General features: G+C 39.9%; 5 protein-coding genes, 1 non-coding gene and 1 pseudogene across 7 annotated transcripts; 4 read left to right on the top strand and 3 right to left on the bottom strand.

Moving 5' to 3' along the window:
* Positions 1–6,744: 6,744 nt before the first annotated feature.
* Positions 6,745–6,819, top strand: ACRALDRAFT_t42. The gene has a single exon. It is a non-coding gene; the product is annotated as a tRNA-OTHER (tRNA).
* Positions 6,820–50,043: 43,224 nt separating this feature from the next.
* On the top strand, positions 50,044–50,930 carry ACRALDRAFT_2093603 (uncharacterized protein; the record flags this gene model as incomplete). Its single annotated transcript, XM_071022632.1, has 3 exons — positions 50,044–50,609; positions 50,688–50,792; positions 50,864–50,930. The coding sequence occupies 3 exons, from the start codon at positions 50,044–50,046 to the stop codon at positions 50,928–50,930; spliced, it is 738 nt and encodes a 245-aa protein (XP_070880274.1).
* Positions 50,931–51,470: 540 nt separating this feature from the next.
* Positions 51,471–52,889, bottom strand: ACRALDRAFT_2096202 (mitochondrial 37S ribosomal protein bS1m; the record flags this gene model as incomplete). The annotated part of the gene is made up of 1 exon (XM_071022771.1): positions 51,471–52,889. One exon carries the CDS (start codon positions 52,887–52,889, stop codon positions 51,471–51,473), a length of 1,419 nt encoding a protein of 472 aa, XP_070880273.1.
* Positions 52,890–52,969: 80 nt separating this feature from the next.
* ACRALDRAFT_204699 (uncharacterized protein) lies at positions 52,970–55,357 on the bottom strand (the record flags this gene model as incomplete). The annotated part of the gene is made up of 7 exons (XM_071021525.1): positions 52,970–52,998; positions 53,048–53,089; positions 54,994–55,028; positions 55,064–55,084; positions 55,128–55,150; positions 55,194–55,265; positions 55,340–55,357. 7 exons carry the CDS (start codon positions 55,355–55,357, stop codon positions 52,970–52,972), a joined length of 240 nt encoding a protein of 79 aa, XP_070880272.1.
* Positions 55,358–68,182: 12,825 nt separating this feature from the next.
* ACRALDRAFT_t43 lies at positions 68,183–68,257 on the top strand (annotated as a pseudogene). Its single transcript has one exon. The product of its transcript is annotated as a tRNA-OTHER (tRNA).
* Positions 68,258–69,325: 1,068 nt separating this feature from the next.
* Positions 69,326–71,296, bottom strand: ACRALDRAFT_1059117 (uncharacterized protein). The gene is made up of 3 exons (XM_071015973.1): positions 71,145–71,296; positions 69,888–71,077; positions 69,326–69,833 (listed from the first exon to the last, which is right to left on the bottom strand). Exons 1-2 carry the CDS (start codon positions 71,183–71,185, stop codon positions 70,090–70,092), a joined length of 1,029 nt encoding a protein of 342 aa, XP_070880270.1. The 5' UTR covers positions 71,186–71,296; the 3' UTR covers positions 69,326–69,833; positions 69,888–70,089.
* Positions 69,481–69,993, top strand: ACRALDRAFT_1026498 (uncharacterized protein; the record flags this gene model as incomplete). Its single annotated transcript, XM_071014796.1, has 2 exons — positions 69,481–69,833; positions 69,888–69,993. The coding sequence occupies 2 exons, from the start codon at positions 69,481–69,483 to the stop codon at positions 69,991–69,993; spliced, it is 459 nt and encodes a 152-aa protein (XP_070880271.1).
* Positions 71,297–72,089: the final 793 nt, after the last annotated feature.

Raw genomic sequence — 72,089 nt, 5'->3', positions numbered from 1 at the left:
CACCCCCCCCCCCCTACCCCTAACTCCCCCTAGTCCGAGCCTAATAATAACCGTAAATAGTCTTTATTTATTTTTTATAACCGGTTTTTTCACGAAAACCGGCTAACTTCGAATTTTATTTAACTAACTAGCCTAGATAGCGGGTAATAGTGGCTAGGTAGCGCTCCGTGTTAATAAAAGCATCGCGGCGCTTCTTCTCCGCCTCCTCCTCCTCCTCCTAGCGATAACGCTTTAAGGGGTCGAACCCCTTATTATCGCGGGCGTATTTCTTTATAGCCTTAAGGGCCTAGTATAACTTAATTTAGACCCGGAAGGCCCGGCGCTTATATATATTAGTAGTGCTTTTTATAAAGATATCGGGCTAACTTATAGACGCCTAATCGTCTAGACCACCGCCGCCCTATACGGCCGCCACTAATATCTTTTATAGCTTCTTAGCTGCCCTCTCCGCCTATAATAAAAGCTATATATCTAGTTAGTAACCTCGGGAGCGGTTAAAGTAAAGGGGACTATAGCTATATAAACGTACTAACTCGTAATCGCGGCTATTATTATTATAGCAGTAATAGTATTTATCGGACACCTTACTACCGCGGTAAGGCCGTATAGTAATAGGACCGGTAGCGTTATCGCCACGTAGTACTAGGAAACCCAGTGCGCGGGTATACCGCCTATAAGGAGCACGAAGCTCTAGGCCCGACCTGACTAAGATAACGGGACGCACCGGTATCTTAACGCCGTCGCCGTCGCTAAAGTCTAAGGGTCTATCGCTAGACCCGTTTATAGATAAAGCGAACTCCGATAATAATAACCTATTAGAGTCAGCTTCCTTATCGTTAAAGAGGGTGGCTTTATCGGCACCACCGCTTATAACGACGTCCTGACTAGTATAGTTAAGGACGCCCTCTAGGTTACTAAGGGGCTTAAGAATACCCTATAGCGAGTTATTACGCCTTAAAAGGAGAGGGCCGGTCGACTTAGTAACCAGAGTAACTATAATAGCCGGCTTCTTAACGGTCCTAACCGGCGTAGCTTACTTAGCTAGAGCAGCCGCCGTACCTAGCTACTCGATAGCTTTATCCTCTAAGGAGGAAGAAGATAATAAATCCGAAGACGAATCCGATAACGAGTCCGATAAAGAGTTAGACTACTACTACTACTACTACTACTACTACTACTTAAGAGTAGCCGCTATAGCCGCGGCCTTAGCCTTAGCCTAAGCCTTCTTAGCGGCCCGCCATGCCTTTTTCCTAGTAGTCTTAGTTATCCCCTTATCGATAACCTTAGGTACTACCTTAGTAGACTTTATACCGGCCTTACCGGACTTCTTAGATTTACCGGCTATACCGGACTTTTTATACTTATTAGCTAAAGCAGGGGGCGCTATTATATAATAATGGTCTACTCTAATACTATAAGTTAGCCTATAGTCTACGCGAAGGGGGTATAATACTTATATAGTAGTAATAGTAATAGTGGTAGTAATAATAATAATAATCTGCCACGATATTAGCCGGACCCTAAGCCGCCCGCGTTCCTATATATAATACACGGAACTATATAAAGATAATACGTACCCTAATAAGGAGTTAATAGGATAAGTTAATACCCTTAATATAGACGGGGGCGGATAACTTACTATTAATAGTAATAGCGTTATTATTATTATAGATAGGTAAATAAGAATAGGTAAGGAAAAGGAAAAATAATAAGATAAGTTAGGTAAACGGAAAAGTCCTATATTAGAATAGGCGTATAACCTAATATAGGCCCTACTTATATTACTCCTTCCCCTTTTACTTAGATACGACTACTTATTACGGGTTTCTATAATACGGTTATTTAGTTAATAAAGGGCGCGTCTAGGGTGCTATTATAGAACACGCGTCTATAAAGGGGCTTTATTATTATTAATATTTATAATAGATATCACGCCTTATTATTACCCGGCCTTAAGCTAGATAAGCCGCGAGAGGGCGATAAAGGAAACGGGGTAAGTTCTTTATTATTTAGGACTATATCGTGACGGGCTTTATTTAGGATAGGCCCTTTATATATATATCTTAGGCCGCTTTAATAATAGTGGTAGTATAAGAAGAGTGGATAAAAGGAGCCCTAGAGGATTACTAAAGCAATAAGGACTACGGTTTACTACCTATAAGTGCTATTATTTACCGATATAATACCTGCCTTTAGAATTATAGTTTATCTAGACTAAAGCCCTTTATCGGAGGGGCCCTAGCCAGAGCGCTCGGGGCTTTATTAGGGTATAGTCGTAATAGTAGTGATAAATAAAGGGACCTAGGAGAGTTATGCTTTATCTAAAGATAACGAGGTCTCCCGGTTTATAAGGATTACGGTTATACTATATAAGGACGACGGGATTAATTAAAGGAAGGTTAAGCCAGGTTAACGGGGACGTTTAGTTTAGCTCGGATAGACGAGGAGGGAGTTAGTGGCCCCGATAAGTAGGGTTTAGGCCGGCCTATCCGTCCCTAGGTCGGGATAGATTAACGGACGGGTCCGGACTAGTAACGGTCACCGGCTCCTATAGATAGGAGCCTTAGAAGGAGGGGCGTGATATCAGGGGTATTCTATTCGAGGGGGACTTAGAGGCGGTAAGGAATACGTTAGGAACCCGGAACCGGCCCTAAGGTTAACCCTAGGAGATATTTAGGACCGAGTTATGTTTTAGGACTATTAAGCTAGCCTAAGACCTATTATCTTAGAGCCTTAGGTTATTATATACTAGTCCTAGGGAGGATAGTCACTAGCCCTTAAGTAAGGTGTTTCCCGTTAAGTCCTGAGTTAGAAGGGCTTAACGAATAATCTTATAATTATTCCCCCCTAAGGTTAGCCTCGTGACCTGTCCTTATTATAGTCTTGACGACTCTCTTTACTCCTTATATAAACCTATAACACTTATCGGTCTATTACGGGCAGGGTAGGCGACCAGGGGTGCTGGTTTAGCGCCGCGGGGCGGCCTAGTCGGTAACGTTAGTAGGGCCCTTAGTTAGCTAGTCGAGGGCTTTATTAATATTATAGGGTGCTATTAGGGAACCTGGTTATATTAGGAGTCTAGGGGTTACCTAGTAGGCGAGGGAAGGCGCGAATTCCTTCTAGACCTAATATAGACGCTTAGGGGGCCGGGGTAGGGCTATATTAGTTAGGCGATCCACGCTAAGGTAGATAGTCGCGCCTTAGGAGAAGTGGTCTAATCCGATAGCCTCGCTATTTATACCGTTATAACCGTAGCGGAGCCCCTAGGACGCCTAGATAAGGTCGATAGTACTTAGATATCCACCTGGCCTATACTAGGTGGTTATTCCGCCGGGGGGGAGGGGGTAATAAGGTTAAGGTTTTAACGGGAGGTTACCTCTAGGAGGGTGCTAGACCTAGGGTGGAATCTAGGGTAGCTAGCCTAGAGGGGATAATAGAGATTAAAGTCCCCGAGGAGAATATAGCGCCCCCGGGGGGGGTGGGGGCGGGCGGTAAGGTTTATAGTTAGGGGGGTATAGTATAGGATAAAGGCGGATTAGTAATTCTCGGAGTAGATTAACTAGATCGTGACGGCCTAGTCTCTTACGCCGAAGGTAACCGTATAGGAGTCCTGATAGGCCCGCTATATCTATATACTAGGGGGGTATTATTTATATATATAAAGCAGGGCTCTGCCGCCTCCTTAGATTAGCAGATACGGGCCCTGCTTAGGGTTTTTAGTCCTTTTATAAAGGGGTTTAGCCTTGGCTCTTAGATAGCTATTATATTATACTCGGTATAGGCCTATAGCGGAAGCTCGGCTTAGGCCTATTTAGCTCCTATATTCTAGGTTAGGACACGGAGTTTTATTAGTTAGAGGGGGAGGGGTTCGGGGTCGATTCAGCTCATACGGCCCCCTAGGTATCTCGTGTCGGAGTCGGGTTAGTCCTATAGGGAACGCGGGTACGCTGCTTCGGTCTATCTTATAATATCGAACACTTTTACCCGGTACTTATATACTTCCTAAGCTCTTGCCGCTTCCTATTTCCTAACTTAGTAGGCGTTATCGAATACTTCTTGGTTCCTATTATAAGCGGCGCACCTCCGGGCGGCCTTCGGGGCCGGCGCTAGGTAGTTTATAAAACCGTTTAGTAAGTAGACTCGGGTTTAGTATAGTAACGGCCCCGTTTCTCTGCCTCTAAGCACTAGGCGGCTCTATACCCGAACTATAAGTAGTTAAAGTATTATAGGAGGCTTATATCTAGGTTATAGGGCTTATATAGGTAGCTGCCTCCTTTAAAGAGGAGATATTTCGTATAAGGTTCTTTATACCTTCTAGTAAAGTGGCCTTAATAAGTAGTATCGCCACCTTACTGGTGCTATACCTAAGGAGCTGGGTCCTCGCTTAGTGTATTTTTATATCGGGATTAGTAGCGAGCAGGGTTTATAGGAGTGTATTTTCGAGAGGGGGCTTAGGATTAAGGAAGGAATAGCTTTTACTAGGGCTAGATAGGTTTAGGTAGCTATTTTAGCCCCGGCGCCGAAGGCCTATTCGACTTAGTGGTTAGCGAAGGTAGACTATTATTAGGCCTTTTCGGTAAAGGTTAGATAAATATCTCCGCTAGGTAGTCTTTATACCGCTACGGCGTTATTATAGCCGGCGGTTACGTTTACTACTCAGATAATCTCCTTTAGCGACTAGGCTTAGAGTATCTAGTCTAGCTAGTCTCTGTGTTTAGTAATTAGTTCTTTATAGTATCTAGCTAGGATTATTTTAGGGGGGGCAAGGTCACGGGGGGGTATTATAGCAGGCGGCGCTATAGCTATTACGGCCTAGGTTGGCTTTATTCCTTTTCGGAGTTCCTCCTTAATTACGCTTTATATAATAGTATAAAGGTATATAATCGGTATTACTATAGCACTCTGGCTATTAAGGCAGCGTAGCTTAATAAGCTCCTCTACTAGCTCTATAACCTAGTTAATTATATTCCTATTAGCTAGTAGACTTTGAATTAATTCCTTGACTTATTAGATTTTTGTTCTAGGGGCCCACGGAGCCCCTATACCGGTCTTAGTTCGGTTATATACGGGATTACCCTGATTCGGGTAGTAGGAGTCGAGTAGTGGTCGTTACCAGCGGGGGCGATTTAAAGAAGTTTCAGGTAATAGGCCGGTCGCTACTACCCCTTTTATCGTATCTACCCCCGCGCCCTCGCTACGGCTTCTACTCGGTGCTATTATAGCGTAGAGGAGGGAGTTAGGTTCCTTCTTTAATTAGTTTTATTATTTTTACTCGTGTTATACGGCGGTGGTCTTGAATCCCTAGTCTTTATTACTGCTATTACCTATAACTCCTTTATTATATTTATTTATTTATTTAACTTCTTTAAAACCTATTCTTTAAACCTTTAAGACCTCTTTATTCTACTTAAGTCTTAAGACTGTTTTTTAGGTAAAATATCTTTTTATAACAGTTTCTTTATGTTTTTTCTAGTATTTATTGTATTTATTTCCTTAGACTTAACCTCTCTATACGATAATGCCCGTACTATAGCGTAGCATAGCCTATTATAAAGCAGAGCCGTTATATAAAGAAAGAGGGGCTCCTTATTATTACATCATAAGAGCTTTTGTTTCTAGTAAGACCGCGAGCTTTACTATTAAGATAAGAGAGACTAATAATATTCGTGCTTATTTCCGGTGTATAAAGGCACTCTTTTAGAAGCAGAAGCTTTTTACTATGCCTGAAGTCTGTTATATAGTCTCCTTCACCTTATATCTTTATTTCTTTTACCAAACCCTAACGAATAGTTCTTTGTTTCAGTTCATAAATAAAAAAGAGAGTTTTATATATAATAATATACACTATAGCCCCGCTATCTATATAGAAAAATATATCTAATCTAATACTGTTTTCTAGTTATATTTTATAAAGCTTTTCCATTAACTAATCTATATTAAGGTTAGTATTATTTTTATTATTATCCTTAAAAGAGATAATGAATACCCGATCTATATCTATTAGATCCTATATAAAAGAATTCGGACGGTTTAGAAGAGGAAAAGGAGGAGGGAGGATATCTTTAAAAATAACACCGACCCCTTTATCTTTATTGTCCTCTGTTATTCTTTTTATTTTTCTTTTCCTTTTCCCTATAGCTAAATCTATGGTTAATTCTGTGGTTAATTCTAGTATTCTAATATCATATTAACTATAGTAGATTTGTCGTTATTCTCCTTTTCTAAAAACCTATCTAGGGCATACTATTCTTTTACCTTTAATACGAGGTGCATTATACGCTTCTCTTTTCGACAGAGACTCGTCTTTCCCCCTTTCTTTTCCATTTAAGAGAACTAGGCTTTATTTACCCTATTCTAGGTATTTTTTCTTAATTCTGAATTATCCTTTATTACTTAGTTCTTAGGTATTCTTTTAGGATAAAGAAAATAATAGTTAGTCGGCGTATAGCTAGTTTCTTATAGTTCTTATAGACTAAACCCTTAGCCTTTTTCGAGGGTTCCTTATTATTTTTCTATAATTTTAAACCTTATATAAGGAGGGTATTCGACGAGTAATAGATATTTTCTAAAGCGTCTATTAATTCCGCTATTACTTTATCTAGTATACAACTAGATATATCGTAACGAAGAGCTTAAGCTATTTACCCTACTATTAAATCGTACCGCTTATCGAGAGTATTAAGAATCTAGGTAAAGACTACCTTATTAGGAAAAGATATATCCTTTGATTTAAGGTAAATAGTCGCCTCTATAGTACAGTGGTGGTGCACCTTGTATATAGTCGAGGTGACTAGGTCGGTTCCAATCCGGCTAGAGGCGCACGTAAAAAAGGAACCCCTTGTCTTTTTTACGCTACTCGGAACCTGTTCTTAGGGGCCCTTATCTGCCTTGGCACGTAGATAAGGGTTGAATAGGGGGCCTGTTAGACCCACCTTCCGCCCGGCTTTGCTAGTCGATAATAGATGCTACGGGGGAGTTAGTCGCCCTACCGTTAGAAATACGAAGACGATACCGCGCTATCACTAAGCGCGTAAGTAAAATACGCGGCGTTACTTCTATAATACGGAGGTAGCCTCTTATGCTATTATATAAGCGGTTATATAGGTATATAGCCTATAGTGGCGCTAACTATAGCTATATAAAGAGAGTAGGAGAAGCTTAGGAGCTTATTAACCTAGGAAGCGTATATACTACCTAGCCTGTAGTGGGCCTATAGGGACTAGCCCTAGCGTACACGGGGCGTATAAATAAAATAAGGATAAATTACGCGCGCGCCGTTAATCGTATATAGTCGCCTCCCTTTTTCTTTATTATATTATCGATAAAGGATAGAAATAAAGAATACCAAGCTAAAGGTATAGATTTAATTAGCCTACCTTCGAAAAGTGGGTCTTATAGTAGGTCTAAACGGCAAAGCTATTTATAGATTTCGCGGCATAAAGAAAAGCTATACTCGTATATAACGAATAATAGGATTTTTATAGTCGGACTTTTTAACTAAAGGCTTCTATACCACGTTATAATATCCGATTGTTATAGGCAGCGCGGCCAGGTTAAGTGGCTTAATTATTATAGCTACTATTCGTGGTGTAGTTATAAGAGCTTTAAAACAGCTACTTTATTTAATCTATGTATTTGTTATTTTTCTTCTTTATTAGAAAGCCCGTTCGGAAATAATAGAATAATATATCCGATCGTAATAAGGAGTCTTTTTCCGATTATATAATTATTTCTGGTTAAGGATAAAGAGCTTAGCACGGCTCTTAGTAACCGTATTAGGAAGAATAGAGACCTTTGAACCGTGGAATTAGTATAAACGGCTTAATTCGATTAGCTGTTTTCGGGACATAAAGGAATTTTATATGGTCGGAGATAAGGATCTGCCACCAGGAGGATAAAGGGATAGCCTAAAAAGGTAGGTAGGCAGGAGCCTTTTTAGTATTTTTTAGAATAGTATAAAAGGGTAGAAAAGAATAAATTTCCTTCTTTACTAAGCCGGGCTTATAACCTTTTAATAAATAGGGTATAAATAGTAGGCTGTTCTAGCGGAAGAGAGGAAAATCAAGTAAAGAATTAATTAATTCGTTAAATCGTAGGATTACTGGTTATTACGCGTATAAAGCTGTGTGTGTAAAGAACTAACTTCTGGGATTTCTTCCTGGATCCTGGGCTTGTAAAAGACCCTAAACGATTAGGTGGCGACTATTATATTAATAGCCTACGCGACGGTAAAGAAAGGCGAAGCCGTCACTATGCAGAACGGCTCCGCTAGGGCCAAAACAAACAACCAACCAATAGGCTAGCCGAAAGGAAGGGTCAGGCTCGTCACGGGTTTGTATCTAGAGCTAGGGTCCCGAGGAGACGGTCGCCGGGCCTCTAGAACGGTCGGCAGTAGTCTAATCAGGGGAACGAATAGCTAGATAGGCAGGCGGGCCTACGGTCGGCTCTTCTGGATCGTCTAGATATCCGAAATAGGAAGGATAATGTAAATTGTGATTATAATGGGTGATAGGTGACGATCATGAAAGATCGGACGAAAAAGCTAGCTACCTTACCGGGAATATATAGGGGGAAGATACAGTTATATACAGTTATACGGACCAGCAACAGTTACTAAAAAATTTACAGTAACTATCAGAACAATAGTTGCTGGCCGTTGTGGAGTTTTCTGCCGTTGTAACTAGAAAAAAAAGAATAGAAAAAGAAATATTAGCCTCCTATTACGGAGGCTTATCCGATCTACAGTCTACAATGTACAATCTACAGAATTCGCTCAAAAAATCACAATAATCAAAAGGATTATTATAACAGTTATAAGAATCGAATAGACGACTTTAAGGATATAGGCTACGGGCACACATGCTACACCACTACGAATCTAATAATTAATAAGCAGTCATCTAATCCCTATACTTAAGGGTAAGCCATATTACCTACTACGGAGTGACATCTAAAAAGGTATTTTTTGCCGTAACGCTGTACAACGGCAGACAATTATACAAGTGGTTGCCAAGTTACACAATAACGCAACCGTCCACTAGTATCCAGGAGCTATTAATAGCTATTCTGTAACTATACCTTTAAACCCTATTTTCCCGGTAAGGTAGATATAGTGGGTCTATTCCGAAGAATAGCCACATATAAGACCAGATCTCTGGGACCGAGTAGTCACGTGATATCCAACGCCCTGGACCGGAACACGGGTCTGCCCCTCTATAACGGTTATCACGTTACGTTATTAGCTTAAGTAAAAACTAAGATATCGTATTTTCGATACCTAGTGTATTTATATAATATATATTGAAAGCTAAGGATATATACACATGTAATATATATAGGATAATAGTATAGGTTACGCTGGTCATAAAGTAGACCTCTAGTTATATAGCTATAACTATATACTGTTTATTTTTACTTTGATATTGAACCTATTATTATTATGATTATTACTTATTATATATATAATATCAACACATCTAAACCCCTGTATTTTATATAGAAAAAGCCCTCCTCTTATGGTATCTGGTTATACCCTACTCCGCTTATTATTATAATATTATTATTTTCTTTAGGCTCCGTAAGTACACTTTAAGTAGTTAAACCGGGATTAGACTGTATAGACGGAGCGAGCGGGCGGGTATTACTGGCTACTAATATAGGACCCTAATCGGAATATCCGATTACCCTACTCGCATAATCCTTACCCTTAATAATATCTTTGTCCTTAGTCTAATAATCGAATCATTAAGAAAACCAGCAGGTACTACTAATCTATAGGCATTTTATATAGAAGAGTGATAATAATTAAGGGAAACTATTGATAAATTAGGCTACGAGTAGTAGGCTGTACGCCCGGAAGAGAGGGAAATCAAGCAAATAGCTGTTGAATTCGTAGATCCGTAGGATTACTGCTTGTTTTATGAACGTGTAATTATGTGTAAAGAACTGACTTCTGGGATTTCTTCCTGGATCCGGGGCTGGCAAAAGACCCTGGAAGATTGGGTGGCGACTGTTACATTAATGGCCTACGCGACGGTTATCACGCCACGTTATTAGCTTAAGTAATAACTAACATATCGTATTTACGATATCTAGTGTATTTATATAATATATATTATAAGCCAAGTATATATACACGTATAATACGTATAGTATTATAGTATAGGTTAAGCTGGTTATTAAATAGACGTCTAGTTATATAGCTATAACTATATACTGTTTATTTTGACTTAGATATTATACTTATGATTATTATGATTATTACTTATTACAAGTATAATATTAACACCCCCCCGTAAGCTGACTCTTATATAATAAGTGTAGCTTAGTTTGATTATAGTTATGGTTATATTATAGCGTAGTAATCCTAGTCTATCTAAGACTAGAATACAGAGAGGAAAGATTTGAAAAACCTCTTCTTTTTAATTTAAGGGAAAATTCAAAAACCCTTATTATTGTTATAGTATATTATGCAAAGGAAAATTCAGAAAAACCTTTGATATCTAGGAAAGCCCGAAGGTAAAAAACCTAGTTATATCCCCTTATAAAGAACTAAGAATACTAAGTATTAAAACCTAGTATTTTAATTCTTTGATATTATTATAAGGCGGTAAATTATACTCAGTGTGAGCGGCTGGTTATAAGTTATTTATAAAGTGAGGCCGAATAATTGAATCATCTAAAGCTAAGGAGAAAAGGAGGAAAAGGAGAAATCTCTATAGGCGCTTATGACCTAAATATAATATCGCGGCGACCCACTAAACGCGCGATGTGATTAGTCGGAAGATCCGGTGCTTTACCGGATTATCTCTATAGGGTTAACCCGTAATATTACCCCCCTCCTCCCCTCGGTAAGCCGTTAATTTTCGGTATATTAGTGAAGCGTTATTATTTAATTAAATAACGTCTCCTTATCGATTAAATAATAACCTTTAGCAGCTCCTCTACCCTAAATAACCCTTTTATTCGTTAAAGGGTATATAAGGCGGGCTTTTTTTATAGTTATAAGGTTAATTAACGTGTTATATAAGGATATTATTATTATTCGTAGACGGGTCGTAGGATTATTCCTTTTATATAAGGAACCGATATACGTACCTTCCCTAACTGTGTAACTCGCTTATTAATAATACTAACTTTACCGTTACCTCCGTTATTCTGTTTTTCTTCTTTTCGTTAATAATATCCTTTACTATTAGCAGTACGTTTTTTATCGCCTATTACCCTTTCGCGCGCTGTTTTATTATTCTAACCTATTATCTCTCTCTCTAGAAGATATTTAAGTTTCTAGGATTATCTCCGGCCCCTAAGATACGTCTTCTTATTCTTCTTATAAGCCTTACGCGACGTTTACTAACTTATATATATAATATAGGGGGCTAATAATAATAATAATAATAATACCGGCGAGGAGGCACCTACTCCCGCCCTGGCTAGTAAGGAGATTATTACTCTTACCTTGGCTATAGACCGCTATACTTAGCTAGCCCGAGCCGCTAAGGCTAAGGGTAAGCGTTCTACGAGCGAAGCTTCTATAGTGGTTAAGAGCCCCGCGAAGCGCGTTTATAGCATAAAATATCCTCTAAAAGGGACCCGTTCGGTCTTTTGCTTTACTTATATAAAGGTAATTACTAATAGCTAGGATAGGCGGCGTTATTATAACTAGTCGGGACCCGGAGCGAGGATACCTAATCCTAAATACTATAACTACTTAAAGGGCGGTTATACGTATATTCCTCCTCCGCTTAGAATAATTAGTCTATTAGTAGTATTCTTAGAGGCGGCGAAGGTAGTTAATAATAACCCCTTTTATAGCCCTAAAGTAAGAAAGGCGCTCGTAGTGGCTTATTCGGCCTTCTAAAAGGCGTCCGGGGTTTTAAAAGAGACCTTTAGTATTTTATAAGAGGATAAGCCTATCTTAACGCCTATCGACTCGGGTACCGGTAAGCCTCGCTTATCGGTATAAGCCACCGCCTCCCCCCCTATAAGGACTCCTATATTATAATAGGTAGACCTATACCTATCGCGGCACCTCTTATTATCGTTACGCCTATTCCTAGTATAACGATTACCTTTATAGGGGTAAAAGGCCTATGCTACGCGGAATCCCGCGTTTATGGAGTCATAGACGTGTGTGAGGAAATTAAGAGAAGTGAAGATATATTGTCTAAGTCTGTGGGCTCATAGAGCTCTGTGGAGCTGTAGATTAATATCGGCAGCTCGGCTAACTAAAGAGAGTGTGTGTATAACTAAGCTAAAGATATCCCCTATTAAGTGCCCTCCCTATAAAAGCAATCGTCCCGATTACTATACTATACTCGTTATCTCTCTTAGCAAAAATCAAAGCGAAAAGAGTATTCGTTCGGCGAAGTCCAAGCGAAAAGAGTGTTCGTTCCGGAGCAAGAAAAGAAAAGAAAGGAAAGTCTGGCCTTATGTGTTCCTCCTTCGGTTAAGGATATATAATTAATCTATATTCCTTGTGTCGCTTATATCTGCTTATAACGCCGAGATTAATCCGAGTCCTCTAGCTAATCCGTAGACTAAGAGTTTTATCGCGATATCGTAGGAGCCTGTGGTTACGAGGATAATGGCTGCTGTTACTATAAAGGTTTCGGCTGCACCGGCTTTAGTCGTGGCGCCTGTATTTACGGTTACGAGGAGGTCGGCTTAGCCGACTTTAGGTGCGCGGATTTCTGCTTCGGCGTTTTTATATTCTTTTTTAGTTAGGCGACTTCTTTTTGCAGAGCTTTAACTTATGCCTCTAAGGCGTTAATGCTTATATTAGTTATCGCTTAATTATCGTCGGCCTTTTTATTAGCCTGTTATAGTTCCGTTTACTGCTTTTTATTATTCGTTTCTAACTTATTAATTCGGAGGTGGTTTCTCTTCTATCCTTTTAATATGATATCGGCCCTCTAGTCCAGTTTCTTCTGGAAATCGTCTACTTATTACGTGATTCTATTATTAAAAGCTTATCTCTATCGTCTATTATCCTTTTAAGTGGCTTAATAAGTCGCTTAATAAGTCGCTTAATATAATTATTTAGTCTTATATCTATAGTATTTAGTTCGTTCCTTATCGCGAAGTTCGTTATTAGCTATATAGTCTGAGTTAGCTATGTCGGCTAGGTAACCGTTAAAGCGGTGTTTATTATTTATATAGAGGGCGCTGCTATAGCGCTAGGATTATTAGCCGTCTTTTTCTTCTTTTTAGGGTTTACGTCTATAAAATCTTATAAATCGCTTAGGGATACTAACTGCTTTCTTTATCTATCACTCTTACCTTTCTGCCGCTATTACGTGATCTGGCTAATAATAATATCTCGGTTCGCTATATCTAGCTAGTCCGGCCTAATATTCCCCTTATCCCTAAATGCTAGTATAATAATATAATATTTAATAGAAGACTTTCTGGCTACTAACTTATTTCTAAGCCTAACTACCAGGTTAGTATAGTTAAAGAATATAGATCCTAATAAATAGTCTACTTTAGCCGTGGTATACTAGTCGATAGCTCCCTCCGCCCCTATAATAGTGAATCGCTAGTCTATAAATATTTGCTTTACTTGATTATCGTTGCCGGTTAGCTATGCCGGAGTTAGGTTATCTATTGGTTGCTATGCGGTTATGTTGGCGAGGGGCTATAGAGCTGAAATGGCGGCCGGCTATGGGCTCGGGCTGGCGGTTGTTTATGGTGCTGCGCTTAGCTATAGAGTGGTGGTTTATTGCTAATAAGAGTCTGTTAGCTGGCTGGCCGTTATAACTACGTTATCTGAATTATTAGCGTTATTATTATCGTATAGGCTAAAGTCGTTATCGCCGTATACGTAGATATTATTATTAGATATAGCAAAGTTTATATAATCTATATCCTATCGTCTATTATCTCTGATAGAGCTATTATCCTAGGCGTTTATAATAAAACTCGGGTCCTCCTAGTATCTAAACGTCTCGGTGTCGATTATGGCTTTTTCGAATAATTATAAGGCGTTTTCGTTATCGGGTAAGTAATTATTATCCTATATCCGTCTATTCACTGCCTCCTACTCGTCCTACTAGTTATCGATTTATCGTTTTATACCGTTTATCTGAATACAGTATACGGTATACTATGCCTCTGGCAGGTAGGGGCTTAGGTTATTCTTAAGGACAAAGTCATCGAAATTATTAGCTTTTTTTTTATTATTACCGCTCGCTACCGTCCAGCTAGTACAGAAAGTTATAGTGGCTTTTCTATCCTAGTTATTACGTCGCTATTCTATAGACAGAAATAGTAGCATATCGTGGTACTACTTGTATAAGCGGTAGTATTTATACAGATATTTAGAAATCTTTCTAAGTAACTTAATACTCTCTTCTGCCTTATTATAAATAAAGCGATATTCCTATAGGTTAGGAACTGCGTCTTTGCCTTTTTTCGCTATAGTGGAGGGGTGTTTGATTATTAATAGTTAAGTGTGTTTACGAGTCCGTTTATATAGGAGCGGGATATTAACTATTACCGTTATAGGAGGAGATGGATTAAGACTGGTTTCTATAGGCGCTAAGAGAGTAGGAGGGAGGTATAGGTATACTATTCGAAGAATTGCTGGGCTAGACGATTATATCTTTATACTGCCTAGTATACTAATGGTTTAAGTAGGAATAAAGGGTAATATAAAAGATATTTAATTACGCCTCCCTTTTTCCGGAAGCGGTTAGTCGTCTCGCGCTCTTTCTTCGTTTAACTAAGTCTTTTCGTGAGTGGTGTGGCTGCGTTTATGTTCGTATAAGTCGTTCTTTTAATATTCGTTTATATAAGGGAGTGGGGTTAAGGATAAAGATAGAATAAGAAAGGATAAAAGAAACGGGTAAGTGGAAAATAAAGGAAAAGGGGTAAGCGAAAATAGGAAAAAAGGGGGTTAAGCGAGACTAGGAAAAAGGTGTAAGCGAAAGTAGGGAGAGGTGGTTTTCTTTATTAATTACCGTCTTCGGCGCTTATCTTATAATACTCTTTATCGTCCCTGCGCCGGCCGTATAGGAGCACTAGTTCGATATACCTCTGATTTCTTTATCTACTAACGCTAACTATTCTTTCTTCTGCCTCATCGTTATTTATCGTTTAACCCGCTAATTCCGTTATAGTAATCGGGTTCCGTCTCTTAAAAGTATAAACTATATCGCTTACGTTCTTTATTAATAGCTATCGTGGATACTATTTATTATACTATGTTAGCTAGCCTTTCTATTTTACTAGGTATTCCGTCTATAGTTATCCCCTGATTTTTATTACTCTCCGTCTTTATAGTTTCTCGATTTTATAGGATTTTTATTCGCTATCGTCTCTATCCACTATTACCGGTCCTGGCTTTATTCGTTCTCTGTTAAACGGGTCCCCTATTAGCGTTAGCACTAGCTATACGATCGACACTACCCTATAAACTCGCTATAACTAAGGGAAATCTAACTCGTATATAAGTGGATTAATTACTCTAATTACTTAAAAAGGTCTAACCCTTTATTATAACTATTTCCTTAAATCGTGGGCTTATCCCGGAAGCTTATATCCTCGGTGTAGATAAAAATATACGGAATCGCCGATATTAAAGGTATATAGGTGTTATGTTATATCGTATCGACGTTTTATATCGGCTATAGTAATCGTTACTGGATATTCCGCCTCCTAGTAATATAGCTACCTGATATACTCGGTCTACTCTTTATTATAGGCTTACGGAGCGCCCGTGCTAACCGTTAAGTCTATAACTATTTATAGGCGGAATCCGAGAAGGAATTCGTTTAGGGAGGTGTTAAGCGTTTTAGTATATACTTAATTTAAAGCGTGTTACACTACTAGAATAATATCTGGCCACGGAATATCGCTAGTAGAGGTATAATATCTTAGGATAATTTCTATAGACTAGTTTTTCCGTTCGGATAATCCGTTAGTTTATATATACCACGCCGTCGAGATTACTAGCAGCACTCCTAAAGCTTTAAATAACTCGCGCCAGAATTCTAATATAAATTTCGGGTCCTTATCGGATATAATCCTTATAGGCAGACCCTAGTCCGTTAGCTATAGTATCCGGAGTAGCAGTTCTGCCTAATCCTTAGCTATATATATCGAATACCCGGGAATAAGAATCGTTTTTTTACTAGTCTTATAGGTGACTATAAGCATAGTATTAAGTTTATCTATTAGCTTACTCTTAATCCTCTAGAATAGCTACTGGTATTCCGTAGGTGGTAGACCGATTATAAAGTTAATTATAACTCCGGAAAATAGTATTACTAGCGGTGGAATCGGTTATAGTTCACTGAGCGGTTTCTGTCGATCTATGATATTCTCTAGGCATACTAGGTAATATTTCGTTTATTCCGCTATTATATATACTTTACCTTTAAAGCTAAAGTTATCTAGGGCGTGTATTATTCGTTTTTCGCTAAAATAGTGATTATCGTTATATATTATCTATAGAACCCTTTTAATAAGTTTACGGGGCACCACTAACCTTAGTTTATTAGCTTCTCCGATCGTGTATAATAGTCTATTCTTGAGTCGGGTTAGCGGAGGCCTTATTAGTCTGCCGCTAGAAGTTTGTTTATCGGTTTGTTTAGCGTTAACTTCGTCGATTATGGCTTTATATTTCGGATCTTCCTGATATACCTGTAGAAATTCCCTCTTTAAATCGTCTAGTATCGCGTAGTCCACCGCTATATAAGTTAAAGAGTATTCGTCTATGTCTATTAATAGCCTTAGGTCCGAAATAGCTGTATATACTACTAATGCTTTATCGTGTTCGGTCTATATATCGTCTAACTCGCTAGTATAAGCTTATTTCTTTTTATCCGTTCTCTTCGCCTTTTTAGTTCCTATTAATGCTTTAGAGTCCTTATTATTTACTATCGGTAGTTAAGATAGTGTGTCCGATACTATATTCTATTATCCTGGAATATAGCGGATATTTAGGCGAAATTAACTAAGAAATATAGATACCGTTATTAGGCGCGGGTTTAGTGTATTAATATCTGTTATTTTTAGAGATATTTATCCGATAATTCCCTTAGTAGCTTAGTGATTAGTAAGGACTATTATAGGCTCACGGTAGGATTATAGGCGTGTCCGGAGTATTTTCAGTGCGTAGATCTCTAGCTCTATCGCTTTATATCGCGATTCTATTATAGTAAGCTTTCTTAAGAGGAAGAGTATAGGCTAGATAGTATTAACTAGTATTTTACCGCTATCCCACGGCTTTGCTAGATAAAAGAGGAATACTCCTAGACCGTTCGCGCTAGTATCTAAGTTTAAAAAGGTTATTTTATCGGGAATATAGTGGTATAATCTTATCTTTTCGGTAACCTGCTTCTGGATAATCTTAAAGGCCTGCTATTCGATATCTATAGGTTTATATATTAACTTACCTATTTGCTTTTACGTTATATACTTAGGTGCGTATACGGTAATCTGCCCGGCCTCTTTCGCGTCGTTAAGCATAGTCGTCTTCCGTCGCTATAGAGGCTTGACTTTAACTCGGAACCACGGGATAAATCGCTATAGAAATCCTACTTTACCGACGTATATCTTTAGGTCGCTAAGCTTTTTAGGTATTTTAATCTGCCGTAGTGCTTTGATTCGATCGGATATAGTATATAGACCTAAGCCGTCCACCTTAAAACCGAGTAATCGAACCGAATTATACGTATAGAAGGACTTTACCGGAGATAATACTAGTCGGATATCTTCGAATAGCTTTAGTACGGTCCGGAGGTATTCTATATATTCTTCGAAAGTGTCTAAGAAGATTATAATATTATTAATACACACCCTATAGAAAAGGCGGTGCTTAAATAGTCTCTAGTCTATAAATCGTTACGTAAATAGTAGTGAGTTTCGGAAATCTATTAGTACTACCTTTAGGCGTTCTAATCCTCTAGGGGATATAATTATTATCCTTTTTTTATACTCTTCTTTTATAGGCAGCTAATTAAAGAATAAGCTAGCGTCGAAAGGGCTAAACCACTTCTTCCCTTATAGGCACTAGATAATCTTATCCTACGATAGAATCGGGTATATATCCGGTAGAACGGCCGCGTTAAGCTTTCGTAAATCTATAACCACTCTACCTTTCTTTAGCTTCCATGCTATACGCTATACTATAAATACTAGGAAAGCGAAAGGGGTCGGTAATTTCTGCTATATTATACGTCCGACTTTATATATACCATCGAACTTATTATTAAACAGGTCACGATCTTCCCCGCTAAGTTAAAAAGGCCTCGAGTATAAGTTTATCTTCTACTAACCGTCCACTAGATCGACTCGTATCCGTTTATTAGGGGGCAAAGGTATAATTCCTTTATCGCGCCATATATTAAAGGATTCTAATAACTTAACGATTTCCCGAGCCTTCGGTAAGTCTATCGTATACACGTGTACGCCGTCCCTTATTATAATCTCGGTTACGTCTTCCGGCCGTTTAGTCTTTATATCGCTATGCTTTTCTCTGTCTGCTCTTGGTTTATCGTATTTACTGTTCTTTATCGTATCGTCTACTATAATCTTCGTGAGTTCTTCGGGGGTAGCCCTTAGTAAACGACGTACTAATTTAGAGTCCTTAAACTCTCCGTGTTCTTTAATAGCTATTAGAGTATAAGCGTTTACCTAGTTAACTTTTTTAACTTCCTTGTCGTCCTATAAGTCCGTTAGTCGGCCTATTCTTTTATTTCTACGCAGGACTTTTAGTTTATCCGAATCGTTTATATAATACACCACCTTAGGGGTATCTATATCGTAGATATACCGTATCGTATCGTGTTTCGGATCTAGATTAAAGTAAAATTCGTGGTTCCTAGGTAAGTTTATATACCGTATAGGCACGAATATAGCTATATATAGCGGCACTATAATAGTCTACGCTATTATAACTCGGCGTTAGTATCTGCTTATAGGCTTCCTATAATACCCGACGATTAGGATCCGTATACTATAATATCCTGCTATCCTTAGGGTGCCGGAAGAATGCAGGATATCGACGCTAAAGGTCTTTAGGAAGGTTTCTCCGAGTAGTATATTTAGTTCTAGGTTATCGATTACCTAGGCTATAATTATAAAGTAACCTATAACTAGGGTGTCTCGGATATAACCGCCGATATAGAAGTCGAAAGTGGCGACCTCCTATACCTGGATTATTGCCGTAAGTCCCTTTATCGGCTTTGGGTTTATAGCTTTCCTGTATTAGACGTTCTTCCTATATTCTATTGGCTAGTTTCTATTAACTAGAATTAAGGTATATCCGGAGTCTATATAGACTTTTATAGTCTCGCCGTCGGGTATGGATTTGATTACTATCTTATAGTGTATATATCGCTGAAATCCGGGTTTAACTAACGCCTTTGCGTCGATAATTTCGTGTGGCGTAAATATAAAGAGGTAGCTAAGTTTATCGGGCTTAGGTAGTCTTAGTGGCTTTATATTAGGTATCGTCGGCTCTGCCTCCTTATTAGTAGGCTTTATATATATGGCTTCGGATCTATACTATATATCGGTGGATTATATTTATATAGGGTCTTCTATACAGGCCGCTGGTTCGGTTAGTTATATTATTATTAGGTCGCCTATATATGATTCTATAGGCCCGGTTGGCGTTTCTAGATCCTTTAGCGTAATTAGCCTGGTTGCCGCTAGGATAATAAATGCCTTATAAGGTCCCTATCCCTTTAGCTTCGGCTTTATATAGGTGTTTAAAAACACGTGTCGAAAAAGCTATATGTTACTAAGGAAGTAGACGTTATATTTTCTGTATTAGTGTGTCGGTGGCTTCGGCGATTACGGTAAGGCGGGAGTCTAGAAGGTCTATCGTTAATATGCTAAGGTTCGTTCTCCTGACTTATATTTATACGTTTATCGGTTACTTATATAGGATCGGCCGGCTTAGCCTGTAAAATAAGAATAATAAACGTTAATTTCGCTATTAGCTAAATCCTCCTCGCCGATCTTATAAACGTATATCTCCTCGCCCTCGCTAAGTATTTTATTTATAAGAATATAGCCTTTTTTACGTAAATCTTTTTTATTGGTATCTCTACCGGGGTTATCCTCCGTTATATACACCACTTAGTGGTCGCGATTACCGTTGCTTTTTACCTATTACCGTATACGTCGCTAATATAGGCGACGCTCCTCGCGGAACTAGCGTCCGCCTCTACGAAACCAACGGCCTTTATAACCGCGGCTACCGCGGTTATTATTACCTCGACGACCCTAGAAAGATCTATCGCGGTTACTAAAGTTATTTCTTTACGATTAGCCTTTTCCGAAGCCGCTATAATTACCGAAACGATTTCCGCCGCTATTATATCGGCCTCTATTAAAGTTTCCACCTTAACGTCCCTAGTTCGCGTATTCACCTATCTCGTTTATATCGTCTACAGAGGCTATATCTACTATATATACGAGTAGGCGATTCTCTAGGACTATCTATATAGGAACGTTAGCGTAGGGTATACCGAAGTTAGCGTAAAGCGCGGTCTATTATGCTAATAAAGGTCCTAGTTTATCTGCACGAAATATACTATACTATAATTAGTGCCTTAGTAAGAGCTGTTAGTTAGTAATCTGATCCTCGATCTATCGGATGAATTTATCGAGATACTTATTTATATCTAGTCGGGCATAAATTTCTCGGAGCGATAGGTTAGTTCTATTCTAGATTTCTTACTATATATTAAGATTAGTATAGGGACTAATCCCCGAGGCTTTATATAGGCGGGCGAGGTGATTTGCCTATTCGGTAAATACTTTGCCGTTAATAATATCCCTGGCTATAAACCGTAAGTCTATTATCTTAGCCGCGGTAGTCTCCGGGTTAATTTACTAGTATCGGCGAAAAGCTACGTACTAACTATCTATAGAACGGCATACCTCGCTACGCTATATAGCCGTAAGGCTAGTTAGCCACCACGAGGCAGCTTCGCCTATAAATAGGGCGTGCAGGTTTATACGAACTTTTTCTGCTATATTAGGGGTAGTCGTCTATTCCTTAACGTTTTTAATAAAACGTTTAACGTCGTGCTAAAGTACTTTATCTCCGGAAACCGACTATAGGATAGAGGTCAGCGATATGTGTTTAGGAGGACTAAAGAATCTAATTATAGTTAGTTTATAACGGAAAACCTATAGGCCGCCGCTATATTATATATTACTATTATTAGCGTTATTTATTCTAGCGCCTCCGTTACCGGTAGCCGGAGCTCTATCGGCGAAGAAACTTATTATACGTTAGAATTAATTAGGGGTAAATATAATAGCGGGTAGCTATAGGCTCGGCTAGGGGGCTGCCTACTATTATTAATCGTGCTATTATTATTAGCCGCCCTGGCTCTAGGTGCCGGAGCTAGAGGCTAGTATCTATCTATTAGTATCTATCCTAACTACTTCGCGTAGCGACTATTCGGGGGCTACTAAGGGTTCTTAAGATATATAAGGCGGTAGTTAACTATCCTCTAGCGTTTATAGAGGTTATACTAAAGGAGCTTAGTCTATCGGCCGCTATGTATAGGATTCCTTAAATAGAGGTCTACGGGGAGCATTAATATTCAGGGATATTAATTAACTATTAACGGTCTATAGTCTGTTCTTAACTGATAGCTATCGATTATATTATTCGACTGCTTATCTGCCTACCTATATACTCTATAAAGGGTTCTAGCTATTATTACGGGAGTGGGTCCTGCTGTTAGTCCGACTTCTGCTAATATTTAGGTATCTTAGTACGGCTATAAGTATCGCCTTTACCGCCTAATTATCTATCTCCTACTATATTAGGAAGGTTAGTCCGTTATCTGTTCCGGGGGCTCTTTTATTATATTTAGCTATATGGATTACGTCTCCATACTCCCTTACTGCTCTATTATATAGTGCTATTCCTTCTTATCTAATAATAGCGATGGCTCCGTCTAGTAAATTTTATTATACGGCCTACTTAGGGTATGCTTAAAGAAATTTATGGATGTGGAATAATTCTTTCTTAGCAGTTATTAGTGGTTCTATTTATAGCAGAGATACTAATAATATAGGTTTATAACAGGATAGGAAAGAAAGTGATAGAGGTCTAAAGTTTATGGCTTAGTGTTTTATGTCTTATATAATTAAATGTGGTAGGTGATAATAGGTGGGGAAGGTGTAATTATAAGTGGATAACGTAATCGACGGAAAATAAGGTTATAGAGGAGTATAGAATAAAAAATAAAGGAAAAATAGGTAAACTGGGTCTATAGGAGCGTAGTTTTAGGAGATTTACCGAACGCTTTAAGGTAAACCGTTTTATAACGGGTATAGGCGTCTTATCGGTTATTTAAAGGGAGCTTTAGTGTTACTAATAGAGGTAAACGTCTGCGGCTATCTATTATAGACTAGTGATTAATAGTTAGTGGAAATCGTTACGGGGCGGCTATAGAAGATGATTTTGAATAGCGGGTTATTGATTTATGTTCTGTAAATAAGGAAAAAAGAATCTAGGGTATAGTATAGGGCGAACAATTACAATAATTCAGTTACTACTATTTACTACGCGGAATCCCGCGTTTATGGAGTTATAGACGTGTATAAGGAAATTAAGAGAAGTGAAGATATATTATCTAAGTCTGTGAGCTTATAGAGCTCTGTGGAGCTGCAGATTAATATCGGCAGCTCGGCTAACTAAAGAGAGTGTGTGTGTGACTAAGCTAAAGATGTCCCCTATTAGCCTATGCCGGCCTAACCGGTCTTTATAGGTAGTCGAGAATATTATAGGGGTTATAGTTAAGGTAGAGGATATTAAGTCCTTTAAGGGAAAGAAAGCGGATAGGTAGGCCGAGGTCGCGGCGTCTACGTTATCTCCTATTATCGCGGAAAGCGTTAATAGTCGCGAGGATATTCGTAATAATATTAATCTTAATACCTAAACCCGGTAGCTCGGGGCGGGGCTTATCCGCCCCGACTTAATTAACGTGGACGGTTTTACCGTTATTCTAACCTTTATTTAATCCTTACCGCCTTTCCTATAACCCTTCTTCTTTTTATAACGTTCGCGTAGTCCGTTATTAACTTTAATCGGGCTATACTTCTCTTTATAGCGGTCTAGGGCAGTTAATTCTTATAGGGACTCTATCGATTCCTAAGATATCTAGGCGTATCCTTCTTACTTTACTAACGCCTCCCTTACTACGCCTCTACTTACCTTCCTATTTCTAGCGTATAGGATTTCCTTTATTATCTATTCGTTTTCCTTTAGACTATCACGAATCGGTCCGGGTTAGGGGTTATATAGGATTTAACTAGGAAGCGGGTCTTTACTTGTATATCGTAGAAGGTCTATATAAAACCTCGGGTATACGTTTAAAGGTACGTCTAGTTCTATAATATACGGGTTAATAACCTTAATAACTCTATACTTCTAGTATAACTAGCTTAGTTTACGCGATAATTATAGAGTAGAATAGTTCGTGAGTAAGAGCTATATAAGGTCGCCTTTATAGAGCTATTTAGTAGGGATATAACGCTTATTCGCTAACTCTTTTTATTATAGCTATATAGCTGCTATTAAGGCTTAGGCGAACTCCGTGGCTTCTTAGAGGCGGCGGAGTAGGTTATAGGCTATAAACTCCTAAGCGTCGCTGCTTAGTTCCTTATAAATCTAGATCGGGTCGATATAGTATCCGTGTTTAAGGAAGAACGGACTTATCTTAGTAGTAAAGCTCTCCCGGTTATTTAATATTAGTTAGGCGGCGGGTAGTAACTTATCCTAATCGTCTTAGGTATAGTAAATAAAGGCTTAGAGGTACGCCTATACTTCTTAATTCGCTTATTTAGTAGCTTTATCGGTCTAGGGGTAATATACCGTGCTTAATCGTTATTTAATTCTAGCTAAATTATAGAAGTATCGCTAAAAGCGACTTATCTAGTTAGAACCTCTATGACTTATAATTAAATAAGGTATACCGTGGAAATAAAAGTAATAGTATAGAAACTATTTAGCATAAGCTTCCGCTTTTTTAGAGTCTATCGCTTTAAGGGTAATAGCCTTTATAAGTTAATTAGTTATAACCTATAGGTACTTATACTTCTTTTTTTAGCGGGAGGCAGATCCGTTATAAAGTCTATTAATAGGTTACTCCTTATTCGTTTATAAATCAGGAGCGGTTTTAAGAGTCCTTATTAAGCGTTCCTCCACGTATAGCTTTAGTTATAGACGTCGTAGTTATATATAAACCTATATACGTCTTAGTTTATTCCTGGCTAAAAGAAGCGTCTTGCTACGAGGGTAATTATATTATCTTACCCTGGATAGCCTCTAATTACAGAGTTATATATAGATTAGATTACTCGCGTTCGTAACGTGCTCCCTTCTTAAGCTCCCGGCACCTATAGGCAATCTCCGAATATTAATAGTCCTTATAAGGTAGTCTTATATTCGGTAATCTAAGCTCGGAGACCTAATAAGGGAGGAAACTATCGATCGCCCTTAGAAACGGCTTATATAGCTTAGCGATACTAGTCGTCTTCTTCTGCTATAGCGCCTTATAGCTATTATAATTTATTATCGGCTTTGAATACTTATAGGTATTCGCGAAGGAGACGGATTTTTAGGGGGATTAAGGTCTCTAGGATTAACTATATATATCGTGCCTATTCCTGTTTATCGGAGAAGTCTTTTAGTTTATTTTATTCCCTTCGCGAGAGAGTATTAATAGTATAGTTATCGGCACCCTTACGGTATTCTAGTATAAAGTCGAACTAGGCTAGCTAGCCGGCCTATCGGCTTTATCTCTTATTAAGTATCTTCTTTATTATAAAGTATTCTAGGGCCTTATAGTCGGATAGGATTATAAAGCGACTATAACTTAGGAGCTCTGCTCTTTAATACGTTATATAACTTATAATCGCTAATATCTCCTTATCGTATATAGGGTAGTTATACTCGGCTCCTATAAGTCGCCTTAAATAGTAGGCGACCACGTAATAACGTCCCTATTCGTCTTCTTAAACTAATATACCTCCTAGTATAAATCCCGAGTAATTAGTTTCTATAAAGGTCTTATTACTTAAGACCTATTACCGTAGGATCGGTTCCTCCTAGAACCTTTTCTTAACCTCTTCGAAGGCCGCTTATTCGTTAGGACCCTAGGAGAATACTCGGTCCTTCTTTATTAGTCTTATTAGGGCGGCCGTGATATAGGCGAAGTTCTGTATAAATCTACGGTAATAGTTTATAAAGCCTAGGAAGCTTTAGACTCCCTTTACTAAGGTCGGGGCTTCCTATTCTCGGATTACCTTTAGTTAATCGGGGTTACACGAAACGCCCTAACCAGCGGTGACTATAAACCCTAAGTACTTTACGGTCTTTATACTAAACTTATACTTCGCCGGCTTAAGCGTTAACCCTACGTCGCTTAGCGACTATAATACTAAGTTAACCTTTTTCTTATAGTCGCGTAGGGATCTATTTAAGTAAATTAGGATATCGTTAATATAGGCGATAATAAAATCGTTAAGGTAACGCTATAGCGTCTTATTAATATATCGTTAGAAGGACGCGGGGGCGCTACTAAGTCCGAAGGGGTATACTAACTATTCGAATAAGCCGAATCGGGTTCGGAATACTATCTTCGCTTTATAGCTGGCAGCTATTCGGATCTTATAGAACGTAGTAACTATATCGAGTTTCGTGAACCACTTAGCTCGCTCTAGGTTTCGGAGTATCTTTATAATTAGTAGGAGAGGGTAGCGGTCTTTTTATATAATCGTATTTAAGGCGCGGTAATCGTAGCAGAATTATAGCCTACCCCCTGGCTTCTTTATAAATAGAATAGGAGCTATAGCGGCTAAGCTACTAGCTTATATAAACCCCTTATCGATTAGGTCGGTAAGGGTCTTCCGCAGGACTAGTAGTTCTTCTCTAAATATATTATAAAAAGGGTCCTAGGGTAGTTCTGGCTCCTTACCGTCGGGCCCTTATATAAGGTTTACTTTGTGGTTAACCCCGGGTTAATAGGGGGAAAGGCGGTTCGCTTATAAATCGGAGAATAAGTCAGGAAATCGTCGTAGGATCTCCTCTAGGATATACTTCCGGGAGTCGACTAAAGACTTACCTTAAAGGGCCTTATCGATATCTTTAATACTAACTACGTAAAGCGCTAGTTCTTCTTTTTTAAACCGTTATTTTCTTCATAACCGATATATAATACTAGCGAATACCGACCCGTTTATTACTTAAGCTCCGCGAATAGCTTTAATATTATCGGGCTCTTTTTCGCCCTAGAGTCGGATATTAATCTAAGCTACTCCGTGGTAAAGGCGACGCCTTTTTATATAATAGGTGATATCGTTATATTCTATCTAAGGTTTCCCTAAGAATATATTATAATCTAATCCTAGTATTATATAAGCGAATAATCGTTATATATATCCACTAATCTTAAGATTATATACGGTAATACCGGAACTCTTAGTAGGCCCTATAGTGTCGGAGAATCCTAAAAGGGGTCTTCTGGTCTTATTAACTAATAGGAGGCGGAGGGACTTTATAAGACGTTCGCTTATAGTAGCGTAATAGTTATATCTAATATCTCCGAGAGCGGTAATTAACTTCTTATTTATCTATGCTTATATAAGAGCTAAGTAACTACTTCGCGATTATAATATAAACTCTTTCTAATCCCTTTATTCCTTTATAGTAGGCTTTAATACCCGTTTTTATACTAGAGGTATTCTTTTTCCGAGTCTTTATCGTTATCTATAACTCCTATATATATTATCTTATTATCCGAGGTTACTAAGACCTTAGCCACGCGGCTCTCCTTTTAATCTTCGGCGTCCTTTTTTTAAGTGGTATTTCCTAGTAAGGTATCCCTTTTTTCTATAGTTATAGCACTCTCTTATCTCTTTCCTCTTAGTCTATACTTAATTAACTCCTCCTATCTTTATATTATTAGCGTGGTTATAGGCCTGGTTATTATTATTATTACTATTATAGGGTATTTAACTAAAACGTGGCCTTATAGCGAGGGCTTTAAGTCTCTAAGTAATACTCTATACCTTTACTACCTAAGCGTGGTAATTATTCAGAAGTTTCGCGGTAATAAGAGTGGTATAGAGGCGGCTACTAAGAGCTCCTTCTAGGAACATAATCTTCGCTATATTATCCTATTAACCTCCGCCCGCGATAGCTAGCTATTATTTAAAGCCGGGTATAAAATCACCGAATACTTAGTCTTTATATTATTGTAACGTTTATAGGGCGTTAGCCGCGTAAGGTTATTTATTAACGTCCTTATATATACGATTAAGGTAATTAAGGAAGTCTTTAGGATTATAATAACTATCGGTTCTGCCCCCCGCCTAAAAGGAGGTAACAACACAGCGAGGGGCTTTATCTAAATAAGCGTTAATAAAGTATTATTTCTCGCGAGGGCTCTAGAAAAGGTATTAATCTAATAGGAGCTTCTCGCGTATTTCGGATAACTAGCTTATATACTCTAAGCGTTTTCCGTTAAACTTTTATAGTAGTAGGAGTGCTTTAGTTCGTGGGTTTATAGCGGGCGTCGGGTTAGACGTATACGTCGGGATAGGCGTTTAGGAGCCTTATACGACCTCGTTTAATAGGGTGGCTAGGCGCGGCGTAGCTATACGTTATTAGTTTTATATCGCTTATAGTAGTTAGTTAATAGCGTTCTGTTATTCTTAGATCTAGGTGGTTAAGGTGGCGACCTGAGTCTATAGAGGGTTAATAATCTCCGTCCTCTACTCCGCGGCCTTAGGCGACTCGCTTGCTAGGCGTGACGGAGCGCCTAGAGGTGGATCGAACTAGTGATCTATCTTTATAGGCATAGCGTATGGGTTTCGCTAAGCTTTAGATATATAAGCGGCTGGTTATAAGTTATTTATAGAGTAAGGCCGAATAATTAAATTATCTAAAGCTAGGGAGAAAATAAGGAAAAGGAGAAATCTCTATAGGCGCTTACGACCTAAATATAATATCGCGGCGACCTACTAGACGCGCGATATGATTAGTCGGAAGATCCGGTGCTTTACCGGATTATCTCTACGGGGTTAACCCGTAACACTTACGCAACGTATTATCTTTATAACCTAGGTTTATATAACCGTAAAGAGTATTATAAGTCTCTTTTGCTAAACCTGTAGTTATTATATTAGCTATATTAAATTTCGCATTTATATATACGATTTTTATTTTATTATTATATAGCTATTGCCTGTAGTAGTGATACTGCCTGTCGATATACTTTACCCGTTTATGAAATTCAGGGTTTTCGGCGAGCTTCTTTGCACTCTTACTATCTATTAAGATAGTAGGAATCTCGAGAGTATTTTTATTATTATTATTATTGATATTTGGATTTTTATTATTATTATTATTGCCTCTGATATTAGAATCTAGACCTAGATTCTATAGTATATCTTTATATAGATTATAAAGATAGATTCCTTCTTTAGAAGCTTCTATAAGAGCCATATATTCGGCCTCTGTTATTAATAAAGCAACGACTTTTTGTTTAGTTGAGGTCTAACTAACAGGGTTATTTACTCCCACGTAGTAAATATATCCTGAAGTCGAGGTTCTATCTTCGATTATATCTGAACAGCTGGCATCAGAATAACCGTAAATACCAAGGTCTTCTTTATTATAATTATATAAAAGACCGATATTAGGATATGTATTTATATAAGCCCAGGTTCGATTTAACATAGTAAAGTGGTCTTACGAGGGGTTACTTATATAGCGAGAACACTGGTTAGCTACGTACGTTATATCTAGTCTTAAATACAAGGCTAAATATAATAAAGCCCCGATTTCCTATTAGTATTTATTTATATTATTAGTTAACGCTTATTCAGGATTTGGTACTAGGACCTTTTTATGTATATAAGGGGTATCAACCCTTTTCAGACTTCGTTTATTATACCTTTCAAATATCTTATTAGTATAAGGCAACTGACTTATAGAAAGAGTCTTATTATCTTTATTTATATTTATTATATGGCCTAGAAAGGTATTTATTTCACCTAAGTCTTTAAGTGTAATATCTTTAGATATCTCCTTAAAGAAATAGTCTAAAGTGTTCTTAGGAGAGCTCAGAGCCACTATATCGTCAACGTGGCATAAAAGAATAGTTCGTTCTTTTATTTCTTTAATTTTATTATATTTATAAAAGGTAAAAAGTCCGTTATCATATTCAGAGACCCGGTAACCTAGCTTAGATAATATCTTAACTAGGTAATTATACCAGAGTCTAGGACTTGATTTTAACCCGTACAAAGCTTAATTAAGCTTATAGAGTATTATATTATTATTACTTTCTAAGCTATCTTCTTTCTCGAAGCCTATAGGTTATATAGCGTATATCAGGGTATCTATATCAGCATAAACGAACGCGTTTTTAACGTCGAACTGCCTAAATTTCTAGCCGTGTAATACGCCTAGTATTAAAGCTAGTTTATAGCTTTCTGGCCGGCAGGTAGTTAAAAAGGTTTCTAGATAATTAAGACCTAGAACCTGATTAAACCCCTGAATAACCCACCGAGCCTTATATTAAATAGCTTCGCCAGAGCTATTATATTTGATTCTAAAGACCCAACGACCTCTCAGTACTTGGTAGTCTTCTTTTGTTTTATTATAATTATTAGGCGTATTTTTTATACTTATTAAGTCCCAGGTTTTTCTCTTTTCGAGTTCTGATATTTCTGCTACTATCGCGTCTATCCATTTATCTTTATCTAGGCAGTTTATAGCCTGTTTATAGGTAGCTGGTTCGTTAATCGAATGCATAGTTAAAAGAAATAGGAATTTTTCCTAAAACTATAGGTTTCTAAGTATAGTATCTTTTATATAATATAGTAAGTGCGCACTATTATTATAGGATATTAAATCCTTATAGTCCGGTTTTAATGGTTCTAAAGGTATTTAGACTTCTAGCCTGGTACTTTGGCTACTATTATTATTAGCCGGGCTATAGTTAATATTATTATTATTATTATTATTATTATTATTATTATTATTATTATTATTATTATTATTATTATTATTATTATTATTATTATTATTATTATTATTATTATTATTATTATTATTATTATTATTATTATTATTATTATTATTATTATTATTAAAAGCTAGAACTTTATAGCCCGCTGCCCGTAGACTCTTTCGTCTATTATTATTATCCTCTTCTTTAGGTTGAATAGACTTAACAGAACGTTTCGAAACGGGCGAAGGAATATTTTATAAAAATTAACCGGTATTTTCACTAAAAGTGATTCCTTTATTATACTTAACGGGTTGATAAGGCCCGCGGTTAGAAACCTGATTATTATATGCCTGAGTATTAATATAAGGAGGGAGGTTATTATTATATTCGTTTTTAGGCGTATAGTTATTATTATAGCTATCTAAAAAAGAGTAAAGAAACTGATTTTCTAAGATATAAACGTCTCGAAACTAACCAGTCTTTCTGGTCACTGGGTTATAAACCTTATAGTTATAGTCGTTAAAACCTATTAAAGCACCTCGAAGTGCTCTTATATCTAGTTTCTTTATATTCGGGTCGTTGTTTTTATAATAAACAATAGAACCCTAAACCCGTATATTATTAATATTAGGTTTCTGACCTTATAAAAGCTTATAGGGACTCTTATATTTAAGAGCTGAATTAGGTGATCTGTTATATATATAAACAGCTAAGAGAACAGCTTTATCCTAAAGGTATCGAGGCAGCCCTGAGTGGAAAAGAAGAGCTCTGCTACGCACCACTATCCTATACTATACTGGCACTAAAGCCCGTATAACGCTGAATTAGTGCTAGCACTATACCGGCACTAAAGCCAGTATAGCGCTAGATTAGTGCTAGCACTATACCGGCGCTAAAGCCCGTATAGCGCTGGATTAGTGCTAGTATTATACCGGCGCTAAAGCCCGTATAGCGCTGGATAGGTGCTAGCATTATACTAGCGCTAAAGCCCGTATAGCGCTAGAATGGTGCTAGTACTAGCTAAGTCCTAGATAGACCGAGGTTTCCCCGTGGCTATATAGAGCGGGAACCTCGCCCTCCTTTAGATAATCTATCCTATTTACATATTATTTACTGCACCCTAAGGTTACCTAACTCAAATCCTCTCGTAGATCCTATAGTACTGGCTGGCCAGAGATATGTACGGTTAGTGCATGTCAAGCTCGAACCTTTTCTATTATAGTTCTTATAACTCTTTTAACAGAGCCTTAAGCTTTATGAGTGTACGTTGGTTTTATATTATGCTTTACACCTATAAAGAGGCGTTAAAAAGAGGCGTTATTGAATTCTTTTCCACCATCTATATCTACTTCTTTAATAAAGAAGTGATATTTATTATTATTATTATTTTCCACCTAAGCTTTCTACTCTTTTATAGCTATAACTACCGTCGTTTCAGACTTATCAAAGAGCAGTTATGCCTATAGGAACCGGGTGGAACGGTCTAGTATAAACAAAATCCAACGGTTTTTATTATAAGAAAGAGGTTCGATCGGTCCGCAAAGATCCAAATAAACCTTTTCTAAGTAGGAAAAGTCTTTATCTTTATTAACTAAATCTTTATTCGTAAGTATAATAGATTTGCTTCTCTTATAGGTATCATAGCTCTATATTTTAGTTAACTCTTCATTAGTTATATTATAATCCTTTTAAAGAGTATTAGTATAAAGACTTTTCAAAGCAACAGGGTTAATATAACCCATCCTATTATACCATAGCGTTATGTTTTTAGTTATAAAGGTAGTCTTTCGACGGTTATTATAGTCTCTCTGTTTATAAAGCTCTTCTTAAGGTTAAAGAGGTTAAGGTTTCTTTATTATATTATTTCCTTATTAAGGTTTAACTAACCCCTTTCCTTGTTTATTTAGTTTCTTTAAAACCTATTCTTTAAACCTTTAAAACCTCTTTATTCTAGTTAAGTCTCCTAGCTGTGTCTTTAGTATTTTCCTTATATTTATTATATTTATTTTTAGAGACTTAGCCCCCCGGTACGACAATGCTCGTGCTATAGCCTAGTATAGCCCGTTATAAGGCAGAGCCGTTATATAAAGAAAGAGGGGCTCTTTATTATTAAATAATAAGAGCTTTTTGTTTCTAGTAAGACCGCGAGCTTCACTATTAAGCCGAGAAAGACTAATAACATTCGTGCCTATTTCCGGTATATAAAGGCACTCTTTTAAAAGCAGAAGCTTTCCAGTATCCCTGAATTTTATAACGCAGTCTCCTTCACCTTATATCTTCATTTCCTTTACCTAACTCTAATAAATAGTTCTCCTTTTAGAATTATAAGTAAAAAAGAGTCTTTTATTTATAATAATATACGCCATAGCCCCGCTATCTATATAGAAATTCAGATCCAATTTAATACTATTTTCTGCTTATATTTTATAAATCTTTTCCGCTCACTAATCTATATTAAGGTTAGTATTTTTATTCTCTTTATTATTAACTTTAGAAGAGATAATAAATACCTGATCCATATCTATTAAATCCTATATAAAAGGATTAGGACGGTCTAGAAGAGGAAACGGGGGAGGGAGGATATCTTTAAAAATAACGCCGGCCTCTTCGTTTTTATTATCGTCTTCCTATTCTTTTTCCTTTTCCTGCGGTTAATCCTGCGGTTAATTCTGCTAATTTATAATTATATTAACCATAGTAGACTCGTGGTTCTCCTCTTCTAAAGACGTATCTAAGGCGTGCTGTTACTTAGCCTTCAGTATAAGGTTTATTATACGTTTCTCTTTTCCAGAGAGACGCGTATTTCCTCCTCCTTTCTTTTCCTTATCCTTTTAAGAGGACTAGGATTTATTTACCCTATTCTGGGTATTTTTCCTTAATCCTAAATTATCCTTTATTACCCAGTTCTTAGGTGCTTTTTTAGGATAGAGGAAATAGTAATTATTCGGCGTATAGCCAGGCTTCTTATAGTTCTTATAGAATAAACCCTTAGTCTTTTTCTAGGGTTTTTTACTATCATTCTTTTATAATTTCGAACCTTATATAAGGAGGGTATTCGACGGGTAATTAACCTTTTATGAAGCGTCTATTAATTCCGCTATTAATTTATCTAGTATTTTATTATTATTATTATTATTCTCTTACTCCGCTATCCTAACTAGTCTAGGAGCCCGGCTTAGGCTATACGGTCCTTCTTAGATGGTTATAGCGGGGAAAAACCCGTTCGGGTAGAAGAACCCCTATACTCTCCTTATTAGGATCGGTGCCGCGTCGGGGCCTCGACGGCCCCGGTAGTGGCTTAATACGTATCTAGATTATACCTTTAGTCTAGTGGCTAATAGGAAGGTAGTAGGCTAGGGGTTTTAAGTTAGCCTAGGACGCGGCACCCTATATAGGGGGCCGAAAGAGGTCCGTGGCGGCTCCGCGCTCTAGGAATCCTCCCTATATCGGGGTAGCCGGTTTATTTATACCTTCCTTTTAGGCGGGGGATTTAGCAGGGGCTCCTGCCTTTATTATATATGCCTGCCGAATTCGGTAGCCTCCTATAATTATAGTTAGGTTAATAGAAAACTTTAAGGGCCTCCGCCCTTCTTCTTGTTTTCCCTCCTTTAACCCTCCTATCGCGATATCGTAGGTTTCTTATTAAGCCGCCTGCCCCCCTACTCCTACCTTTATTCCCGGCTCCGTGCCGTAGTTACTAATAAAGCGTTTAATAGGTTATGGATAGGCCGGGTCTTTATTTCCGTTTTTTTATAGTGGCGTTAATTTATAAGTAGTAGCGTAGTAACGCGGGTAAGGAGTTAACGGCTTTAGGGCGGGCTAATAGGGTAGGCTATAGTTAGTTAAAGTAATAGTTAAAATAATTATTAGCCCGGAGTTATTAATATAAGTTCGAGTAGGTGCCGCGGGGGGGCGTATTAGATCTAAGCTTAGTATTAATAGCTTCCTAGATACCGCCTAAGAAGAAATAGTCTAAGAAAAAGGGTAATACCTGCTATTATAAGGCTAGAGCCGCGCGAGTGCTGCTATGGGTTTTCCTGGAGGTGCCTTTAGGGTACCGGAGTAATACCGCTAGGTGGCTGTCTTTAACTTTAATTAGATACCTTAGATATATTAAGCGCCTCGGGGGCGAAAAGCCCGAAGACGTGGAAGTATATACTAATACTACTAGAAAGGGAGCCGTATATTATTAGTATGCTAATAGTCGGCGGACTTATAAGGATATAAGTTAGTCTTATAGTAGTGTTTTAGTAGTACCGGGGCGGTAATAGCGGGTTCTAATATCTAGAGTAGGTTCTAGTTATAGCTTTAAAGTATTAGTAGCGTGTCCTTAAACGTTATTAAGAGTATATAGCGGCTATCGGTAAAGGCGGTAACGGAGTGGTTATAAGTTAAGGCCTTAGGGGTACTAAAGCTATACCGTGCTAACTTAGAATAAGCTTAGGGTCGGCTTATAGCGGCGGTAGTATCCTTTAAGCGCGGCGCTAGGCGTGCTTACCCCGCCGGCCGCCGCTATAATGGCGATACTATACTGGCTAGCCTAGAACGCCGATTAAATTAGTTAGAGGGAATAATCGCTATCCTATTAAAGGTGGCCGTATATATTTTTATAGTCCCTTTATAGTAGAGTAAAGCTAATATAACGGGATAGGGTTATAAGTATAATACTAATAGCGATAGGGCTACTAAGAGTAAGAGTAAAGAGGAGGGTACCGGAAATAAGGCAGAGTAGAGAGTAGAGGCCGTTATAGTATATCCTTTTAATACCGCCGGGGCCCTGGTATATAGGGCCCCTAAGTAAATATAAAAGTCTAGGTTAGGTGCTGTCTTTGTTACGTGTACGCTATACCGGGCCGGTCCCGCTACGGGGTCTTTAATATATAGTTCCTTATAATTTCTAGAGTAAGACGGAAGTCGTTTAAATAGCCGAGTTATAGAAACTATTTTATAATTACTTTTGCTTTTTTAGGGTGGTTTAGGGCGTTAAAAAGGTCTCCCCTAGTCGAGATCGGCCTTCCTACGGCGCTATAGAGGTCCTTTCGCGATTCTAGAGTGATATTATAGCACTATAAGATAATATATTTAGCTATCTCCGCCCCCCTATCGCTATAGGGGCACCGGGCAGTAGTAAAGCCGGGGACCCTTACTTTAAAGAGGAAGGCTTTAAGGCCTAGTTTCTCGGAGCGGATCTAGGTAAGGATAGAGCTTTACGGCTTTAGGAGGCCTTTATATCTTTAAAGATCTCTTTTATAAGGGTTTTAATCCGGTACCGCTATGGTATAGGTGGGGTTCCGTGTAGACCCTAAGTCTCGCCACCTTTTCTTCTACTCTTTTTAAAGGGCGGTGTCCGGGTTAGAATTATTTACTTAGTTTTAGGCGGTAAAGGATTAAGCGGGCTAGGTAAGTACTTACTAGGTAGCGTAGCTACGCCTCGGTACCGCTAGTACTCTTATAACGGCTTAAGCGCTAGCTAGGATAAGTCCCTTAGTTCTAGTATTTTAGTAGTTAAGAGCTTTTTTAGCTATAAGGCGGGTAAGATATAGGTTAAGGGGGGGATAAACGTCTTATTTTCTAGGATCCGGATCGGCGTGGCTTTATAGGCTCCCGTAATAGTCCTAAGGCACTTATTCTAGGCCGAGCTTAATACTATAGCGAGGCCGCGGTAGGGTCCGTTAGTGATTCTATAGAAGATAGGGGCATAGTAGGAGATAGCTAGGCGGATTATAGCGGTATAGAGGCGTTAGGCGTTAGTAAAGCTATAGCCCTAGGCTACCGCGGCGAGCCGGGTTAGGGCGTAATTCTATATCGCTAGTTTACTCTAGATCTCCTTCTTATATTATAAGAAGTTTAGTTTCCGGTCTAGCTATACTCTAAGGAACCTGGCCTTTACCGAGGCCGGGACCGGGATGGTGCCGAGGTAGAGGGGTAACGGGGATAAGGAGTAGGATTTTATAAAGGGTATAAAAACGTATTTCGAGGGCTCGAATTAGAGGCTACTCGCCTAGGACTAAGCCTTATATATCCGCTAGGCGGAGGCGAGTCGGTACCGTGTTTAGGCCTTTAAGCGGCTAAAAGCGATAATATTCGTATTATTAGTAAAGCCGATAATAGTGGTTCTTGTGGTGTATTCGAGTTTTTCGTATAGAGTAGAGATATATAGGATAAAAAGGATTAAGGAGACCGGAGACCCTTATAGTATGCCGGTATAAAGGGGCCGCGGGGTTATTATCTAGCTATTAAAGAGGAGGTAGACTATCCGGTCTTAAAGGAAACTATTAGTTAGCTAGACGGCCTAGTCTAGGAATCCCTTATATTTAAGGGACTCGAGAAATCTAGCGTAGGGGATAGTATCGAAGGCCCCGTGTATATCTAGCTAAAGTATCGCGGGGGTGCCGCCTAGGGCCTAGGCGGCCCTAACGGCCTTTATCGTATACTAGACGGCCGTCTCTATACTGCGCCTAGGTCTATTCCCTATCTAGCCGTCGGGGAGTAGCCGGTATTCCTCCGTTATAGCCGCGAAGCGGTCCGCTATAATACCTTTAAGTAATTTTCCGATCGTATTAAGGAGGGAGATCGGTCTCTAGCCCCTAGCTATCTTATAGTCGCCTTATAGGCGGCCTTCCTTTTAGATAATTATAATAGTAGCGGTATAGTAATAGCATAGGAAGTAACTTAGGGTTAAATAGGCTAAGAGGATTATAGCTAGGATTTAGTATAAGACCGGGCTATAGGCCTTTAGGAGGCCTATAAGGAAGCCGTCTAGGCCGGGGGCGGCCTATAGTTTAGTCCGGCGGAGGCGGCCCTAGATATCCGCCGTAATAGTAGTCCGGTTTATATCCTACCTAGAGGGGTACTCCTAGCCTAGGGGCCTAGGGTCCGAGTCTCTAGGGGGGGGGGGGGGAAACTTAGCGTATAGGATATCTGCCTTCTATTATAGGATATCGTAGGGTTGCCCTGGTCGCGGTATAGCGGGGGTATAGTAGGGGGTCTAGGTGGTTAGTATCCCTTAGTTCGGGCCTATCTTTAGAGCCTTTAGAGGAGCCCGTTATTCGCTTAGGTCGAGTAAAGGAGGTAGCGCTAGTGCTGCCTTTTCGTTACCGCTATAGCTTTATTACGGCGGAGCTTAGCTTACCTATACTCTTCCTACCTATTCCGTGATTTCCTCGCTATATATCGCTTATATATTTTACGCGCCTCTTAGGTTAGGGATATTAGTTTATCGGTTTATTATAAGTAAGGTAGGCGGCCAGGGGGGCCGGGTCGGCGTCGCGGGGCTATCTAATCGGTAATAATAATAAGGTTATATATTAACTAGTTAAGGGCCTTATCGATATTAGAGGGCGTTATTAGGGGGCCTAGTTATATTAGGATCCCGGGGGCTGCCTAGTAGGTAAGGGAGGGTACGAATTCCTTCTAGACCTAGTAAGGGTAGTTAGGGGGCCGTAGCAGGGCCGTGTTAGTAAGGCGGTCTATACTAAGGTAAATAGTCGCGGTTTAGGAGAGGTGGTCCGATCCGATAACCTTATTATCTATACCGTTATAGCTATAGCGGAGCCCCTAGGACGCCTAGATAAGGTTAATAGTGCTTAGCCGCTAGCCTAGCCTATACTAGGTAGTTATCCCGGGGGGGGGGGTAACTAGGTTAAGGTTCTAGCGGGTAGTTAGCTTAAGAAGGGTGCTAGACTTAGGATAGAATCTAGGGTAGCTGGCCTAAAGGGGATAGTAGAGGTTAAAGTCTCCGAGGAGGATATAGCGGCCCCGGGGCAGGGCCCTTATAAGATTTATAGTTAAAGGGGTATACTATAGGGTAAAGGCGGATTAATAGTTCTTAGAGTAAATTAATTAGATCGTGACGGCTTTGTCGCTTATACCGAAGGTGACTATATAAGAGTCCCGGTAGGCTCGCTATATTTATATACTCGGGGGGTGTTATTTAAAAATATAAAGCAGGGCTCTGCCACCTCCTTAGATTAGGAGGTACGGAGCCTTACTTAGGGCTTTAGGTCCCTTTGTGAAAGGGTTAAGCCCTGGCTCTTAGATAGCTATTATATCGTACTCGGTGCGGGCCCGTAGCGGAAGCTCCGCTTAGGCCTATTTAGCTCCTATATTCTATATTAGGACACGGAGTTTTATTATTTAGAGGGGAGGGGGTTTAAGGTCGATCTAGCTAGTATAGCCTCCTAGGTATCTTATATCGGAGTCGGGTCGGTCCTATAGGGGATAAGGAAGGGCTTTAGGGGTCTAGAAGCCGGGGGGTGTTTATAGGGTCTTTTTAGCGGGTGGCCGGGGCCGCGGCGGATAAGGGCGGCCTATAATAGGGTAGGGGAGGGGGAGGGTAAGGGATAGCGGAGGCAGGATTATTAATACGCCGCCTTAGACTACCTCGAGATATTAAATTCTTTTACCCGGTATTTATATACTTCCTAGGCTCTCGCGGCTTTTTATTTTCTAACTTAATAGGCGTTATCGAAGGCTTTATAGTTCCTATTATAGGTAGCGTATCTCCGGGTAGCTTTTGGGGCTAACGCTAAGCAGTTCTTAAAGCTATCCTGGTAGGTAGACTCGGGTTTAGTATAATAGCGGCACCGCTTTTTTACCTTTAGGTACTAGGCGGCCCTATACCCGAATTATAGGTAGATATAGCACCGTAAAAGGTTTATATCCGGGTTATAAGGCTTATATGGGAAACTGCTACCTTTAAAGAGGAGACTATTCTATATAAGGCTTTCCGCGCCTTCTGGTATAATAGTCTTAATAAGTAGTATCGCTACCTTACTAGTACTATATTAGGGGAGCCGGGTCCTTACTTAGTATATTTTTATATTAGGGTTAGAGGTGTATAAGGATTATAGGAGCTTATTTTCGGTTAGTAGGCCTAGAATTAAGCGGGGGATTATTTTTACTAGGACTAAGTAGGTTCGGGTAGCTATTTTAGCTTTAGCGCTAAAGGCCTATTTAATTTAATAGTCGGCGAAGGTAGACTATTATTACGCCTTTCCGGTAAAGGTTAGGTATATATCACTACTAGGTAGCCTTTAAGCCGCCGCGGTGTTATCGTGGCTAGCGGCCGTGTTTATAACTTAGATAATCTCTTTAGGCGTATAGGCTAGGAGTGCTTAGTCTAGCTAGTCTCCGTGTTTAATAATTAGTTCTTTATAGTATTAGGCTAGAATTATTTTAGGGGGGGCTAGGTCCTATAGGGGTGCTATAGTAGGCGGCGATACGGCTATTATGGCCTAGGTTAGCTTTATTCCTTTTTAGAGTTTTTCCCTAATCGTGCTCCGAATAGTGGCGTGGAGGTATATAATTAGGGCCGTTATAATGCTCTAGCTATTAAGGCAGTATAGCTTAATAAGCTCCTTTATTAGCTCTATGACCTAATTAATTATATTCCTATTAGCTAATAGACTTCGGATTAACGTTTTAACTTATTAGATTTTTGTTCTAGGGGCCCGTGGAGCCCCCGTATCGGCCTTAGTTCGGTTATTTACGGTATTATACTGATTCGGGCGGTAGAAGTCGAGTAGTGGTCGTTATTAGTGGGGGCGGTTTATAGAATTTTTAGGTGGTTAGCTGGTCGCTACCACCCCTTTTATTATATCTGCCCCCGTGTCCACACTACGGCTTCTACTCGGTGCTATCACGGCGTAGAGGAGGGAGTTAGGTTCCTTCTCTAGTTGGTTTCGTCGTTTTTACTTGAGTTACGCGTCCGGTGGCTCGAATCCTATCCGTTTTTTAACTTAATTTATCTAGTATATAATTAGTAATATCGTGACGGAGAGCTTAAGTTATTTACCCTATTATAGATTCGTACCTCTCGTCGAGACTATTAAGAATCCAGGTAAAGACCACCTTATCAGAAAAGGATATACCTCTTTAATTCAAGGTAAGCAGTCTCTTTTATATTTTATATAAATACGCTTCGAGATTAGGGAATTCTAAAGGCGAGAGGTTAAAAAAAAGAAGTTAGGACGATATAGTCGGCCTAGAATCCCTTTGCTTTATATAAATCCTTTAGTTTATCCTATACTTTAAAAGCTTCGTTTATTCCTTAAACCTGGGTTAAGGGACCGTCTAAAAGAGCAGAGAGTATATCTCTAGCTGCCTTTAGAGACTCCTCCTTCTATTTTATAGAAGGATTTACTGGAAGGGGCTTTATAACGTCTTTAATATATTTTCCTTTATAAGCGAAGTAAGCGTATATTCCTATAGTCTAGTTTTAATAGTCTATACTGCCCTAGAGCTTCCGGACTAAAATTTCTTTGCCAGTCTCTTATTAGGCTACTTTTAAGTAGCAGAACGATATTTTTCATTATTTATTTAAATTAGAATTAACTAAGTTATTTAACGATTTATTTTTATTATATTTATTCGTTTTCTTTTATTCCTTTTTTTTATTACGTTATCGGTAAAGGATAGAAATAAAGAATACTAAGCTAAAGGTCTGATTCTGATTAGCCTAGCTTTAAAAAGTGGATCTAAAAGTGGATCTAAACAGTAAAGCTATTTATAGATCTCGTAGCGCGAAGAAAAGCGATGCTCGTACTAAGCGAATAATAGGATTTCCATAGGCGGACTTTTTACTAAAAGCTTATATACCACGTTACGATATCCTGTTATTATAGGCAGCGCGGTAGGTTAAGTGGCTTAATTAATCTAGCTGTTATTCGTGGAGCTATAATAACCATAAAAGCAGCTACGTTTAATCTATGTATTCGTTATCCTTTTTTTTTAAAAAAAAAGTCCCTTTATAAATAAAGGAATAGTATATCCGATCGTAATAAAGAGTCTTATTCCGATCGTATAGTTCTTCCGGAATAGGAATAAAGAGCTGGCCTTTTAGCATAACTCTTAGCGACCGTATTAGGAAGAATAAAGAGCTTTAAACCGTGGTATCGGAATAAACGGTTCGATTCGATTAGCTGTTTTCGGGAGATAAAGGGATTTTGTACGGTCGGAGATAAAGATCTACGACCGGAGAAGGATAAAGGGATAGCCTAAAAAGGCAGGTAAGAGTCTTTTTAGTAATTTTGCGTGGCCTAAAAAGGGGGGAGTCTTTTTAGTATTTCGAGTAGAATAATAGGGTAAAAAAGAGTAGATTTCCTTCTTTACTAACCCGGGCTTATAACCTATTAATAAATTAGGCTACGAGTAGTAGGCTATACGCGCGGAAAAGAGGAAAATCAAGCAAATAGCTATTGAATTCGTAGGTCCGTAGGATTACTGCTTATTTTATGAACGTGTAATTATATATAAAGAACTAACTTCTAGGATTTCTTCCTGGATCCGGGGCGAGCAAAAGACCCCGGAAGATTAGGTGGCGACTGTTACGTTAACAGCCTACGCGACGGTTATCACGCCACGTTATTAGCTTAAGTAATAACCAAGATATCGTATTTATAATACCTAGTGTATTTATATAATATATATTATAAGCCAAGTATATATACACGTATAATACGTATAGTATTATAGTATAGATTAAGCTGGTTATCAAGTAGACATCTAGTTATATAGCTATAACCATATACTGTTTATTTTGACTTAGATATTATACTTATGATTATTATGATTATTACTTATTATAAGTATAATATCAACAGAAACTAATCTCTATACAGCCAAAGCCTATAAACTAATCTATATAAATATATATATATATATTCTAGCTATACTAGGCTAAGGCTATTATAGGTTAACGATAGTTAACGTTATGGTTACGCTATAGGGACTCCTGCCTATAAGTACTAGTATTTATACGCCGCCTATTCGGTATTTACTATTCACTTAACCCTAAATAAGAAGGTAACACGAGCGCGTGTATAAGCAAGATCTTAGCCGTAAATACTATATACCTATACACGTTAGAGTCGGTAATCACGATTATATAATGTTAGTACTATACCCAGAAAATAAATATATCTATATACGGTATAGTATGATATACGAAACCTCCTATAAGTCAAAGACTCCCTAAGTCCCCCAGGGACTTCCCGAGTCCCCTAAGGACTTCCTGAGTCTTCCAGGGTCCTCCCGAGTCCCCCGGGACCCGAGGTGGACCCACGGACCCTTAGGTAGGCCCACGGACCTCCAGGTAGGCCCACGGACCTTTAGGAGGACCTATAGACCTTTAGGTGGACCCACGGACCTTTAGGACCTCGGGAGTAACCTAGGGACCTTTAGGACCTTCGGAGAAACCCACAGACCCTTACCTATACTTCGAGGGTCTAGATACCAAATCAGTAGCTGAATAAGCTATAGCAAAGGGTTATATATACTAGGCTGCCCGCCTCCCTTTTCCTTTCCTTTCTCTCTCTCTATATCTTACTTCTATAGTCTTTATAGTCTTCCACAATTTAAACTGCCTCTTTTCCTCTAGATCTTCCTCTTCCGTTCCATCTCTTCGTGACCGTTATAAAGGTTATAAGCCCGGAAAAGCAAAGGAATTTCTAAATCCCCTCTTTCTTCCACCTTTAAAGTCCTTTTCAGGCAACCTCTACCCTAAAAGCCACCTCTAAAGCCCTCTTTAGGCCACCCCCTTTTCCCCTTTTCCCCCTTTTCCCTTTTTTCCTTCTAAAAAAACGGAAAAATATTATAGCGGGACCCCGTTCCGAATAGTTAAGTCTTAGTATCTATACCCCCTGCATACTAGCTATACCGCCCCACTATACCCCTATAAAGGCTATAATATTACGTGCCTTATAAACCCTAGTCTCTAAAAAAGAAAAAAGCTAATCTCTTCTTCGTGATATATAAGAAACGGCTCCACTTTTTTAATATCCGTGAACTATACTACTGCGTAGCCCCACTTTTCCCCGCTTTAGACCCACTTTTCACCCCTATGTCCAACCCCTCGGGTAATCAGAACCAGAAATCAGGTATTTCCACTTCCCCCCTTCTAATACTAGCAAAAAGACCACCGTTTTAAAGCTAGGAAGATAACCAGCAAGGATTTTATCCCCACGGTCAAGAAACTATAAGGCAGCACCGATTTTCCTTTCTACAGGATGTCTATATATGCTTATTTTGCCTGTAAAGGGAAATTCCTAAATAAAATAACTAAACCTCTACAGAATCCCTCTTAAAAGCAGAAGGAAGACTCTCTAAAAGCTGCTAGTAAAATACTCTCCACCCTTTCTAAAGGACCCCTCGCCCAGGTTCAAGGTCTAGATACGGCCCACGAAGTCTAGGAAAAGCTAAAAGGCCTATACGAAAAGAAAGGCTTCTAAGCTAATTTTAATACCCTAGGGACCTTTTTTAATAATTCCCCCTCAGACTATAAAACCCTTAAATCCTTTCTATACAAGGTTTAAGAAAATCTGCTGGCTCTAGAAGGAAGGGAGATTTCCTTTCCTAATAAGGTGATTTACGCGTGGATTCTTAACGCCCTTAATAAGAGATACGACTCTATTACTAACCAGATCACCTAGTCCCTTTATTACGATATCCAGAGTTATATACTAAATAAAATCGTTACTAAATTAATAGACGCCTCCCGGAAAATAGAGCGTTCCCTAGTAAATAACACTCTCCTCGTTAAAGGGTCCAAAAAACCCTGGAAAAAGACTAAGGGACTGTTTTATAAGAACTATAAGAAACCCGGCCACGTCTCCTCCAACTACTATTTCCTCCACCCAGCCAAGGCTCCTAAAGGCTGGGTTATAAAGGAAAATACCGGAAAAAAGCAGAATCGGGTCTCCAAGAGTACTAAGTCCTCCTCCTCCTCCTCCTCCAGGGGCAGATCCAGGTCCCTAAATCCCTAGTATAAGAAAAGGGAGGACGCTATTATAGCTCTCTTAAAGAATCAACTGCTTTAGACGCTTATAAATAATAAGGATTCTATAAATATAATCCTTAAAAAGTAACTAGAAGAACCCGAAGAAGAAGAATAAGAAGAAGATAAATCGATCACGTTCGAAGATATCCTCCCGAACCCGGAAGCCGAGGATATAATGGACGTTAAAGAAGTAAATATAATAACCTAAAATCCCTAGAATACTCTAAATACTAACCTGAATATAGGTAGGATAGTTAAAAGGATTTTTAGAATTTAGGCAGAGAATAGGTTTAGTTTAGACTTAAATTTTTATATAGATAGCGGAGCTACCTCTTATATAATAGCAAATAAATCTCTTTTCTCTATATATAAAACCACTACTAGGCTCGCTAGCTAGGGTAAAGCAAATATAATAAAGATAATAGGTATAGGAAACTATATTATAAAGTTTAAAGATACTGGAAAAATACTGTTTCTAAAAGAGGGCCTTTATATTCCTAAACTAAGAACTAATATAATAAGTCTCCTAAACCTCGATAGCAAAATCAGAGGTTTATCTAGTAATAAACAGCTTATCCTTTTTAAAAATAAAATAGTAAAAGAGTCCCTTTATATATATATAAGAGCTAGACTCTTTAGAGGACTCTACTAGGCTATAGCTAGACCGGTTATCCTAAAAGGTGGGAATAAAGAAATCAATATAATAAAGGAAATCCTATAAAGCTTAGAATAAAGAATAAAGAAACAAAGAAATCAGAAAAATCCAGACCTATAGAAACAAAGAGACTAAAATAATAAGAAAAGAACCGTAAAAATAAAACAGACTATATAACTATGGTATAATAGAATAGGCTATATAAACCCCGTTGCCTTAAAAAACCTATATAACAATACCTCTCTTTTTAAGGACTTTAAAGTCTTAGAATAAGAAATCATAGATATAAATAGCTACGATGCTTACCGCCGTAGTAAGGCTATTATACTAGCTAATAAAGGCTCAGTTAATAAATACAAATACTTCTCTTACCTAGAAAAGATATATATGGATCTCTGCGGCCTAATAGAACCAATGACTTATAATAAGAACCGCTGGATTCTACTAATTATGGACCGTTCCACCCGGTTCCTCTGGGTAAAATTACTGCCTAATAAATCAGAAGCAACCGTCGTTCTAGCTATAAAAGAGTAGACAATACTAGTAGAACATAATAACTACGATATAAAAATAAAAGAAATAGATACGGATGGTGGTAAGGAGTTTATAAACGCCTCCTTTAAGCGCCTCTTCTAAGGCGTAAAATATAATATAAAACCACTATATACCCATAAAACTCAAGGCTTAATCGAACAAGCTATCAGAGCTATAACAGAAAAGGTTCGTAGCCTGCTTTTCCACTCAGGACTACCTCGATACCTGTAGGGAGATGCTGTATATTCAGCAGTATATATATATAACAGGACCCCGAATTCAGCTATAGGTTTTAAGACCCCTTTCGAGATGGTTGAAAAGAAGAAACCGAATATAAATAATATTCGGGTCTGGGGCTTTATAGCCTACTATAAAAACAACGACCCGAACCAGAAGAAACTAGATAGTAGAGCTATTCGTGGTGCCCTTATCGGTTTTAACGATTATAACTATAAGATATATAACCTAGTCTTAAGAAGGATCGGTTGGTTTAGAGACGTATATATACTAGAAAATCAGTTTATACACTCTTCTTTAGACCTAAATACTAGTAATATCTCTCTCTAAGAAGAACGGGTTTTTAACCTAGAGCCTTATTAGCTTCTAGAAAAATCTATATAATAACAGGTCTTAAAACGACCTTTTGAGTCTATCCAAACTAAAGAAGAAAATAATAATAACCTATAAAATAGACTAAGGAGTCCACGAGCAGTATCAGGCTACGATAACCCAGATATAAACACTTATCATAGAGCTGTATGCACCGGCCATTCTAGTATATAAGTTAAAATACCTTCGAGACCGAAGTTAGCTTTTAAAGACTATATATTAGTTGATAATGAAAATAATAAGCGCTTATTATACTTAATAGAAGATACTATACTCGGAAACCTATAGTTTCAAATAGAGCCGTACTACCTCTTAACTATAAACTCTCTATTAGAAACAGCTACCTATAAAAAGGCCATGCAAAGCTTAGATAAATCATAATGGATAGACGCTATGGTAGCAGAAATAACAGAACTAGAAAAAAGAAAGACCTAGGATTTAATAACTATAAAAGATACGCCCCTTAATAAAATAAAGGAAAAATACAACGTCCTAGGCGGATAATAGGTCTATAAAATAAAACTAAATAATAAAGGAGAACCAATAAAATACAAAGCAAGATGGGTTATATAAGGCTTTAATTAAGTACTCGGAATCGACTACTTAGAAACCTTCTCTATAACCTGTAGACCCGAAATATATAGACTTGCCTTCCTATTAGGCGTTTCCTTAGGCTGGAAATTCAGGCAGTTCGACGTAATAAACGCTTTCGTATATGCCGATATAGATACCCTGATATATACCGTTCAACCAACGGGTTTTGAAAAACAAGAAGGCAATAGTATAACTATCTATAAGCTAAATAAAGCTTTATACGGCCTGAAACAGAGCCCCAGACTCCAGTATAATTTCCTAGTTAAAATCTTCACTAACCTAGGTTATAAGGTCTCCGAGTTTAATAAAGGACTCTTTATATATTATAATAAAGGAGGCCGAGCTATATTCCTCTGCCACGTAGATGATATCGTGGTTATAAGTCCCTTAGATACTATAATAGATCACTTTTATAAAGAGATATCTAAGGATATTTCACTAAAAAACTTAGGTGAAGTACATACCTTTCTAGGCAATAAAATAAATATAAATACAACTAAAAAGACACTCTCTATAAGCCAACTGCCATATACGAATAAAATACTAGAAAGGTATAATAAACGAGCTCTTAAAAAGGTAGATACCCTATGTATTTATAAACAGGTCCTAATACTAAACCCTGAACAGGCGTTAAAAGAAGACATAAAGAAATATCAACAAGAGGTAGGAGCTTTACTATATCTAGCTCTTCACTCTAGGCCCGATATAACCTATACCGTTAATAAGTGTGCCCGATATATAAGTAACCCCTCGAAGGAACACTTTATAACACTAAATAGAGTCTGGGCCTATATAAACGCATATCCTAATATAGGTCTTCTATATAACTATAAAAGAGATAACCTACATATATACGGTTACTCAGACGCCAGCTTTTCAGATATTCTTAAAGATAGAACGTCTACCTCAGGATATATATACTACGTAGGAATAAATAATCCTATTAGCTAGACCTTATCGAAGCAGAAAGTCGTTGCTTTATTAATAACAGAAGCCGAATATATAGCTCTGACCGAAGCTCCAAAAGAAGGAATCTATATACATAATCTATATACTAAACTAACAGATAACCTTGATATAAAATTCAGTAATAATAAATCAAGGATTCCTACTATTCTTATAGACAGCGAGAGTACTAAAAAGGTCGCTAAAAACCCGGAATTTCATAAAAGAGTAAAGCATATCGATAGATAGTTTCACTTCTGTAGATAATAACTATAGGAAAATAATATAGGGGTAGTGTATATAAACACTAAATATAATATATCCGATATAATAACTAAAGGGTTACTAAAAGAGACTTATAATACACTCTGCGGCTATATGAACCTAGGTTATAAAGACGATATATTACCTGAATATAACCTACCACCTTATAAAGAAATAAAAGAACTTAAATACTAGGTTTTTTACTTATAGATAGGTTTTCCTAGGATAAAACTAAGAAGGGTTTTTTTAATTTTTCCCTATACTATAATAAAGACAGAGGTTTTCTTTTTTTTTTCCTCGCCTTAAAAATATATAGACTGTGAAAATAACTAGCTAAGCTGCACCTATTATATAGGAGTCAGCTTACGGGGGGGTGTTAGTACTATACCCAGAACATAAATATATCTATATACGGTATAGTACGATATACGAAACCTCCTGTAAGTCAAAGACTCCCTAAGTCCCCTAGGGACTTCCCGAGTCCCCTAAGGACTTCCTGAGTCCTCTAGGGTCCTCCCGAGTCCCCCAGGGACTTTCCGAGTCTTCTAGGGTCCTCCTGAGTCCCCTAGGGACTTCCTGAGTCCTCCAGGGTCCTCCCGAGTCCCCCGGGACCCCAGGTGGACCCACGGACCCTTAGGTAGGCCCACGGACCTTCAGGAGGACCCATAGACCTTCAGGTGGACCCACGGAGGTTCAGGACCTCCGGAGTAACCCAGGGACCTTCAGGACCTTCGGAGAAACCCACGGACCCTCACCTATACTTCGAGGGTCTGGATACCAAATCAGTAGCTGAATAAGCTATAGGAAAGGGTTATATATACCAGGCTACCCGCCTCCCTCTTCCTTTCCTTTCTCTCTCTTTATATCTTACTTCTGCAGTCTTTATAGTCTTCTATAATTCAAACTGCCTCTTTTCCTCTAGATCTTCCTCTTCCGTTCTATCTCTTCGTGACCGTTGTAAATATAATATATCATAAGGTCACGTAACTAGGGTAATAGGATTATATAATATATAATAAGGTTATATAACTAGGATATTAGGATTATATAATATATACTAAGGTTATATAACTAGGGTATTAGAATTTTAAACTATATAATAAGGTACCTAGTATAAGGATATTATATATTCTGAATACCTTAGGGTTAATAAATACAGAGGCAGAAACAGTAGCGATTTAGTGATTTAAGATATCTGGTTTTAGTTATAGAGATTAAGGCTCGTCGTGAGGTACAGGTACGCAACATATACGGCTAACATCTTGCTTATACACGCGGTCGCGTAGCCTTCTAAAAATAGATTAAGTGGACAGTAAATACCGAACAGGGGGCGTATAAATACCGGTACTCGGCAGAAACAGCAGTGATTTAGTGGCTTACGGCATATAGTCTTGGTTGCAGAGATTAAAGCTTGTCGTGAGTACGGGTACGCAGCATATACGGCTAAGATCTTACTTATACACGCGGTCGTATAACCTTCTAAAATAGATTAAGTGGATAGTAAATACTAAACAGGGGGCATATAAATACCGGTACTGCCTGCCTATAAGTACTATTATTTATAGCCGCCCTATCTAGTATTTATAACTCTCTCTATCCTTTTTCGGAAGGTTACGCGAGCCTGCGTAGTAGTCTGTATATGCTACTATCTTAGCTGTATATATCACGTACCGGTATATACCCTGGATCATAATAAATTTTTATAGTATTAAGATTACCGCTATTCACTATGACTTTTCTCTAATGCTCTATACTATAAAATCACTGCTATTTTTCGATTACTTTTATTATCTTTAAGTATCTTAGAATACCCGATATCCTTTACCTGTCCGAGGGCTAAAAAGAGGGTGGAAAAGAGTGGTAGAAAAGAGTAGTAGAAAAGAGTAGTAGAAAAGAGTAGTAGAAAAGAGTAGTGGAAAACAGGGCGGAATTTCTTTCTTATAAGGCCATATAATCAGTCACGTGACTAGTCACGTAACTAATAGCTACTAATATATACCCCTTAATATAATATAATACGGTGTATAATTAGTTATATAATTAGTTACGTGATTAGTTATATAACTGATTATATAACTAATTATATTACTAATTATATAGCTTTATAAGAAAAAAATTTCTGCCCTGTGTTCTACTACTCTTTTCTACTACTTTTTTCCACTACTCTTTTCCACTACTCTTTTTCACTACTCTTTTCCATCACTCTTTTCCACCACCCTCTTATACCTCTAGGTAGACGTTATATATTCGTAATCCCTAGAGGTTTATATATAGAAGGTTATTATAAGTAGTGAATTTATAGTTATAGATATCAGAGATAAGATTAGGTAAGAAAGTCTTATCCTGATATATACGTACCGGTACGCGATATCTGTAGCTAAGATAGCGGCGTATACAGACTACTACGCGGGCTCGCGTAACCTTCCAAAAGAGGATAGAGAGGGCTGCAAATACCAGACAGGGCAGCTGCAAATAGTGGTACTCCCGAGCTGGAATAAGTGGGCCTGGCTCGATAGCTTGGTCATAATTCTCAACCCAATTTTCCCCACGATGTTCAAGTCTCTCCTAACGGTTACTTTGTTCCGACACCCACCCCAATACATGGAAGAAGCACCAGGTGATCATTGCAGCCATCCTTCGAAACCTCTATTTCGTCCATCATGCGCACGACTCTTCGGCTCCTTGCCAATATCAGGCCCGCTCGCTATTTGGAGCCTGGCACGCCCACTGGCCTCACTGGTTTATGGACGCACAACAATCCACGGTCAGCGCTACTTTATATTTACAGCAACACCCTGGAAAAACTAAGATCTTTCCCCGAATCATCGCTCTACCGACAGTCAGTCGAGTCTCTTACAAAGCATCGCCTTGCCGTTGTTGAAAGCATCACCCCGCCGGGTTACGATGCGTGGAAAGTGGAGACCAATGAGTTATCTCGCATTCTGGACCTCAACCCCGAAGGTTTTCGTGTCTCCAGTGGACGTGTTGATGGCAGCGAGGCCAGTTTCATTAAACTGGGGAACAAAACATTTGTCGTACGGAAGGAACATGAAGAAGGCGATGTTCGGCTTGAAGAGTGGGATGGCGAGGCCGACGAAGGGCCCGGTGCCGAGGGCCTCCGCTCTCAAGAAGAGCGGGCTAACTTACTAGTCCTAGCTGAACGGAAGGACTTGAGAGACGCCTCTCCGTTGCAATGGAAAGAAGAGCCGCAGCTGACTGCCGACCAGTACGTGATGCACCCGACTGCTGAAATTCACTGAATAAAGATCTTGGAGGTGTATCGGAGCAGGCTAACCATGTCCAGGGTTTCTGAACTTGAGACCAGACTCGGTGCTGGTTTAATTGAGGAGGTCATTCAAGTCGCCGAAGGGGAGCTTCAGCTGGTTGATACGATGTTTAGAGCGAGGGTGTAAGTAAAAAGACCGACTCGTGGTTCCCAACGGTGATAAAACTATTGTCCTTGTGTTAATATGATAGCAGGTGGGAGGAACTGGACGAGAAGGCCCGTGACGACCAGTGGACTTATTCTGAGCGTGACTCTCAATAGCTTCGCTCCTCACAAGAAGATATGTATTGGTTGCGGCCAGGGGCAGGTTAGGATTGTATCGGTACAATGTGATTTGAGATTTCCATTCTCGAACCAAGAAGGGCTCCCATACAAGCAACATCCTCCAGCGAGAGCAGGGATTGTGGCCCGATTATATGTTGTCTTTCAGCCCAAGGTCGTATGTCGCTGTTATATTACAACGCCTGCTATTCCGACTTTACAAGTTGGTTATTCCGACTATACTACTTGGTCATTCCGACTGTAGTTCACTTATATAACGTAGACAAACCCTTCGGAATAGTAATATAGCGCGTCGCAACTACGGTCGTAAACCACTCTAACATGTTTTAATAAGTTGATTTTAGTGTTTTGATAATCTCAGTACATGTTACAGCTAATATAATTATATACACAGTACGATCAAAGTTTATAGAGGAGCGGGATTTAATAGACGAACCCATGTATACACGAACAACCAACCGGGATTCACCCTAAACCTGTACATTTTTCTAAAACAGACGCATAAGGTGGGGTGGTGCCTTACTTGTCGAGTCCATAGACCTGTGAACTACCTCGGATGAAGTTCTCGGGGACATGCGCGCGTCTACTAAGAGGGGAGCCTCTCGAAACCCAGTCACGCTGCGTTTGTTGTTGTTGGACTTGTGGCTGGGTTGGAACTCGGCACCGATGTTCCTCGCGCTTTAGTGCAGCGTTGTAGATGTCGGCTTTCCCAATTGCTTCCTTCAATATTATCTGAGCCTCATCATTCGCATCGTCGACCCTGATAACGACTTTGCCCGCAGAGTTGACATTAGCAAAGCGAGGCTCAACGTAACACTTGGCACCACCCGGAACCTCGGGGTCAAAGGTGGTAATACCAGCCACTCGGGCTTTGCCACTGCGGTATACTTTTCGATTGAAAGCGGAATCGCCCTGGGGTGTTTCGGTGATAAAGCCCGCCACACCGAGCTTGGCAGGGGCCGACAGTATCCTGGGAGCAACAATTCTAGCCAGCACTGGCGGAGGGAGGGCCTGAGGTCCGTAGAGAGGATGGTTGTCGGAATGGGCGTTGGAACGCAAGTACGAAAGGCCAGCCGACGGGTGAGTGATGGGGGGGCCACGTTCCGCATAGGGGTTAGGAGACCTGGACTCAATGCGGACGCCGTTAGACATATTGGCGATAGCACTGGGAGGGTTGACGGGTGCCAAATCGAGGAATTCGCCAATCAGGGCAAAAAGCGTAACCCTATCTGTTCGCAGTTCTCGGATATACTGGCCGAATTCCTTATCCATGATATCGTGAGGTTGGACCGGCCTCTGGGCCGCAACTCCTTTGTCAAGCGCTTCCTGTTGCTGTGCTGCGGTGATGTGGGAAGCCAAACGAGCTTTCAAGAAGTCACGGAACTCGCGTCTCTTGTTTCTGATAGTCGTATTCAAGTATTTCGTGAATTCACCCTCGGTCATGCCAGCCAGCCATGGTCCTCGGAACCTCCACCTCTTGTCGACACCGGTGGTGCCCTGCGCAAATTCCAGTGCGATGAAGTCGCTGTCTTCTTCGAAAACAGACGTCACACCTTGAGATACAATGCGGTATCGATTCGGGAGTGCAGGAGCCGTAATTGGCAGGCTAAGTTGTTGGAATTTCTGGAGGGTCAAGCTATGCTCCGAGGACGATGCATAGTCCGTCACATTCTCCACGGAATCAATGTACTTGATTCGAATGGAAGGCGTCGATGTTTTCCCTGTCGCTCGTAACGGAAGCGGGCGTTTCAGCCCCCAATCACCACTAGCTCTTGAGCTCTCCGTGGTGGTAATAGACAAATGGGTCGGAAAAGCCGATGTGCCGAATTGACCATCGCGTTCTCTTGAGGGTCCGACTGGTCCGGTTATAGGCTTGGGAATTGAGAACATGCGAGATGATCTCAAGAGAACCCCCCCGGGTGATAATCGAGCGGACATTGCCCGTTAAACGCTCAAGCATAAGCCACGCCGTCCTAATCAAGACTGTATATAGTAAGGAAGCGTGAAGATTTTGGTGTTCATGTTTTCCTCCACATGTAGCTATTTTCTCAACCGAGTCACGTCTTATTGGTCCAAGTATATGGCGCAAGCCACACCGTTAGGTGGCGTCAAGCCATAACGGCTCTGGCGTAGTGTGGCTGGAACACACACACGATATAGATTAGTTTGCAGGCTCCGGCTATAGAGATTAGCTTCAAACAATTATTATCATCACCGTTCCATATAAACTGCCTATAGATTAGTAGTAACTACTCGTTTTTTAACGATTTAACCGTCGGACCAAGGGAAAACGCACTATCGATTATAATTCCTAAAAAAACTATACGATAACGGACACGAGACCCTAAAACCCACCGCGTTAAATAAATAACAGATATAGCTAAATAATATACTCTAGGTCAAATAACTATTACGATACCACGCAGCTTAAGCTAAGTTCTATAACGAAATATACCCGGTTAACGTAATTATTTTATAATAGGTATTAGAATCAAAGAACGCGGAGGAGTTAACGCCGATCGATTAGGAAGACCTATATCCCTTAGACTGGCTTTAACGAGTCGCCCCCCGGCGTAAGGTAATTTCTATATTTCGTGATAGGGTAGTAAAATTTTACGACGTATACGACCGCGAGGCCTAATTAGATTTTATAAACGACCTAATAGCCCTATATAGGGTTATAGCCCTAAGTAAAGCGAACGATATAATCGAATTAGAGGAAAGTATTATCTATAGTCTAGAATCGATCCACCTATCTACCCCTCGTAATTAGTTCGGAAAACGTAAGCTACTACCCCTACCTTTAATAAATAATATTCGTAGCGTATTATCGATATCTATAGGATAATCCACGTTATATCTACTATTACCACCTATTCCCTTAATTGGCTTAGACTAATCCTATACCTTACTCTATATAAATATACCCCCCCTACTTAATTTACCCGAGATTAAATAAGCCAGAGCTATAGCTAATCGGGATAAAACACATAACTCTATGGAGGGTAACACGGATATATATTTAGCGAGACTAATTAATAACGCAGTTTAATATACACTAGCACCTATATACCAGGCAGTTTAATAGCTTTGGGAAAGAGTATAATAGAACGAAAGCGCTAACACGAGGGAACCCATAACGCTATTATCGGGTAACCAGCCAACGCTAGCCTAGCACTACTCGTAATAATAATAAGCCGGATTTAATATATAGGATAACGGAATAATTAACCAAAACTACTTATTTTACCCCTCATTTCAACTAGTGGACGTCGGTATATTTAACCTAGATATAAGGGATCTATAATAACTAGGTATTATTAAAGATAGCAAATCGATAATATACACGGACGTTTATATATTTATAGATCGACTTAAGGATTTAGTAAAGATATAAAAGGACCAGGTTTAATAGGTATAGACGCTCTGTTTATAAGGCTAAGCACTGGTATAGTATACGCGATGCCTTACCGAAGCCGATTAAGATTTACTAAGAGCCGGATTAATTAATAATATTTACGCTAAGCTTATCGAAAAGTTTAAAGTACTAACAGGTATAGTTATAGGAAGATAGCGCGACGGTAGATTTAGACTTAAGGATATCGTAGAAGGTAAATCCATTGACTTATACGTATAAAACATATTATAAGAGGCCTAAGCAGTATATATAGCGGAATAGGGCAGACTAGTATTTATTTACTTAATATTTAACCCCTAGAATAAGGCGATTATTAATAAGGGTACGGTTAGTCCGACTAGGGCACTTAGTTATTCCGACTAGGGCAGTACTAATAATACCTAGCGCTAGCCGCTACGACTTCTTTTTCTACCTAGATACCTATAGACACGTATTAAGCGTATCGTTGTTACGATAAATTAAGTGTATCGTTATTACGATTAATTAAGCGTATTATTAGTATCGTCGCTACGATTAATTAAGTATATTATCGGTATCGTCGCTACGGTTAATTAACGTATCGTCACTACGATTAATTAAGCGGATATCTTATAGTATATGAAAGTATTTAGGTATAAGCGGAACATGCGGCCGGGTGTTGTAGAAAGGCGAAGCCGTCACTATGCAGAACGGCTCAGGCAGTGTGATCTCGGACAAGTCTTCGACAACAGGTATGCTCAAGACCACGAAGTGCATATAACCAAAACAACACACACAACAAGGTGACCTTCAGAAAAGGTTCCTAGAGGTGCGCGCTGCTCTGATCAGGGCAACGTAGCTTGAACGAAGTGAATACAATGAACGTGGCAAAACTTGGGGTCAAAAGGATGATGATTGTGTAGGATGATGAGCATCCTCTGTGTCCGGGTGGTGTCGCCACGTATATATAATGTACAAGACAAATGAAAAAGCGCGCGTCTTATGACGTCACGTGACGTCCCAACGACATGGCACTGGGTCTCCGATCCACCCCTCTACAGTATCACCTGCTATCACTATAGGACCCTAGTCGGAATAACTAAGTGCCCTAGTCGGACTAACCGTACCCTATTAATAAACCCTAGACTAATATAATACTTAACGAATAGTTCTAACACGTCGAGGATTAGGAAGCAGTATTATAAGCGCTAGCAGAACACATTTACTAACAAGTCAGGAACCTCTAAATATAAGGCGGGCCCTAATATAGTATACCCTAATATAACCGGATATTTAATACTATAAATAATTACCCCCGGAGCTACGATACACGCGGAGCCTTCGGTATAGGCTATAGTTAATAATACGGATACAGGAACCAGAGTTAGACATAGCTAATATATTAATAGCAGCGCGGAGTATTTAACCACACACTAAGCCATAGAGGATTTAACCTAAGATTAGGACGTAATACTATAGATAAAAATAACGGGCTATCCCGACTATAACGACTAAACTAGACTTAGCCTAACCCGAATACCGGTAATAATCGTTTATAGTAATATAATAGCACTTAACTAGGCCCTAGTAATAATCGGACACTATATAATAATAATCGACCTCTAATATAGCCTAATTAATAACCTAAGACCGTATACGTATACTATAACGAGCCAGAATAAGAGATAGAGGAGATATTCGAATACCCTAGCGAGATAACGGAGCCAGAATACACGAATAACGAAGACCCGATATAGACTTATAAGGATTAAGTAGCGACTTAGTATAGCTTATTACCCTTAAACCGATAAAGGACCCGAGAGACTCAACTAAGCTATTTAGGCCTACTTCTGTGCCTTTATATACTATTCTTAGGACGACTAGGGTCGCCTATTACCCGCCGCGTAGCTATCGCTTAATAGTAGGAAGAGCTTAATAACCTAGCTAAGCTTTTTTTTCCTAGAACACGGGTTTTATATCGACTCTATCTTAGTCTACGATACTTTACCTATATACCCGATAAAAGCCGCCGCCTATAATCTACTAAGTTGCTTATAAGGGGCTATAGAGTTTATATAGGCAGCTACAGCCTGAAAGTAACTATAAGATAAGGAAAGCGCGAATAAGCGGCGACTCCTAGCGGAACGCTTTAAAGTAAAAGACCTTACCTAGCTATCTATAGCTAATTACTCTACGCTTAGGCCTTCGAAGAAGCTAAGCTGGTTATACCAAAAGTATTAAGTAACGAAAATAATTAACTCCTATATTATCGAGTTAGATATACCCTTAGGGATGTATCCCCGCTTCTATATCGATATCCTAAAATAAGCTAGCCGCGACCCCCTCCCCGGATAAATCGTAACCGACCCTTAGCCCGACCCAATCCGGTACGCCCATTATAGCGATAAGGAGTAAGAAGTAAAGAGTATCCTATACGTATAGAATAAGCGGCGAGGTCGTAGCGTATAGCGTAAAGTATTAATATACTAGGCGGGTCACGCGGAATCCACTTAGGAACCACTAAACGCCGTAAAGGAAACTAAAGCGTTAGATACTTTCGAAGCAGAGTATAGCCCCGCTAATAAAAATAACAGACCTTTACACGAATATACTTATCAGGCATTTATGCCTCAAGACTTCGATATGCCTGTTAGGTACATTCGCAGAGCCACGTTATACACTGCTCCTAATATAGCGGTACTTCTATTAGATATATCATAGTGCTTTCCCCCCTCTTTTAGGTATATATTTAATATCGTAGACTAGTACTCTTTTATAGTCTATAATAAATATAAGTCATACTTTATACGATATAAGTCTCCTGATAGTTATAAGCCCGGCGCTCTAGTGATACGCCTCTATTCCGGTCGATCCAATAGTTCTAGGCTCTATGCCTATCTCCTTTTAAAGCCCTTTTTTTAAAGCTCTTAATCGTCACGATTAAGCCTCTCTTTTTAAGTCCCTGCTCTATTACGGATAGAGTTGTCCACTAGCCCGTCCGCCTACCTATTATCACTAACCCCTTTAACCGCCTCTATTAATTCCTCCTTCTCCTTCTCCTTTTCCTACTCTATCTAATTAACTACTCTTCTACGCCGTCACGATGACTTCGGTTATACTAACCTATTCTAAGGACTGGCACTAGTGGTATCTGCGTGTAATATAAGTCGCCCTATCTAATAAGGTCACGAAGCTTATGGATCCAGATCTTAATAATACTAAATATTCGAAACGCCTTTAAAAGGTTAGCCCCCCTGCCGAAAGCAAAGATAGTAATTAGGACTAAAGATATAAGCTATGGCTCCACGCCTATAACGAATATAAGTAGGAGAAAGCCGCGATTAAGACGGTACTAGATTATATCACCACCACCGTGGACTAGAGCCTCGCGGAATCCTTCGCCGGTAAAGATAATCTAAAGGAAATCCTGCGAATTCTAAAGGCACGCCTTAAGCCTACTAACGCCGCCTAAAGGTTACTTATTAAGCGCCGTTAGGATAATTATATATAATCTATTAGGAAGATACCTTACTAACGCTGGCTTAACGACTTCCGTAAGTTATATAAAGAGGTAAAGACGTATTAGGTTCGCGCGATCGATTCGAAGATAGACTAGCTTAATGGATTTTTTAACGCGATCGGATTGATTTCCCCGGAATAGTCCGAAACCCGATTTTCTATAATACTAATAGAAGAAGACGAGGCTAAACTGCCGGATATCCAGAGCGTTATTAACGAATATACTACCTGGTTAGGTTATAGGCACCCCCTGTATTTAGATTGGAAGCCGGGATCGTTATCGTTCTATATAGCTATATTCCTAGGAAAAGATAAAGAAGGTTAGTAACAGGATCGTTAATCGGATCGTTAATCGGATCGTTAAAAGGATCGTTAAAAGGATTGTTAACAGGGTGCTAAGAGGGAATTCATCTACTATTACTATATAGCCCGGAAGACCCGCACCTACTATAAGCTAATTTAGACCTGCCTAAACGTTAACCCGGCCCGAAGAGGGAAGACCTTTAAACTATCTAAGGAGATAGAAGAATATTATAACCGGATTATCGCTAGCCAGGATAACGAACGGCGAAAGAGGTTCCAGAGTAACCCTAAAAAGGACGCCGAAAGTAAGGGAAATAAGGGTTAGTAGAAGTCACTCTCGAAAGACCCTTCTAAGGATTCATCCAATTTCGTGGCCACCGGGGCCGCCGGTTCTTCGGACTCGGATTCGGATAATAGAACCGGATCGTATGGTATATACAGCTTTTTGTTAATAACAGCTAGAGCCTTTAAAAACGAGCTGTTAGTTGATTGCGGCATTATAAGGCATATCACTAATAAGCGTTACCTTCTAGAAGACTACCGGCCCGCGGAAAAGCTCGTGACGTTTAATACTGGTAGAGGAGAGTCGGATCCGGTTACCGGATTCGGGACTATAAGGCTATAAGTTAAAGATCGGGATCGTTAGCCGTATACGCTGATTTTAAAGGATATAGCGTATATCGAGGGATATCCTATAACCCTTATATCAGCCCTCCGCCTGCTTCTAAAAGGATCGCTTATCACCGGGAGATAGGCGTTGGAAATCAAGGAAAAAGGTAGGACCGTTACCCTGCCTTTAAATAACGTGGGTGGTTAGTTTACCCTCTACCCAACAGCTTAATAATAATAGAGCTTTTTTAATAGCTTAAGAGCCCCGATTATAAGCGTCGCCGACGCTTATTTATAGTATAAGCGGCTAGGCCATATAAGCGCCGAAGCCCTTAAACATATCACGACCGCCTATATAGGCGGTATAGTCTCTGGAGGGGACGATTTTCCCCTTATAATAGAGTGCGAGAGCTACTCCGGCAGTAAAGCCCGGAGGCCAGTATCACGACGATCGCCTAACTACCGGCCCACGCGCCCTTAGCAGTGTGTAGATATCAACCTCTTCTCTAATAACGAGTCCTTTAATAGCCTTATTAAGCTAATACTATACCACTGCCCCTGTACCCACTTTATAGTGGGGACTTCCTAAAGGACCTTAAGTTAGCCTTTCTATCGGTAACCTCCTTCGAGCTATAAACGGTAAGGTAATATCACTACTCTGTTATAGTGATCCGCCTAGATAATAAAGAAGCCCTGTAAAGTAATCTTAATAACTGGGCGTATACTAGAGGGATCCTAATCAAGAAGTCGTTACCTAATACGGCCACCTAGAACGCCAGAGCGGAACGGCACAGGGCTATTATATACGCTATCGCCCGGGCCCTCGCTATCGCCTCCGGCTTTTAGTGGGATATATAGCCGGATATCGTAGCCGCCACGATATACCTGTATAACCTGATTCTACGCCGTGACCTTGGGTAGAAGTCGCTAAAGGGTTATATACATAAGTGGGTTAATAAGATAGGAATCGAACGTATTACTAGCACCCCTTTAGTCGGTTACCTGAAGAGATACGGCTACCGTGCCTATCTATTAACTACTAACTATTAGCGTAGCCGCCGGAAGAACGAGAAGCTCGCGGAGAGGGCTTATATCGGTTATTTAATTAGATACAAGAGTACTAATATTTATCGGATTTAGGTACTAAAGCTTGGAAGGGTCCTACGTATAAAAGATATTAGCTTTAATAAAAAGATCCTGTATAAGGATCGCGATATAGATCCACCTATTCTAATAGAGCTTTTTGAAGAGCTTAATTTGCCTGATAATGCCGAAAAGGATGCCCTAGAAACCGTTAGCGTGATACCGGTATCCGATTAATTCATAGTGTTATAACAGAATACGATGATAGAGTCGTTCTAAGATATTAAGAGGCCGGAGCAGCTTAAAGTAATTAAAAGAGCTGCTGCTATTAAAGTAGTTAAAGCAGTGAAACAGGTTAAATAAGAAGAGGTTAAAGCAGAAGCTGTTAAAGTAATAGAAACTTCGACTTCCTTGCCTAATTTTGAGGGGGTGGATAAGTTATAATAGCGATCGTAGCCGCCTAAAACGGCAGCTACAGTGGCCACTAAGGTTACTCCTTCCACTATAGAGTAGCCGGCCCGAGCTTAGGGCTCTGCTATAATTACTGCTATAATTACTGCTCTAATTGCCTCCAAAACCTTTTCTATAACCTCTCCTAAAACAACGCCCTCTTCCTCTTTTTCCCCTCCTATAACAACGCCTCTAGCTTTATATTAATTAACGCCTGCGGCAGCTATTCTACTTACGGCTATAATAGCTACTCGTTAGCCGGCTCCTCCGGCTAAGCCTCTAGCTCCCACAACGTTAACAGCAACCGCCGCTGCCTTTAACGATGACTCCGATAACTCTAATCACGACGATAACTCGGATAAAGATTCTTCTGATTCCGACGACTCTGACGATACTATTACGCCTGCCGCCGGCGCTGCCGGTACTACCACGGCTATAGGTTTATTATCCCCTGATTAGTTAGTTCTGGAGGATGAAATAACGGCTGCTGCCACGGGTGCCGTAACGGTAGCCCCGGGCCCCTCCACTATAATCACTCTAGCGGCAGCTACTTAATAGCTGCCACCGCTAGCCGGCCCTCTATCTTCGGACTCTTTAGAGCCGGATACCCGCCTCTCCTTGTCCACGGCGGGTGCCTTATCTATAGCTGCCACGGCGGCAGCCTCCTCTTGGCTCTAACGTAACCGCCGGCCACCGTAACGATACGCCGTCTCTACCTTCTCTTGTCTTAACCGCTTCGATATACTAAAAAAGCCGCTGCTACGCCGTGATATACCCGAAGAGCCGTTTAACCAGAGCCAGATAATAAGGTCTCTATATAGGACGTAGTGGGTTATAGCCGCCTCTAAAGAGGTACAGGGTCTCGTCAAGATAGGCACGTTTAAAGCAGTAAAACAGTATACTACCGTTCCGAGCCGCCCTTTAGATCTAATATAGGTATTTAAATATAGGTTAATCTATCCGGCTATATTATAAAATTCAAGGCACGCCTTTGCGTTCGTGGTGATTAATAGCCTTAAAATCACCTTAACCCCTACGCCTCTACCCTGGCCGGAAGGACCTTCAAAATGCTTATGGCTATTACTGCCTATTTCGATCTAGAGACCCGCTAACTTAATACTATTAATGCGTTCACGAACGCCCGGCATAACGAAGAGGTCTATATTAGAGACCTGCCGGGATAGAATATCCTGCAGGTCGCCTATACTGCCAACGTTACTAATAAGGCCGGATTAAACCCGTTTTTAAGCCTCCTACGCCCCTCGAACCGTGGGATTAACTAGCTACGCCGGGCCCTATATAGGCTACGCCGATTGCCTAGGCTATAGCACTAGGAGCTCTCTTCTATTTTAGGTAAGTATGGACTCACGCAGTTAAAGGAGGACGATTACGTCTTCCGAAGCGATAAGCTGCTTATATTCTTCTACGTTAACGATATAGTTCTGCTATATCGAAAAGAGCATGTTAACGCCGCCGAAGATCTAATAAAGCAGCTATAGGAGCGGTTCTAGATCCGGGATTTAGGTCCTATTAAGTGGTTCCTTAGTATTAGGGTTATAAGGGATCGTTAACGCCGAAGGCTATAGTTATTACTTAATAACGATATTAACGAAAAGATAAAGGCGTTAAATATCGTTACTAGCCGAAGGGTCACCACGCCGCTCGTCTTTCCGGATACGTTAGAACCGAATAGTTAGTAGTAGCCGGCGTTAGAGGACTCTATCTACCTATCTCTTTAAAAGGTTAAATCGATTAATTACGCCGCCTATTAAATAAGGCCGGATATCGTAAAGGCTACTTCTAGACTAGCCGAATTCGCCACTCATCTATCTAGTTAGTATTATAAAGCCGCTAACAGGTGCCTTAAATACCTTAACTTAATAAGGTCCCTCTGCCTATCCTTTAGGCCACGGGATTCCGATAAAAACCCAGCTAAATACGCCCTCTTTTATATAAGCGACGCCGCCTTTAGAGACGATCATAAGACTTAGTATAGCTCCTAGAGATATATAACTATGCTTTTTAGAGGCCTTATCAATTAGAAGGCGAATAAGTGAACTAGCGTTATTATATTAAGCACCGAAGCAGAGCTCGTGGCTCTAAGCGCCGCCGCCCGGTAGTATATCGCGACGCTACGCTTAATAAAGGACCTGATATTAACCTTTAACCCTATCACTTTCTACTACGATAATAATTAGACCCGTTAGCTACTAGAGAGCCCTTGGCCGTAGGCTACCTCGAAGTTAAAGTATCTAGATATATAGACCCTATAGATCCGGCAGATTATATAACGCCGAGAGATCGTGATTAATTAGATCGCTATTAACGAGATAGTTAGCGATAGGATAATAAAGGCGTTACCGCCGTAAAAGCACGCTATGTTCGTTAAGATACTTAGGATAGAAAAGAGCCCTCCCGGCTTGGATTAAGCGGATCGATTACCACCGCCTTAACGGCTGTTTGAGTCGATTACTATCGCCTTAATAGTGGTTTGGATTGGATTACGATCGCGATTGACGGGATCGTTAGATTAACTATAATTGTGTGATAATTGTTATGTTGTTTTGAGATTATAATAAGGCACGAGCTGTTTAATAAGCTGTTAACCTTTGGATTAATATCTAGGCTTAAAAACACTAGATTCTTACGTTGTTTCTAAGCTTTAATTCGATCAGAACTATCAGGATTAATCCTACGGCTCTAGGGAGGTGTGTCAGGCATTTATGCCCAAAGACCCCGATAAACCTATTAGGTATATTCGCAGAGCCACGTCACATACCGCTCCGAATACGGCGGTACTTCTATTGGATGTATTATAGTGCTTTTCCCCCTCTTTTGGGCATATATTTGATATCGTAGACTGGTACTCTTTTATAGTCCATAATGAACATAAGTCACACTTCGTACGATATTAGTGTCCTGATAGTACTACTAGGAATACGCGAAGACGAAAAGAATTTAATACGAGGAGGGCATAACTTATAGCTGTAAGTTAATTAAAGGAGGGGAATTTAGTAGCCCCCCCTCCGGTATCTAAAAAGGTAAATAGTACCTCCGTAAAGGACTTTAATTAATAGTATTATTACCTAAGCCGCCTTTATTATTATTACTACTATTACTAGTAATAGGATTCTTACCCCCCTAAAGGGCGGCGAGAATACCCTTTAGGAGGCGCGTTATCACGGCGCCCTAGTCACGAACCTCCTAGTAAAGGGCCTTTACCTTATAGCGGAGACCCTTACTATTATTAACGGGGGCAGAGGCGGAGGCGGCGCTAGTAATAGTAGCGGTAGGGTCGGGGGGCTCCTTGGATAGCGAGGTATAGTAGTCGCTATAAGCTAACTTAAAGGCTTCGCGGAGCTAGACTAGAGTTAGCGGCGACCTAACAAAAGACTTAGGAATACTTATATTATTGTTATTTAGATTATTACATATAGCGCGACCTATAGCGGCTATAGGATAGATAAACTTAGCGGTGGCGGGGGGGAGCTAGGAAGGTTAGTCGCGACTATTTAGCCTATAGATTATAGAGAATTTACTAGGCGGTGTATATAAGATCCTATAGCGTATTTATAGTATTTAGGCTTTTTATAGACTATACTAGGCCCGGATTAATTATATCATATTTAGTTAAATTTTATCTTAATACCTATAATACGATTAGTATAGGGGCAGTAAAAGTTATTACGGTAATAACTGGGAGGGTAGGCCGGGCCGCGCTATCACTTATTAGGTATAGCAGGCTACCGGAGCGTTAGCAGGGCCCTCGGAGTAAAGTATAGACTTTAGTTATATACCTTTTTTTTACCAGGGCGCTTACCGGTACTCGCTATTATAGTGATAGCCTCCTTAGCCACTTCCTTAATAAAGGGGGAAGGGGGGGGGGGCGGTAATATCGCTAGCGGTTAGGGGCTCTTTAATAGTGCCCTCGCGGGCGTAATAGGTGCTATAGCGGGGGGCGGATATCTAAATATACTCTATTAGCCGTAACCTAACCGGATCGGCATAAGGACTTATTAGGAGACTTATAATAGTTAATTAAATAATTAAAAGATAAAAATTATTAGATTAATAAAAAAAACTATAAGTATAAAGGAACTACGCCGCGAGTTAGCGAAGAACGACACGATTCTTAGCACGGAACTAGTACCGGAGCTTACTACTAAAACGACGTTATAGGCTTATAGGAAGAATAATTAACTATAAATGAAAAACCGGGTAAAACTACGCTTATACTATAATATCGAACTACGGAATATAATAAAAGCCTATAAAGCTATTTATTATAATAGTTTATAAATAAAGAAGAAGGAGTAACTAGGCGTTATTTAATATAAAGAGTAGGCGCTCGGCGCGACGCGGAGCGCTAGAGACTCATAAGCAAGGTCGCCGCGAACGCCGCGTGACCCGAACCTGCCCGATATAAGGGAGGATACACGCCTCCCTCTCGACGCGTTTAGGTAAAAAAAGAATTCGGCCCTTAGTTATTACGGCTTTAGGGGGGGAGGGGCGAGGGGGGGACAATATCACAGGTTAACCCCTTAAAGGTATACTTCCGGTATAAGGCTAGAACCGCTAATCAGCATATAGATCCGATGCTCGGACCTCGCGCTGCCCTTACCGCGGATTCGTATAAACCTAGTAAATCCTGTACCTCCTTATAGACCTTTTTCTTTCCTTTCCTTAATTCTCGCTAATATAATTATTCGGCCTTACTTAGTATAATTAACTTATAACTAGCCGCTTATACTATAATCGCTATAGTGCCGTAACTACCCTCCTAGAATTAGGCGAGGGAGTTGAATTTTCTATTACTTTAATAGCTACTACTTTACCTCTTCTTATTTAACCTATTTAACTTCTTTAACTATTCTGGCTCGCTTAATTACTTTAAGCTATTCCGGCCTCCTAATATCCTGGAAGGACTTTAATATAGTATTCTACTATAATACTATAAACTAATTATAAACCAGTATAACACTAACAGTTTATAGGGTATCCTTTTTAGTATTATTAAGCAGGTTAAGCTCTTTAAAGAGCTCTATTAGAATAGGTGGGTCCACTTTATAATCCTTATACAGGATATTTTCGTTAAAGCTAATATCTCTTATACGCAAGACCCTTTTAAGCTTTAGTACCCAAGTCCGATAAATATTAGTGCTTTTATAACCGATTAAATAACTGATATAAGCCCTCTCCGCGAGCTTTTTATATTTCTAGCGCCTATATTAATGGTTAGTAGTTAATAGATAGGCATAGTAACTATACTTCCTTAGTTAACCGATTAAAAGGGTGCTAGTCATATGCTTGATACCTATCTTATTAACTTATATCTATATAACTCTTTAGCGATTTCCACCTAATGTTATAGCGTGGAATCAGGTTAGATAGGTATATCGCGGCGGCTATAATCTCTAGCTATATATCCTATTAAAAGCCGTAGGCGATAGCGAGGGCCTAGGTGATAGCGTATATAATAGCTCCATAGTGTTCGGCTCCGGCATCCGAAGCGGCTATATTAGGTAACGACCTGTCGATGAGAATTCCTCTAATATAAGCCTAGTTATTAAGATTACTTTATAAGGCTCGTTTATTATCCAGGCGGATTATTATAATAGGATACAGGTACTGCCTTACCGTACGCAGCTGGAAGGACGTTACCGATAAAAAGGCTAACTTAAGGTCCTTTAGGAAGTCCCCCACGATAAAGTGTATATAGGGGCAGTAGTATAGTATTAGTTTTATAAGCCTCTTAAAGGACTTATTATTAGAGAAGATATCGATATTTATATGCTACTAAGGGCTTATAGGCCGGTAGTTAGGCGATTATCGGGATACTAGCCTCCGGGCCTTACTACTAGAGCAGCTCTTATACTCGATCTTTAGGGGAAAGTCCACTCTAGATATAGCACCGCCTATATTAGCGGATATAATATATTTAAAGGCTTCGGCGCTTATATAGCCTAGCCGCTTATTCTATACACGAGTATCGGCGACGCTTATAATCGGGGCTCTTAAGCTATTAAAAAAGCTCTGCTATTAAGCCGTTAGTTAGACAGTAAACTAACCTCCTATATACTTTAAAGGCAGGGTAACAGTCCTATCTTTTTCCTTAATTTCTTCTACCTATTTACTAGTAATAAGCAATCCCATTAAAAGTAAGCGGAGGGCTAATATAAGGGTTATAGAATATCCTTTAATATACGCTACATCTTTTAAAATCAGCGCATAAGGCTAATAATCCCGATCTTTAACTTATAGCCTTATTATACCGAATCTGGTAACCGGGTCAAACTCTCCTTTACCGTCATCGAATATTATAAGCTTTTCCGCGGGCCAGTAGTCTTCTAGTAAGTCACGCTTATTAGTGTTATGCCTTATAGTGCCGGAATTAACTAATCACTTATCTTTAAAGGCTGTACTTATTATTAATGAAAAGCTGTATATACCGTATAATCCGGTTCTATTATCCGAATCCGAGTCCAAAGGAGCGCCCCCGGTAGCCACGAAATTAAATAAATGCTGAGAAGGTTCTTTCGAGGGTAACTTCTATTAACCCTTATTTCCTTTACTTTCAGTATCCTTTTTAAGGTTACTTTAGAACATCTTTCGGCGTTCGTTATCTTAGCTAGCAATAATCCGGTTATAGCGTTCTACTATCTCCTAAGATAGCTTAAAGGTCTTCCTTCTTCGGGCCGGGTTCACGTTCAGGTAAGTCTAAATTAGTTTATAATAAGTACGGGTCTTCCGGGCTATACGGTAATTGTAGATAAATTCCCTTTTAGTACCCTAACCTTATTAACGATCCTTTTAGCCATCCGATTAATAATCTAGTTAATGACCTTCTTTATCTTTTCCTAGAAACGTGGCTATATAAAATAATAACGATCTCGGCTTCGGATCTAAACATAAAGGGTGCCTATAATGTAATTAGGTGGTATATTTATAAACTATAGTCTCGATATCCAGTAGTTTAGCCTTATGCTTTTCTATTAGTATTATGGAAAACCGGGCTTCTAACTACTCCGGGGAAATCGATCCGATCGTATTAAAAACTCCGTTTAGCTAGTTTATCTTCGAATCGATCGCGCGAACCTAATATGTCTTTACCTTTTTATATAACTTATAGAAGTTATTAAGCCAGCGTTAGTAAGGTATCTTCCTAATAGATTATATATAATTATCCTAATAGCGTTTAATAAGGGACCTTTAGGCGGCGTTAGTGGGTTAAGCCATGCTTTTAGGATTTATAGGATTTCCTTTAGGTCATCTTAGCCGGTATAGGACTCCGTGAGGCTCCGGTTTATAATAGTAGTAATATAATCTAGCACCGCCTTAATCGCGGCTTTTTCCTATTTATATTCTTCATAGGCGAAGGGCTATAACTTATATCTTTAGTCCTAATTGCTATCTTTGCTTTTAGCAGGCGGGCTAACCTTTTAGAGACATTTTAAATGCTTATTATCGTTAAGATCCAGGTCTATTAGCTCGGTAACTTTATTAAAAAGGGTAACTTCTATTACACATAGATACTATTAGTGCTAATACTAAGAGGACGTTAGTATAACTAAGGTTATCGTGACGGCGTGGAAGAGTAGTTAATGAGATAGAAGGAGGAGGAAAAGGAGGAGGAGGAGTTAATAGAGGCGGTTAAAGGGGTTAGTGATAATAGGCAGGCGGACGGGCTAGTAGACGACTCTATCCGTAATAGAGCAGGGACTTAAAAACAGAGGCTTTAATCGTAATAATTAAGAGCTTTAAAAAGAGGGCTATAAAAAAGAGAGGCTTAGAGCCTAAAACTATTAGATTAACCGGAATAAAGGCGTATCACTAGAGCGCCGGGCTTATAACTATTAGGACACTAATATCATATAAAGTATAACTTATATTTGCCTCTATAGTGCAGTGGTGGTGTACCTGGTATATAGTCGAGGTGACTGGGTCGGTTCGAATCCGGCTAGAGGCGTATATAAAAAAGGAACCCCTTTTCTTTTTTACGCTACTCGGAACCTATTCTTAGGGGCCCTTATCTGCCTTAGTATATAGATAAGAGTTAACTAGGGGGCCTATTAGACCTACCTTCCGCCCGGCTTTGCTAGTCGATAATAGGTGCCACGGGAGAGTTAGTCGCCCTACTATTAGAAACGAGAAGACGGTATCGCGCTGTCCCTAAGCGTATAAGTAAAATACGCGGCGTTACTTCCACGATACGGAGGCAGCCTTTTACGCTATTATATAAGCGTTTATATAGGCATATACCCTATAATAGCCCTACCTATAGCTATATAAAGAGAGTAGGAGAAGCTTAGGAGCTTTATACCCTAGGAAGCGTATATACTAGCCTATAGTGGGCCTGTAGGGGCTAGCCCTAGAGTATACAGGGCGTATAAATAAAAATAAGAATAATTATATACGCGCCGTTAATAGTATATAGTCGGGTTTAAAGCCGCTACGGGTAACGTTATAGGCTTCCTAGTATAGAAGCCGCGGGGTTCGTACTGATAGATAAGTTAGTACTAGGGCCGCTATGGCCCTGTATAAGGCACTAATCCTTAATAAAGGGGAGTATAGGGGTTTTTATCTAAGTCTTATACTAGTTCCCTAAGTCTTATACTACGGTTTTCCCCCCTATAGGCATCAGAGAAGGACCGTATAGTTAGAATTCTGGCTCCTAGACTACCTAGGTAAAAAGGATAGCGGAGTAAGAATAATAAATAAATAAATAAATAACTTATATTTATTATAGACTATAAAAGAGTACTAGTCTACGATATTAAATATATAGGTAAAAGAGGGGGAAAAGCACTATAATATACCTAATAAAAGTACCGCCGTATTCGGAGCAGTGTATAACGTGGCTCTACGAATATAACCTATCGGGCTTATCGGGCTTTTCGGGGACCTTGGGCATAAATGCCTGACAAGTACACAACACACAATTAAACAGGGGTTGGGGTGTAGTCCCTTTCATGCCCCGTTAGTAGAATGTGATGCCCTCCTAGTGCTAGCGAACAGTTCTTCGCCATTTCAGTGTCGTTATGGTATTTCATTATCTGCTTCTTAGATTAATATCTCCAGCTGCTGAAATCTCCTTCTTACCGAACTTTATAAGCCACAATTATACCGTGAACCGACCTCCCAACAATTCAAGGAACACAGCGAGTATTCCGCCCGGAGTCGGCTAAGACTATGGCGATTACAGGTGGAGATGTGACGCTCTTCGAAGAGACCTTCACCGTGACCAATTATGACCAGTCAAAATACGATCGAGTCGCGCGCATCTCCGCGACATCTGCGGATAATCAAACTGTCATAACCCTTGACATTAACATTGAGCTCTTCCATTGCAGCGTCTCGGATAATCTGCATGTGGTGTTGGCGACTTCACTCGCGTATGACGGGACCAAGGATGATGAGAAGGGTTGGCGTGACATTGCCAAACGCCGTGGCGCGGGAGGCGAAGCAACTTTGGCGGATATGTTCGACTATGTCTGCCATGGCAAGGTATACAAATTCGAGGACGCGGACGATGGGCAGATTATGTAAGTGTCCATAATTATATTTCTCAGATTCATGGACTCTGACGACTCGTCCAGCAAGGCATATGTCTCCTTCGGCGGCCTTCTGATGTCGCTCGAAGGCCCGTACAAGAAACTGACCCCACTGCGAGTCGACCACACCTACTTGCTTGTCAAGAAATAAGCCACAGTCCAAAAACATCAAATTATCCCGTTGGAAGCGGTCTAGTCATCCTCTTGGCAGCTTGCACTGCCTGACTGGTCGCGGATTCACATCGGTCTAAAGCGTCATCTCTAGCCACTCGGGTGTTGGGGCACGGAAGAATGACTCGTCGTTGTGTGGTCCTGGGAAGGGAAGCTTGCGATGGATGCGCCTGATGATTTCGTCAAAACCGGGTTCGTTTTGTTTCGTAAGAATGCCATGGCGGATGAAAAAATCGATGACCACCAGTGCGCAGTTAGGCTTGAACTGCCGTTGGCTCAGTTGTGTCTGAACTTCCTCGATGGTGCAGAGAGTGAAGTCGCCCACTTCGCCATCTTTTGGCTTGGGCACGACATGTTCGGGCAGCTCGAGGTCGTATACCCATTGTACTTCCGGATAGATCAGACCAGACTCCCCGGCTTGCTCCTGGGTGATGTACATATATGTAAGGCCTCCTACGGCCTTGATTCGCTCTCGGGTGAAGTCCCCGGGCAAATCAGCCTCTTCGTCTGCTTCACGTACTATGCATTCAAATGGGCGCTCGCCAGACATCAGTCCTCCAGCGGCAACGTTGTCCAGCATGCCGGGAAAAGTCGACTTCGTGGACGACCGTCTCGCTACCCATAATTTGATTCCATGACTCGATTCTGCGCAGCGCACGAAGCCGTTCAAATGCACGCCGTATCTCACCACGCCAAAAAGACCCGTGGCACTCCTTTCGATATTGAAGAGTAGTTCCCCCTCGGTGCCATAAACGGGCCAGAGTTCGTCTCTCCAGCCTCTTAAGATGGGGAACGCGTTTTGACTTCTCCAATAGTGGGCGAGCCGAGCAGCTAATGCACTCCGCGTCTCTGGGTCGCTTCCCTTGAAAACAGAGACTGTCCTTTCCACAGGATCAACCCGAGTCTCTCCCCTGATGCTAGCGGGCGCCTTGGTCAACATGTCGAGGACCTTCAATGGTAGGAAGCCCAATGGCACCTGCGCACCTCCGCGCCCGTCCAGCACAAGTGTGTACAGGCATTCTCGTATCCGAGTGATTTGCTCTGTATCAGATGCGTATGGAAATCTGGCTCACAGACTGAGTTATATACGGTCAGATTTACGAGGCTGTGTGGTATAAGAAAGGAACTTACGAGTCAATTTGTGATACGAGATCCAGTAGTTTAAGGGGCATTGTGTTTCTTCGCAGCCTACCCCGGGGAGCAATTACGTTAACAGGGTCGTGATGCACACACAGGGTATATCTGTCAGGCATTTATGCCCAAGGACCCCGACGATAAACCCGATAGGTTATAGTCGAAGAGCCACGTTATACACTGCTCCGAATACGGCGGTATTTCTATTAGATATAGGGAAACTTTAACAGGCCCCTACTTTTTAATAGCAGGCCCTTACTAAGTGGGTCATGACTCTATAAGTTCTCTTATATGCAAATGACCTATTTTTCCATACTAAAGTGGGGTCTTCCGCTGCGTACCTACCCGGGTTTGGGGGTTTATAGGTCAGAGCCCGATGACTGGTCAGACTGTCGATAGTCTTAGAACTTTATGTTGACAGTTGTACCTCTGACCTGGCTCTGGTTAGAGCAAAATCCTCTGCTTAAGCTCTGACCTATACCCCACTCAACCCGGGTAGGTAGGTACAAGCAGTTACATTGTGTTAATTGAACTAAACTACTTAATTAAGGTTATCGTTAACTACGTACGCAATCTGTCGGTCTTGTTGGAATACCTCCTCTAACGCCTCGTTGCTCTGCGCCAATTCCTCTATTCGCGTATTAATCGTGCCCTTAAAACGGGCAGGAATCGTGACCTCTGACGCGGTGCCATAGTCCTAGGCTCGTACGCATTAATACTAGGCAGCGCGGGCGGTGCGGTGCCGTTAATAGAGGCGATTGCCTAAACCCCGATGGAAGCCTTGTACTATTCCGACCGTGGCCCCTTACGTGACTCGAACTGGATATCTCTAGGGCGCCTCTTAGGCGCCCTTTACCGCGAATTAGTATCGGATCTAAGGGCACCTAGGGATAGGCACCTGGGGATAGGCACCTATATTAGCAGTTAGAGCTTTAGTATCCC

The sequence above is a fragment of the Sodiomyces alcalophilus genome (genome assembly GCF_042370955.1).
Source record: "Sodiomyces alcalophilus JCM 7366 unplaced genomic scaffold ACRALscaffold_1, whole genome shotgun sequence".
NCBI lineage: Eukaryota > Fungi > Ascomycota > Sordariomycetes > Glomerellales > Plectosphaerellaceae > Sodiomyces > Sodiomyces alcalophilus.
The sequence above is the reverse complement of the archived record's forward strand: the minus strand, read 5'-3'. Positions and strand labels throughout refer to the sequence as shown.

What these genes read in the sequence shown, in the direction of transcription:
- ACRALDRAFT_1059117 (XM_071015973.1), bottom strand. Translation starts at nt 71,185, where the DNA reads ATGCCCCTTAAACTACTGGATCTCGTATCACAAATTGACTC. An exon ending in CTCGTATCACAAATTGACTC is followed by an intron (nt 71,078 to 71,144) that starts GTAAGTTCCTTT and finishes TCTGTGAGCCAG; the next exon opens with ATTTCCATACGCATCTGATA.